Source organism: Pelobates fuscus, chromosome 4, assembly GCF_036172605.1.
Source record: "Pelobates fuscus isolate aPelFus1 chromosome 4, aPelFus1.pri, whole genome shotgun sequence".
Taxonomy (NCBI): Eukaryota; Metazoa; Chordata; class Amphibia; order Anura; family Pelobatidae; genus Pelobates; species Pelobates fuscus.
Window position 1 is genome coordinate 387172978 of NC_086320.1, and position 72089 is coordinate 387245066.

Here is a 72089-nt window from a genome sequence, read left to right on the forward strand (position 1 = left end):
AAAGCAGGATAGCTCTTACAAGAGCTAGTGATTATAATCCAAAGGAGTATAGTGATTATAGCAATCCCCAGAGTAATTCTAGCTGTGCCCTTCACACATGAGACGAGGCTCTATGTTGAGGGTGAAGAGGAACTGGTTTAATGGGAGCCACATGCAGCCTTTTATGTAACTCCCCTTGCAAGGGGTTTCCGGATACATATTCCAGGGGCATGCTCCTCCATTATTACATCTCAGGTTAAGGACACTCCCACACAAAACAAGGCAATACCTCCCCTGTGCCTGAGAGATAATTGAGTCAGGAACTGTACTAAACTCCATTATCTCCAGGCACAGAAAACATAAATTTTAACAACATCCGGAAAGTACTCCTGGGGATCTCTGCAGCTCAAGGCTAAAAAGGGTCCTGGAATGAGGCACCTGTGACAGGGAGGGGTGCAAAACCAAGAGTTGTCCTGGACTCCCAAATATATAAATGAAACCAAGAGGGCTGCACTCACCTAACATGCATACATTATAGGGTGCTGCTGGGGCATCAGGGCACGCAGTAGGCTGCTAGAGTAGCACCTGCCAAGAATGGGGTACATTGACATTATTATTATTGCAATTTATATAGCGCCAACAGATTCCGTAGCGCTTTACAATATTATGAGAAGGGATTTAACTATAGATAGGACAATTACAAATAAACTTACAGGAACAATAGGTTGAAGAGGACCCTGCTCGATCGAGCTTACATTCTATAGGAGGTGGGTGTAAAACACATTAGGACAGGAATTTGCAATCAAATAAGGTGGGCTGCCCTTTAGGAGAGGGCAAGAGACAGGTATGTGAGGTATTGGTTAGTCTTGGAGGCCATAAGCTTTCCTAAAGAGATGGGTTTTAAGGCACTTCTTAAAAGATGCAAGACTAGGGGAGAGTCTGATGGCGGTAGGCAGGCTATTCCATAGGAGACACACGGGTAAAGACAAGCCTTTCCAGAAGCTTTGAGGAAAAAGGGAGCAGGGATATGGGACGGTAATTAGAGAGGGTGGATGAGTCGAGGGATGTTTTTTTAGTATAGGTACTACAGTGGCATGTTTAAGGTCAGCAGGGACGATGCCAGAAGAGAGCGAGCAGTTGAAGATGTGTGTGTTAGAGAAGGCACGAGACAAGTGGAGAGAGATCTGATAAGGTGAGATGGGACAGGATCGAGCGGGCAAGTGGTGGGGCGAGAGGAGCAAAGAAGAGCAGCCACCTCTTGGTCAGTAGCTGGGGAGAATGTCTGAAGGGTAGGAAATGCATGATCTATGTGTGATTGAGAAACAGAAAGGCAAGGAGGGGAGAATTTTTTCCTTAGCTGTTCAATCTTGTCAGTGAAGTAACATGCAAAGTTATCAGCAGTAAGGTTAGTTTTGGGGGTGGCCACAGCAGGGCGAAGAAGAGAATTAAAGGTGTCAAAGAGACGCCTGGGGTTGCGGGAACATGAACTAATGAGAGAGGAAAAATAGGACTGTTTGGCGAGGGCAAGGGCTGCGCTGTATGAACACAATATGAATCTATAATGGAGAAAGTCTGATTGGGTACGAGACTTCCTCCAGGAGCGTTCAGCACAACGGGAGCATCTTTGCAGGTAGCGCGTTGATTTAGTATGCCATGTTTGGGGGCGGGTCCTCCTTGAGGTGCTTGTTTGGAGTGGCGCTGCAGTGTTCAAGGCAGATGTGGCAGGCTTATGCAATATATGATTGTGACAAACGCTTCTCCTACGTACGCTTGCCACAGACTCCTGGAAGAGTGTAGAAGCCGGCCACCGACTATGGTCCAGGTCTGGGACACCGTTTGGGAGTTACCTTGGCCAGCCTTTCCCTGGGTGCCTGAGACTAAGGGGAACAAACGCTACCTAAGAGCCAGCCTGAGCACCCCATATTGCGGCCGCAGAAGCTCCACAAAAGTTGCCTGGAAAAGAACCAAATGCCCTGGAGCGATTTGGGGCATAAAACCACGTGTGCGTCCAGTCAGAACTTTAACACGGTGGCGGTCCCCTAGACTGCATGAATCTGAGCGCTATTTGGAGAACTTGGGTGTTCAGATCAGGGCTATTTAACAATGTATTATTTGTGGGGTCCCCTTGTTCGCAAATCATGTTAAGGCTTGATTAGAAGATTGTGCTTGTCCCATTCTAAATATGATAAAAATGAGGCTTGAGTATTAATCTGTGGGTGGGTATTAATGTCTCTTTTGGATATGATATTGCAACACAAGGCTTGTTCATATCAAAGGACTCCTTATCTAAGAGGGAATCAAGACTGATTGGCAAATGAGAGAGTTAGTTTGTACTGAAACCAGACTTCCAGGCCACTTATGTGTGACTTCTCACACCTTACAGAATAGCGCTGTTGGGATCCCAGCTTCAAAGAGGAATATAGGTTGTAAGCTCTGACCTCCCATACAATGAAATTAACCCCTTTTGAAATTGACAATACCACTTCTACCAGGCAGCCAGTTCATATATGCACTACACAAATTACATTAAATGGCAATATTCTATAGTGCAACAATGAATTATGTACCCTTGCCGTGACACCTCCCCCAGATGAGAGACGCAGTGGGAGAAGGCTCTCATGCCTCTACATTGCGTATCGGCACTTGTTCTTTTTTTGCCTTCCCACCCATTGCGCTTGTAACGGACCATTTCAGCAGACAAGGGGTTAAAATCCGTTTAAGCGATAATCCCCTTTTCACAGACAGGCACAGCTACTGTAAAATCACCAAAACTCACGAATTGGATATAAGTGAATGCACCAAACTCCTGAACTGCATACAAGGGAATAAGGTAGCACTCCAAACTCCCGAACTGGAACCTCACGAATAGCTGCTAGCAGATGAACAGGAAAAGCTCCCAAGCGGCTTACACTCCTGGCAATCAGTCTCTATCAGCATACAGTGAATCCCCCCAAGAACGAGACAAGGCTCTGTGTTGAGGTTCAAGCAGTGGTCTGTATTTATGCAGGTCTCCCACCTGGTGGACACTCCCCTAGGGGACCAAATGGAAGACTGTAACAATGGACAGACAAGTACCAATTACATACATACAGCAGTAAGACATCCCCACAATGCATCCTGGCTTCCTCCCCTCTGCCCTGGAGAAGTAATTCAATTATCTCCCAGGACAAAGGAAAAACTCCATTACACACGTGGGGACACAAAGACAGACTATCACTTTAAAATACACAAAGACACATTTTATACATAAAACACAGACACAGTTGTGGTCATACCTAATGCCTTACATGTAACTATATTTGTTTACAGAGTTCTACGTTTAGCCCCTTTAACAATTCCGATTCAATCTTTTCAGTTCAATCTGATATTTCCTGTAATACCTCTTTTGTGGTATACCTTTTAACTTGTCCGTGTGGGCGTCAATATGTAGGCCAAACCACAAGACCCCTGAAATGTAGATTTCGTGAACATAGGACAGCTATTATACGCAATGACAATAGGTCCTCAGTAGCCCGTCACTTTGCCATTTTCCATTTGATTTGGATTTGTCCCCACAATGTATATTTTTGCCAAATGTTTATGTATGGTTTCTGGCCACTGGGATTGATATTCCCACTTCGATCAAGAGTCTTTATAATAATCAAGTCTGTCCCTTTAAATGGAAATGGCGATGTAATTGAATTCTCGCGGTTGGATTTATATATTTCTGGATTTTCGTATTTCATATTTCTTGTCAATATTCCTATCTAACCATTTATATTATGTTGCCTAACTATTATAGATTATATACTTTATATGTTTCTATAGATTGCTTTTCACACACATATGCATATAAACTGCAGCTATTTGGTTAAATGTATTTGACTAACTTCCCTGAATTAGGGTGTTTTCCTTTAATGTTTAATTACTTTACTTAATTGCTGAGGGTATTTAAATCCAGTTTTGTCTGCAGCTACTTAGTCTTGATAAAGTCCCGTGTGTGGGACGAAACGCGTAGACGTGGCTGTAGTTTACTTCTGGACCTGCTGTTTTCCCGGCTGCCGATTTTCTATTTTATTCTCATTTTTCAGTTATTGTTTTATTTTTATTTTTTGCTCAAGAGAGTCCTTTAGTGTATCCTGCTCAGGACCTCTGGAAGGAGGGTTTTTCGGTCTCTGCTGACCGCTGTTTTCATTCCTCTATACCGCGGTCTTTTGTGAAGGCTCCGACCGCGGTATCAGTCTCCAGCTCGTTTACATCGCATCAGCTGCACCTGTGGGTGGTCCGTTATATCTACACCGCGGTCTTTTTCGAAGATTCCGACCACGGCATCCTTTATTGCCATCTAACGGAGGTCTGCTACCTCGAACTCTCTGCAATTTTCTACAATTTTCCTCATTTAATCTTTATTTAACTTTGTTTTTTTTTTCCAGTACGGATTCTCAATATATACACCTCGGTGGGGGGCCCACACCGAGGCAGGTATTTAATCAATTTATTTTTTATACTACATATCTGATTGTTTGACTATACTTATTTACACTTGTTTAGTTATCTCAATACTTTATTCTGGTGTACATTTTTGTACATATTGTACTCATTTAGCTTTTTTACTGTTGTATCATCTATTAGGCAGCCGGTTGATACTCTTTACACTATGCATAAGATGTATCTATAATATAGAGTTCATTTGTGCATTTTTGTAAACAGTGGGTTCAGGTTTTATTTTTATTTTTATTATTCTATTATTGTCTGTCTTGATTGATTTATTTATATGGATTTTTTTTTATAAAGTGATTTTATGAGTTATTACTCAATAAATTTATTACGCATTTCATATTGTATTTACTCAGAGCGCACATACTATTTTGACTTTTGAGCTTCCACTCAGTTTCAGACGCTTGTTATATGTATGTAGCTGCCCCCCTTTTTTAAAACAGTTGCGGTTTATCACACCTTGTATTTACTTTTCTATAAAACACAGACATGTAACATATCCCCAGAGAGCTCAGGTCTGGGTGCACATTATTAGGTGAATGGCACCCAGACCACACACAAATACATTTTAATTGCCATGGAGCCAAAGTCTTTAATTATACGAACAGGCTCCATGGCAGGCTATCTGGGTTACTACAGTTCACATAAAACAAACTACCGAATTTCCCTGCATTCACCAAATTCATACGAATGAGAACCAGGGGCTGGAGGTTCAGCGGTGCCTGCACGGAAAAGTGTCCGATTTTGGTGCATGAAAGCCGGGCAGAAAAGTGTTGGCTGCCCGGGGAGCTCCAGAACAGCGCCACCTAGCGGCCGCTAAGTGTAACAGCGGCCACACAGTTAACAGGCAATTAACCGCAGCTTCAGGGAGGTAAATTGGCAGCACACTCCAGCTTCTGGGTGGCCAATTAACAACGCCGGCCGGCTTCCCACGGCTCTGGGGAGGTTGGTGAACGGCTGTTTGTTCGGTAGATGAAATCTACCGAACTGCTGTGCAGAAAGGGAGAAATAAATCCTTCTGCACAGTAAAATTAACCCTTTAGCTGCCGGTCCATAATACAAAGGCAGCAGGCGGGCAACCAGGCTCCTCCAATACAATGTGGCGAGATTGGTTTCGTCACAGCGCTCATGTAGTAGCTCTAAGGGAAAGAAACCAATGAAGGGATTTGAGTGATATTTCGGCAAAGTGTGTGCTCAGACCTAAGCTATTCGGTGATATTACTTGCGTGGGGTTCCAACATTATTAAAATGTGCTTTTGGGGTGTTTTTAAAATTGTACACTTTTCTGTACCTGGGAGATAATTGAGTTTGTACAGTTCCTGACTCAATTATCTCCCAGATACAGGGAATTTGTGTGTAATCATATGGAGACCACCTGGTTGGGTGCCGTGTTTAAATTGGCTTTACCATGTCCCATTAAAGACAGTTCAGCTGTACTCCCAGAGCTATGTGTCGTCTAGCTACTGGGAGGGGAAGGGCTATTCACTACTCAGCAACCTGTTCCAGCCAAGAAGCGCTCCTCGGCGGAGGTACCCAGCCAGGGTACAGGGAGCTCCGCTACAATGATCATATAATGTAACTTAGTTTTTAAATAAAAATATTACAATCTGTGAGATTTGAAATAATTTAGTGAATAAGTGCATGCGCTGGATTGTGTATTTTGAATATATTGGCCCCAGCAGCACCTATAGTGTATGCATGTTCAGGTTCAATTTATATATAACAATGAAACAGCTGTCCAGGAGTGCTTTACTGGCTTTGCATCTTTTCCTAAGTTGTGTTTCAAAGCTGTTGTATACAGCAAACACAGACTCAAAGGAATCCATGTGTAACCCCTTAACGCCATTATGACGTTCTATGCCGTCCCCATTTAAATGGGCTTTAAATCCGTTGCGGCAGCATAGAATGTCGTAACGGCTTGCCACCCTGGAGCCTCGGGAATACTTACCTTCCCGGCGATCCGCTTCAGGAGGACTGCCTGACAGCCCTCCCATGGCAAATCACGCCATATATATATGATCTAAGTGTATATATACACATATACACACACACACATACACCGTCTAGGTGTATTTTACTATTAATATATACGGTATATATATAATTAGATATATATATATTAATATCAAATTACACGTAGACTGATACTGATTAAATATATATATAATTATTGTTATATAAATATTTATATATAATGTAAAAAAAATAATATGTAAATACTTTAAAAGTAAAATTTAAAAAATTATTAAAAATAAATAATTAAAAATATATAGATGTGTGTTATTTCGTTCTAACTGTATTGTGATATTAATATATATATATTTATATCAAAATACACGTAGAATGAAATAATATATATATCTATATACATAAATATATACGTATATATCACTATCAGCAGGTAGTCGTACCCACTTTAGACTTACATTTTCACATTTCAGCCCTCACAGCATACCACAGGCTGACAGATTGCCTCCTACTACTGAGAGTATGTAGACTCTAATAGATGGTTGGTAATGTTATACACATATTGTCACACAGTTTAGTTTTTACTCGATATTTGAGGCTATAACTTTGCCGCTCACTAATGAAAGGATGTAACACATAATGGATTAGAGCGTATGCCATAAACATGCTCTGTCTAGTACCTTCTAGTTATTAATTATTATCTTTTACTGCTCGAAAAAAAAAAAAAAAATTTCCCCAGGTTTCCCCTCCCCTCCTGACTGTCTGCGGTCCGGTTGCCACGGCAACACAGGCACACACTGAAGGGCCTAGGAGGTTTGGTTCATGCCGGTGTCCGTAAGTGAAGGGTTTGACTAAAGAGACGTTGGCGTCCCTAGTTGCCCGGCAACGACGTACGGCGAATCATATTCCTCGGGTCCGGTCATGTGGGTCAGGTACCCGGAAGTAGAGTGATTTGATGCGGAAGCAACCGGAGTGCGTTTGATGGCGGGAATGGAGGGGTAACACCTCATTATGTAAGTACATTAATTTAGATTTTCCCTATATAAGCTTGCTTGTTTCATTGTTTATGTTGTCCTGATGAAAGCTCCATGAGGAGCTGAAACGTTGACGTCCTAAACTGAATAAAGAAAACTTATATTATTGAGAATTCCTGGAGTGCCAGTATTTCTTGGATATATATCACTATATATATATACCTATATATAAATACAAATATTTAAAACAATTTTATATATATATATATATATATATATACATATATTAATTCTACACATATATTTATGTAATATTTTTAGCGGGAGCTGCCTGACAACCCAGGACGAAAGTAAAAGGAATTTAATTTGCTAGCACTATATTTAACCCTATAACTTTCCAAGACACCATAAAACCTGTACATGGGGGGTACTGTTTACTCGGGAGACTTCGCTGAACACAAATATTAGTGTTTCAAAACAGTAAAATGTATTACAACGATGATATATTTTTTGCATTTTTCACACACAAATGGCACTTACACTGACAATATAATTGTCGTGATACGTTTTACTGTTTTGAAACACTAATATTTGTGTTCAGCGAAGTCTCCTGAGTATAAAAGTACCCCTCATGTACAGGTTTCTGGAGTTTTCAAAAGTTAAATATAACGTTTGTGTTTCAGGTTTTTTCACATTGAAATTCGCCAGATTGGTTACGTTGCCCTTGAGAGCGTATGGTAGCCCAGGAATAAAAAATCACCCCCATGATGGCATACCATTTGCAATAGTAGAGAACCCAAGGTTTGCAAATGGGGTATGTCCAGTCTTTTAGTAGCCACTTAGTCACAAACACTGGCCAAAATTGGCGTTTAAATTAGTTTTTTGCATTTTTCACACACAAACAATTATTAACACTAACTTTGGCCAGTGTTTGGCAAGAATGATAATCTCAGGTATAGAGGCGGGCCAGTCAAGGCGAGAACGGCACGGCTTTGGTAAAAAAGGCAAGTGGGAAGGGGGTGCGAGAGCCGGGTTGGTGACCTAGACATACACATTCACTGACACACCCGTTCTCTCACACACTCACAAAAACTTTTTTATTTTATTTGATACACTTAAATAGATACATACACACATACACAAATCACGCACAGAACGAAACACATGACAGATGAACACACTATTATAGATACACACACAAAAATAAATATTTTAGGCCACCCTCCTGTTTCCTACCTTTTGAGCATAGGAGGGTGGCTAGGAGTTCGTCACACAACCTTCCTAAACACTTCCTGTAAGAAAGATCTTCCTTTATGGCACAGTCTGTTTAATATAGAATTTCTTATCTCCTGTTCTGCTAATAGCCTGCAGGAGCCTCCTGTGTTTGATTTACAGAGCAAGTTAAAGGGTTACTCCACCCACCATGACCACGTCTGCTTTATGAAGAGGTCATGGTGGAAGGAGTCTGCACATTCAGAGATGTTTTTTTAATTGTGTGCTGGGGGCAAGTTGTTCCACCCGACAAGCGTGACTTGTCAATTCTGTGCATAAATTACATCTGTCATCAGTACACAGTGCACACTGGCAACATACGTAACTGCTTCTCCATAGAGCTCTTCTCTACCCCCCTCTCCCCCTCTAAATCCCCTTTGTTATTTATTTAATTTTTTAAAATTAACTGCCCTCCCTCCTACTCCTCCTCCCTCTGTCCCACACCCCCATGGCCTTGCTGGCTCAGTGTGCGTGCATGAGCTCCGAGCTAGTAAAATTGGCCATTTTCTAAGGGAAGTCTTTGATTGGACCTCAGCGCGGCTCCCATGATGTCAGACAGAGGTGTGCCAATCAGCGCCAGGAAGCTTTTCATATAGAAAGGCAGATACAGTAGCGCTAACAGGGCATCATTCTTTTTACTATAATAAAGGGATGGAGAAACCATTTAACCTCTGATTGAAAATTAAAACTTTTTTTATGTTTGCTGTGTCAGTCACAGCCACAGGAGGCATGACTTGGGCGATATAAACAAAGTGATTTGCAGAGAACTGAGCAGTAAGACTACAGGGGCATGATCTATACACCAAAACCGCTTCATTAAACTACAGTTGTTTTGATGCCTATAGTGTCCCTTTAAAATCAAAACAGCCAAATTGGTAAAATTCTCAGCCATGCTTTAACTTTAGTAATGGTTATTTAAAATCGTTATGTCTTAGGCAGCTTAAACACAATCCATCAAAGAAACAGAGAAGAAAACCAACGTAGACATCCTTTCAAATAACACCAAGTAAGTAATCTTACAGTGGGGTGCTACTTAGCATGCAGAATGTATCATATGTCAAACACTAGTGGGCTTTTTTGCTCACCTGAATTAGAGAATTTACATAAATAAATTGGTGACAAAATGGCCCAATGATAGGGCTCAAACTACACATCATTAGTTACCCCTGGATGCCTACTTTGACACTAAACTGCATTCATGGAGTAATGAGCTGTTAAAACCAGGGCTCGAGTCCTGCAGGAACGCATGGGAACGGCGTTCCTGCACTTTTTCCAAAGCAGGAACGCCGTTCCCGTTACCAGTCCTGCAGGACCGGCTCTGCTACCTGCACACAGGGGCCATCACACGCTGTGTTTCCTCGCCAGCTCTAACTCTCGCGAGACCCGCGGCTGTCAGAGCGTTGCCACGGGTTACCATGGCAACGCTCCGCACAGGCGAGTCTCGCGAGAGTTAGAGCTGGAGAGGAAACACAGCGTTTGATGGCCCCTGTGTGCAGCGGCTGCCTCCCTCCACCGGACCACCAGGCGATCTCCCCCCTCCCTGACAAGGTAAGAAGCAGGGAGGGGGAATAAAAAAAAAAACCTAAACACATAAAGTTTAAAAAAAAATGCTCCCCCCTATCATCCAGCACACACACATCATGCAGCAACATCATGCAGCACACACACACACATCATGCAGCACACACACACACACATCATGCAGCACACACACACACACACATCATCCAGCACACACACACACTTCATCCAGCACACACACACACTTCATCCAGCACACACACACACACACACTTCATCCAGCACACACACACACACACTTCATCCAGCACACACACACACACACTTCATCCAGCACACACACACACACACACACTTCATCCAGCACACACACACTTCATCCAGCACACACACACTTCATCCAGCACACACACACTTCATCCAGCACACACACACACTGCGTTCATTATACACAATCTGCACTAATTACAAACACACTACATTCATTATACACACTCTGCATTCCTTATACACACTCTGCATTCCTTATACACACTCTGCACTCACTACAAACACACTACATTCATTATACACACTCTGCACTCACTACAAACACACTACATTCACTATACACACTGCACTCACTACACACACGGAATTCACTATACACACTCTGCATTCATTATACACACTCTGCATTCATTATACACACTCTGCACTCACTACAAATACACTGCATTCATTATACACACTCTGCACTCACTACAAACACACTACATTAAATTATACACACTCTGCACTCACGACAAACACACTGCATTCATTAGATACACTCTGACCTCACTACAAACACACTACATTCCTTATACACACTCTGCACTCACTACAAACACACTACATTCCTTATACACACTCTGCACTCACTACAAACACACTACATTCATTATACACACTCTGCACTTACTACAAACACACTACATTCACTATACACACTTTGCACTCACTGCAAACACACTACATTCATTATACACACTGCACTTACTACACACACTACATTCATTATACACATTCTGCAATCACTACAAACACACTGCACTCACTACAAATACACTACATTCATTATACACACTCTGCACTCACTACAAACACACTACATTTATTATACACAATCTGCACGCACTACAAACACACTGCATTCATTATACACAATCTGCACTCACTACAAACACACTGCATTCATTATACACACTCTGCATTCCTTATACACACTCTGCACTCACTACAAACACACTACATTCATTATACACACTCTGCACTCACTACAAACACACTACATTCACTATACACACTGCACTCACTACACACACGGAATTCACTATACACACTCTGCATTCATTATACACACTCTGCATTCATTATACACACTCTGCACTCACTACAAATACACTGCATTCATTATACACACTCTGCACTCACTACAAACACACTACATTAAATTATACACACTCTGCACTCACGACAAACACACTGCATTCATTAGATACACTCTGACCTCACTACAAACACACTACATTCCTTATACACACTCTGCACTCACTACAAACACACTACATTCCTTATACACACTCTGCACTCACTACAAACACACTACATTCATTATACACACTCTGCACTTACTACAAACACACTACATTCACTATACACACTTTGCACTCACTGCAAACACACTACATTCATTATACACACTGCACTTACTACACACACTACATTCATTATACACATTCTGCAATCACTACAAACACACTGCACTCACTACAAATACACTACATTCATTATACACACTCTGCACTCACTACAAACACACTACATTTATTATACACAATCTGCACGCACTACAAACACACTGCATTCATTATACACAATCTGCACTCACTACAAACACACTGCATTCATTATACACACTGCACTCACTACAAACACACTGCATTCATTATACACACACTGCACTCACAACAACACACTACATTCATTATACACACTCTGCACTCACTACAAACACACTACATTCATTATACACACTCTGCACTCACTACAAACACACTACATTTATTACACACAGCACTCACTACAAACACACTACATGTATTATTCATACTCTGCATTCACTACAAACACTACATTCATTATACACACCCTGCACTGCACTATATGCATAGGAGTGTAAAACTTTTTTTTTTAAGGGGGAGGGGCGGGAATCTTGGGTGAGTTCCCACACTTTTTTCCCCAGGACTTGACCCCTGGTTAAAACGCACCATAACGGGCTGTGGTTTGGAGGTCGACTGTGATGGTTGCATAGTCCACAAGCTCCGGAGGAAAGGGCTGCTAAATCGCACAAAAAACCGCTAGAATCACTGAAATCTTCTCCCTTATTATCGGGTAAGATTCCCAGAAGCATGAAGGCTAGTGGGAAGAAACAAACCAGTCGTTAGGTGTAGGTACCATAACTTTTTGCACAGCTGGTCCGGGGCTCCAAGCGTACTCAAGATGGCGACAGGACAAGCCTGAATTAGAGAAGACCCAGACGAGGTGGCCTCAGACACTTCGATGGCCTGTTTGAAGGATACTGCATGTATTCTGCTCCAAATGCAGACCATCAAGGCCGATTTGGCCGAGGAGATTGCGAAGGGCACCCAAGCACTGAAAACCGAAATATAGGCTATTGGTAATCGCACAGCGGAGCTGGAGACCAGGGTGGAGCAAGTAGTACAGGCCCATAACGCGGTTGCAGATTCCGCTGATGATCTTCCGATTCGACTGCAAGCGGTGGAGGGCCTGTTGGAGGACTTATCCAACAGGTCCAAAAGATTGAAAGTATAGGTGCGGGGCCTTCCCGAAGCGTCGGGTGAAGGGAGCTTTCTGCCCCCTGTTGCCCACTATACCGGACGGTCAGTGGGCTATAGAGCGCACACATAGGGCGCTGAAGACAAGGGACACTCAGGGCAGCGCTCCCCGAGAGGTTATTGCCCGTTTTCATTACTGCTCCACGGCCGAGGCTATCATTAAAAAATGCTGCGGATCGGAGGCATTCAGCTCCAGGTGTTCCAGGATTTGGCTCCATCTACGCTGCAAAAGAGGAGAGCATGGAAGCCTATATATCCGACGCCCTACGCACAAAAGGCATACAATTTGCTTGGGGGCATCCCTTTAAGCTACTGGCTTTCCAGGTGTCACGTATTCATCCGCTTATAGAAATGTGGTTAATGACATTTACTGTCCACACAGGAAAAGTTGTGCCGAGCAGCAACCTAATCCACAGAAGGGTTAATGCTGAGCAGCAATTATGCAAATGAAACCTGGTAACTGACTTTGGGGTCAAAGGCGGTTACAGCCTATCAGAACTAAAGGAGGGGTATTTAGGCCCAGTTCTCATCCTGCTCAGTGCCCTGTCGTGGTTTCCCTTGTGGTTGTCCGAGAGCGCGTTCCTGTTATTAGTTTTCTACCTGTTTTTTTACTTTGGCTTTGTTTATTGACTTCTCTATATTCTGGTATCCTGACTCCTGGCTTTCCTCATCGCTGTGTCCCTTTCTGTGTTCCCTAACCTCGGCTAGTATTTTTGACTATTCTATGTACGTTAAATCCGGCCATTCTAAGGACCGGTAATACGTTACTTATTTGTCATCTGTGCTATACAGTTCTACGTGCTGGATCAAACAGTAATCCTGACATTACGACATGGCCATAGATCCTGTAGAACTGTGTCAGCACATAGCTGCTTGCGAGAGGAAATTAGAGGAGAATGATCACCGCATGGATCAATTCGCTCAGGCTTTCAGTACGCTTCTTGCTAGAACGGCGCATCTGCAGCCTGCAGCGTCTCCTCCTATAGCACCTCTACCCTGTGTACCTCCACCCACTGTTAATAGGACTCCTAGCATCTCCTTATCGCCATCCCTACAGTTTGATGGCAATATCCAGGAATGCAGGGGTTTTCTTAATCAGGTGGAGTACCATTTTGAGGCCTCACCAGGGTCGTTCCCCACGGACAGAGCAAAAATTGGTTATCTAATAAATCAATTAAAGGGCAAGGTCCTTGCCTGGGCTAATCCGTTGTGGGAGAGTAATCGGAGCATAGCTCATAATTACCAGGAATTCCTTGCCGAATTCAAGCTCACGTTTGAGCCATTGGGTAGAGAGGATGACGCCTCCACTACCCTAATGCACATCAGACAAGGTAACCGGTCTATCTCGGATTATGCTATTATATTCCGTACCTTAGCTTCCGAGGTAGACTGGACTAACAATGGGTTAATCTCAGCATTTAAAAAGGGTCTCTCAGAGACTATACTAGATGAGATAGCCGCTAAAGAATTACCTAAGAGTCTTAACGAATTTATTACGTTTGTCATGCATATTGATAATAGGTTAAGACTCAGAGAAGTCACCAGAAGCAAGACCAGACGTACGGCTATGTCCCTAGCACCTCGATTCTCTAAACCTGTTTTGTCTAACCTCCCTGTACAGTCCGAACCCGAACCTATGCAGTTGGGGGTCACTAGACTGTCAGAGGCCGAAAAACAGTATAGGAGAAGGGAGGGGTTATGCCTATATTGCGGTAGAAAGGGACATATGATAACTAATTGCCCAGTGCGTCCGGAAAACTTCCGCACCTAAGAACCTTAAGGGGACAGATCTTAGGTGTGATGGAGGTGTCCTCTAACAAAAACAAAAGTAAATTTCTCCTTGAGGTATCTATTTCACTTGATAACAAGAAGTTTTCTTGCAGTGCCCTAATAGACTCAGGTGCTGCTGTAAATTTTATTGATGTCCAGTTTATTAGGGGTAATGAGATACCGGTCAGGGAGAGAACTACGCCGCTAGCTGTAGAGGCTATTGATGGTAGACCACTCACACAACCGCTTATAACCCACGAAACTGTCCCTATTACGATCGCTATCGGGGCCTCATATAGGGAGGAGATGACGTTTCAGGTTATTACTTCTCCATCATGTCCTATCATAATAGGTTTAGCCAAAAAAGAGGCGCAATGGATTTATAATTTAAAAACATTGAAGAACGGGTTAAATCAAGATATTGACCTCATGGGATTATTATAATATTCCCAGTTAGGTATTCCTTTCTTCCTCTCTTTTTATTAAGTTAATTTTTTGAATTTGGAATAACACATTAAATATGTATCTAACTGCCATTTCCTCTTCTTTATAGAATATCTAAGGAGGGTACGCCTCTAATATTGCTACTTGTATATGTGTGCAAGTTGAAAATCCCATCGTATTAACATATATTTGAATACGCATATCTGGGGTTTATCCTGATTTCATTTGTTTCTTTTGGAATGTACATATATGCGGATCTACATGATACCTTACTTCATTATTCTATACTTGGTATATTTTTATATATTATATATATATTTTTTTATATATATAATTTTTTCGATTTTTTGTAAATAATTTTTTTGGAATATATATATAATTTTTTGGAGTTTTTTCCCTTTACATATTTTTTCTTTATTTTTTCTGTCTTTTTATATATATATATATTTTTTTCAATAACATATTTTTTCCATTATATACATATATTTTTTTTTTTTTTTTTATTTTTTTTATTTATTTATTTATTTATTATTTATTTTTTATTTTTGAGAGTACCCAGTGGTCAATATCTTAACAGATGCTAATGGTCTCTTTTAGATCCGCATAGATACCATTTTATTATGTCTGGATTCTTATCATTTTATTTTATATTATATATTTTTATCGTATATGTTCTGATTCATATTTGGATTTGTTGTATTTTCTCCATGAGGGTTCCGGCTGTCAGTGAGCGTTTCTCTTACGCCCACTGCCGTCCTGATCTTTGAGCTTGTTTCACTACATGCGTTCCACGGTTGGAACGCAAGAATCATTATGATGATATGCGTTCCACTGCTGAAACGCGGAAGTATGTACCCGCCAGTAAGGACGTACGACGTCAACCTAAGATTGCCCAATGAGAAAGCGGAAACCCGGAAGTACCCGATCCCGCTGTTTTTTCGAAAGACCAAATAGAAGTCACCTGGAGCCATGGATATAAAACAAGAACTTTTCGGAACAGCACTCACATCCCTGAAGAAGTCTTCTAAGACGAAACGCGTTGGATTGAGTATATTATATATATTTTTATTGTATTTGTTTTTATTTATATTTGTTCCTGTATTTACACGGTACTTCAGCTGATACACCATCTGCATATCTATCCATTTACCATCTTGGTCCACTTGCTAGTGGAGACATGCTCGCTGATTGTTACCTTGATGTAAGTACAATCAGTGAAATAAACTTTTGATAATTTTGTACAGTACTACTCTATGTATATTCCTTTTTTATCCCTTTGAGGATCTAATATCTGGAGGATCTTTACCGTACAAGCCAGACATTGAATTGCTACAGATACCCTGTAAGGGAGACAAGCGCAGAACAACTATACGTCTTGTAAGTTTTCTACCTCCTGGATATCTCACTTTTTGTCCTTTCATACTTCACCATATTGTTCCATTTTGTTCTAGATCTGTTGCAAGATCCCGCCCTATTTTAAGGTTGTATCTTTTATTTGATGTGCTATCCCTCTTTTTAGTGGATATTGCTTGTTTAGCCATATTTGCTATTTCTGTTTTGGTATTATTGTTTTGAGTGAGTGAGGTACACTCTTGGTGATAGCACACTCTTTATTCTTTACTTGGATTAAGGTTATAGTACACACCGTTTGCTATCATAATAGGGTTTCCGTGGCTGAGTAAGCACAAACCCTATATTGACTGGGCTAATGGGGAGATATTAGAATGGGGTAAATAGTGTATGGGGAGATGTATAAAACCAGCACTAAAGAGATTGGGCACTATTGGCCTTCCCACTACCACTCCCCAATACCCTCAGCCCCACCACCCTCCCCACCACCCTAAGCCTCAGCACCCTCAGCCTCACCACCCCCACCACCCTCAGCATCACCCTCCCTCACCACCCTCAGGATCACCCCCCACAACCCTCAGCCTTACTCCTCACCACACTCAGCCTCACCACACTCAGCCTCACACCCTCACCACCCTCACCATCAACCCCCCTCCTTCTCACATCACCCCCCCTCACTCTCACATCAACCCTCCTCACTCTCACATCACCCCCCCCTCACTCTCACATCAAACCCCCTCACTCTCACATCAACCCCCCCTCACTCTCACATCAACCCCCCTCACTCTCACATCAACCCCCCCTCACTCTCACATCAACCCCCCCTCACTCTCACATCAACCCCCCCTCACTCTCACATCAACCCCCCCCTCACTCTCACATCAACCCCCCCTCACTCTCACATCAACCCTCCTCACTCTCACATCACCCCCCCCTCACTCTCACATCAAACCCCCTCACTCTCACATCAACCCCCCCTCACTCTCACATCAACCCCCCCTCACTCTCACATCAACCCCCCTCACTCTCACATCAACCCCCCCTCACTCTCACATCAACCCCCCTCTGCCCTCACTCTCACATCAACCCCCCCTCACTCTCACATCAACCCCCCCTCACTCTCACATCAACCCCCCCTCACTCTCACATCAACCCCCCTCCCTCTCACATCAACCCCCTTCCACTCTCACATCAACCCCCCTCCACTCTCACATCACCCCCCTCTACTCTCACATCAACCCCCCTCCACTCTCACATCACCCCCCCTCCTTCTCACATCACCCCCCCTCCTTCTCACATCACCCCCCTCCTTCTCACATCACCCCCCCTCTCACCATCACCCCCCCTCCCTCTCACCATCACCCCGCTCTCCCTCTCACCATCACCCCCCTTTCCCTCTCACCATCACCCCCTCACACCATCACCCGCCATACACACAACACACTTCAGTCTCAGACAAAAACACAAACATGCTCACAGAGACATACATTCTCACACACAAGGATACGCTCTGTCAGACACACTCTCAGGCACATACACAGGTACTGTGCATCAATGTGTATATGTGACACTTTTTTGTTAGTGGGGCCTCATGTTTGAGTTACGCCTAAGGCCTCATAAAGTCTAGAGCCGCCTCTGCTCAGCAGTCTGTGTGTGTTTGGACTCAGCAGTCTGTGTGTCTGTACTCAGCAGTCTGTGTGTCTGTGTGTGTATGGACTCAGCAGTCTGTGTGTGTCTGTGTGTGTATGGACTCAGCAGTCTGTGTCTGTGTGTGTGTGTATGGACTCAGCAGTCTGTGTGTGTGCATGGACTCAGCAGTCTGTATCTGTGTGTGTATGGACTCAGCAGTCTGTGTCTGTGTGTGTGTGTATGGATTCAGCAGTCTGTGTGTGTATGGACTCAGCAGTCTGTGTGTCTGTGTGTGTATGGACTCAGCAGTCTGTGTGTGTCTGTGTGTGTATGGACTCAGCAGTCTGTGTCTGTGTGTGTGTGTATGGACTCAGCAGTCTGTGTGTGTGCATGGACTCAGCAGTCTGTATCTGTGTGTGTATGGACTCAGCAGTCTGTGTGTGTGTGTATGGACTCAGCAGTCTGTGTGTGTGCATGGACTCAGCAGTCTGTATCTGTGTGTGTCTGTACTCAGCAGTCTGTGTCTGTGTGTGTGTGTATGGATTCAGCAGTCTGTGTGTGTATGGACTCAGCAGTCTGTGTGTCTGTGTGTGTATGGACTCAGCAGTCTGTGTGTGTGTGTGTGTCTGTGTGTGTATGGACTCAGCAGTCTGTGTCTGTGTGTGTGTGTATGGACTCAGCAGTCTGTGTGTGTGCATGGACTCAGCAGTCTGTATCTGTGTGTGTATGGACTACGCAGTCTGTGTGTGTGTGTGTATGGACTCAGCAGTCTGTGTGTGTATGGACTCAGCACTGTATGTGTGTGTGTATAGACTCAGCAGCAGGACCGCCATCAGGGCATAACAACCATAACGGTTGTCATGGGCCCGGCGGTCCTGGGGGGCCCGAACTACTCTGGCAGTCCGAGCCCCACATTCCTTATGTGCACTTATATATAATTTTTGCTATATATATGTGCACAGAGGGCCCCCTGCTACCTGTACATTGAAGAGGGGGCCCAGCAGTACACTCTGTCCTCCTTTCCAGCTGCTCTCTGTCTAACTTCCCTATGCCCTGCGGCCACCAGCGCGTTGCCATGGGTTACCATGGCAACACTCCGCACAGCACGCAGACCTGTCTCGCGAGAGTTAGTCAGAGAGGAGCTGGAAAGGAAGACAGTGTGTGCTGCTGGGACCCCTCTTCAATGTAACGTGGCTGGCTCGCTCCACCATGGAATGCGATCTCCCCCCTCCCTGGCACAGTAAGAACCGGGGGGGGGGGGGAGGGGGGGATTGAAATATACACAAATAAATACATAAAATACTCCCCTCCCCCCTATTTTACACACACACTGAATCCTTACAAGTACACACTCTGCACTACACACACACACACACTACATTCACTAAACACACTTTGCACTACACACACACACTACATTCACTAAACACACTTTGCACTACACACACACACTACATTCACTAAACACACTTTGCTCTACACACACACACACTACATTCACTAAACACACTTTGCACCACACACACACACACTGCATTCACTTTACACACATTGCACTCACTACAAACACACTACATTCACTACAAACACACTACATGCTCTATACACTCTGCATTCACTATACACACCTACATTCACTACACACACACTCTGCATCTAATGCATGCATACAAACATTACATACATTACACAAAACGTACAATCTGCATCCACTACACACACTGCATCCATGACACACATACCGCATCCACTACACACACTGCATCCATGACACACATTCTACATCCACTATAGACACACACACACCCTTCATCCTTGTGGGCAGCTCGGGGCTGGCCCTGGAGGCCCAGATCTTGAGCTGTGTCAGGGGCCCTAAAATTTCTGATGGCAGCCCTGCTCAGCAGTCTGTGTGTGTGTATGGACTCAGCAGTCTGTGTGTATGTCTTTGTGTCTGTGTGTGTGTATGGACTCAGCAGTATGTGTGTGTGTATGGACTCAGCAGTCTGTGTGTGTGTCTGTGTGTGTGTCTGTATGGACTCAGCACTCTGTGTGTGTATGGACTCAGCCCACTGTGTGTGTGTATCGACTCAGCAGTCTGTGTGTTTGTGTGTGTATGGACTCGGCAGTCTGTGTGTATATGTGTGTGTATGGACTCAGCAGTCTGTGTTTGTGTGTGTGTGTGTGTGTATGGACTCAGCAGTCTGTGTGTTTGTGTGTATGGACTCAGCAGTCTGTGTGTTTGTGTGTGTGTGTGTGTGTATGGACTCAGCAGTCTGTGTGTTTGTTTGTGTGTGTGTATATATGGACTCAGCAGTCTGTGTGTGTATGTGTGTGTATGACCTCAGCAGTCTGTGTGTGTGTGTGTGTATGGACTCAGCAGTCTGTGTGTGTATGACCTCAGCAGTCTGTGTGTGTGTGTGTGTGTGTGTATGGGCTCAGCAGTCTGTGTGTGTGTGTGTGTGTGTGTGGACTCAGCAGTAAATGTGTATGGACTCAGCAGTCTGTGTGTGTATGGACTCAGCAGTCTGTGTATGTGTGTGTGTATGGACTTGGCAGTCTGTGTATCTGTGTGTGTGTATATATGGACTCAGCAGTCTGTGTGTGTATGTGTGTGTATGACCTCAGCAGTCTGTGTGTGTGTATGGACTCAGCAGTCTGTGTGTGTATGACCTCAGCAGTCTGTGTGTGTGTGTGTGTGTGTGTGTGTGGACTCAGCAGTAAATGTGTATGGACTCAGCAGTCTGTGGTGTATGGACTCAGCAGTCTATGTGTCTGTGTGTGTATGGACTCAGCAGTCTGTGTATGTGTGTGTGTATGGACTTAGCAGTCTGTGTATCTGTGTATGTGTATGGACTCAGCAGTCTATGTGTCTGTGTGTGTATGGACTCAGCAGTCTGTGTATGTGTGTGTGTATGGACTTAGCAGTCTGTGTATCTGTGTGTGTGTATGGACTCAGCAGTGTGTGTGTGTGTATGGACTCATCAGTCTGTGTGTGTGTCTGTGTTTATGGACTAAGCAGTCTGTATGTGTGTATGGACTCAGCAATCTGTATGTGTGTATGGACTCAGCAGTCTGTATGTGTGTATGGACTCAGCAGTCTGTGTGTGTCTGTATCTAGGATTAAGCAGTCTGTGTGTGTATGGACTCAGCAGTATGTGTGTTTGTGTGTATATGGACTCAGCAGTCTGTATGTCTGTGTGTGTGTGTGTGTATGGACGGACTCAGCTGTGTGTGTGTTGGATTCAGCAGTCTGTGTGTAAGTGTAAAAATCAGCCTGTGTGCATTCAGCAACGTCTGTGTGCATTCAGCAACGTCTGTGTGTGTGTGTATTTAGAAGTTTCTCGGTGTTCGTATTTGTGTACTGTGTGTATGTACTCAGCAGTCTATCAATAATTACAATTTTTATTCCTGTGAGTTGTTGTGTAGGAAGGGCCCCAGTGCACTGCTTTGCCCGGGGGCCCTTAACACTGTTAAGATGGTACTGCTTGTGTGTGTCAGTGAGCTTCTATTTATTGAGCATGTGTGTGTCCCTGAACTTCTTTGTAGTGAGCCTTGTGTTTATACAAGTGAGTTTGTCTGTAGTAAGCCTGTGTGCGAGTCAGAGAGTTTTTTGTCTGTCAGTGAGCCTATTTGCGCATGTCAGTGAGCTTGTGTGCTCACTGTACTATATATATATATTGACCTGTAGGAATGGCATACATTTTTTTTCCAGGGCTGCTTTCCAGTTTGGCTCTGCCAGTGAGTGCGCTTACCGCTGAATCATCTGTGTGAGCTGCCGCACACTTTAGCCCTGTTACACGCATCTGGGAGCTGCTGTTGACATGTACTTGTAGTCTAGAGATTGGGACATGGGGTATATGCTCAGCTATCTGTATAATACTATAGTGCTGTTCTCTGTATAATACAGGTCTGTGTCTGTATAATGTCCTGGGACAATCAGTGTTCCCTGTATAGTGCTGCTCTCTGTCTTGGGATATTATACACAAACACATCTGTATTTACAGAGAGCAGCACTATACAGGGAGCACTGACTGTCCCAGGATATTATACACACAGCCATGTATTATACAGAGAGCAGCACTATACAGGGAGCACTGACTGTCCCAGGATATTATACACAAACAGATCTGTATTTACAGAGAGCAGCACTATACAGGGAGCACTGACTGTCCCAGGATATTATACACAAACAGCCATGTATTATACAGAGAGCAACACTATACAGGGAGCATTGACTGTCCCAGGATATTATACACAAACAGCCATGTATTATACAGAGAGCAACACTATACAGGGAGCACTGACTGTCCCAGGATATTATACACACAGCCATGTATTATACAGAGAGCAACACTATACAGGGAGCACTGACTGTCCCAGGATATTATACACACAGCCATGTATTATACAGAGAGCAGCACTATACAGGGAGCACTGACTGTCCCAGGATATTATACACACAGCCATGTATTTACAGAGAGCAGCACTATACAGGGAGCACTGACTGTCCCAGGATATTATACACACAGCCATGTATTATACAGAGAGCAGCACTATACAGGGAGCACTGACTGTCCCAGGATATTATACACACAGCCATGTATTATACAGAGAGCAGCACTATACAGGGAGCACTGACTGTCCCAGGATATTATACACACAGCCATGTATTATACAGAGAGCAACACTATACAGGGAGCACTGACTGTCCCAGGATATTATACACACAGCCATGTATTATACAGAGAGCAGCACTATACAGGGAGCACTGACTGTCCCAGGATATTATACACACAGCCATGTATTTACAGAGAGCAACACTATACAGGGAGCACTGACTGTCCCAGGATATTACACACACAGCCATGTATTATACAGAGAGCAGCACTGTACAGGGAGCACTGACTGTCCCAGGATATTATACACACAGCCATGTATTATACAGAGAGCAGCACTGTACAGGGAGCGCTGAATGTCCCAATTTCTCAAATGTTGGCAACTATGGCACTATATCAAGGGAAATGTTTTGTTTTTTTAATAATCCCTGGTGGAAAATAATGAATCCTCCACCAGGGATTATAAAAAAAACACATTGTGTCGGGGGCGGGGCTTAACATGCGGCAGGGGCGGGGTCAAACTGCGGCGAGGGCGGGGTTAAATGTGCCCCCCTACTTTTGTCCCTGGCCCACCATGTGCCCCCCCTAAAAATGAATCCGAGAGACGCCACTGCTAAGGGGGCAGTTTATGCCTTATCTCCCCAGGAGAGTAAAATAATGGAGGAATACATCAAAGAATCCTTGAGCAAAGGGCAAATAAGAAAGTCATCCTCACCAGCTGGTGCAGGATTCTTTTTTGTTGAGAAAAAGGGTGCTGAGTTACGCCCTTGCATAGACTACAGGGCCCTTAATAAAATCACTGTAAAAAATGCATACCCTTTACTAAGCTTGACCTTAGGAGCGCTTACAATTTGGTTAGAATTAAAGAGAATCATGAGTGGAAGACGGCATTTAATACCCGTAGTGGACACTATGAAATGATGTACTCAGGGAATTCATTTACTCATTTGTCTTGGTTTATTTGGACGATATTTTGGTGTATTCCCCTGATCTTCAAACTCACCACTCCCATGTGAAACAGGTTCTGCAGACGTTGAAAAATAAACTTTATTGTAAATTAGAAAAGTGCATATTTGACCAGCCTGAAGTCCACTTTTTGGGTTACAACATCTCTGCATCGGGATTTCAAAGGATCCTAAAAAACTAGAGGCTGTACTACACTGCCCATTACCCTCTGGTTTAAAAGCTTTTTGGTTTATTGGTTTATTGGCAAAGGTTTATTGGTTTTGCCAACTATTACAGAAGATTCATCAAGGGATTTTTTTCTGTAATAGCCCCCATCACTAATATGACTCGCAAAGGGGTTAGTAGCACGGTATGGTCCAAAGAGGCTGTGAATGCTTTTGAGACTCTTAAACAAAGATTTGCCTCCACGGACATACTAAAACATCCCGACACCAGTAAACCTTTTATATTGGAGGTTGATGCATTCGAGACAGGGGTAGAGGCTGTTCTCTCTCTGAGAGAAAGCCAGGGAACACCATTGCACCCTTGTGGCTACTTCTCCAGAAAGATGTCTCCTGCTGAGCGCAACTATGATATTGGCAATAGAGAACTGTTGGCCATTATTCTTGCCCTCAAGGAGTGGCGACATCTTTTGGAGGGTTCCAAGGACCCCCTGTTGATCATAACCGACCACAAAAACCTGGCATATATAGGGGATGCCAAACGTTTGTCTTCCAGACAGGCTAGATGGTCACTGTTCCTTTCACGTTTTAACTTCCTCATTACTTATAGACCTGGTTCTAAAAATACCAAGGCTGATGCCTTGTCCAGGCAATTTGATAATGAGTCAGCTCTGGAACAGGTGACATCTCCTATTATTCCACCAGAGTGTATTATTGCTACTACTGTCCTCTCACGGTCTTCTCCACTGCTTGGCACCATACTGGAGGCCCAGCCTCAGGCGCCCAGTGGTAAACCGTGTGATAAACTGCTCGTTCCCCTATGTGAAAGGGTTAATATCATGAAAGTGTTCCATGACAATATAACTGCTGGACACCCGGGCATCAATAAGTCCACTGCCGTGATCACTAGATCATTTTGGTGGGATTCCCTCAGGAAAGATGTAAAGGAGTATGTGCAGGCATGTTCTGTGTGTGCTGTTTCTAAGGTGACTCATGCACTTCCTTGTGGCCTGTTGCAGCCTCTTCCTGTTCCTGAGATTCCATGGTCCCACTTATCCATGGACTTTATTGTTGAGCTTCCTAGCTCTGCTGGGTTCACTACTATTCTCATGGTTGTAGACCGATTTTCTAAGATGGCTCACTTCATTCCTCTCAAGAAGTTGCCATCTTCGCAAGAATTGGTGTAACGGAATGCAGTATAATAATACACGATATCCGTTGGTATCCTCAGGAAATCCACAGTCAGAGTAGAAAGCACGGCAATATCCCCAATCCTCCCAATAACCGGACGAAACACAGTTTGGGAGTCAACTAACTGGCTTTATTCACAGCTGGCATATTTATACAGTTCCCCATGCAAGGGGTTTCCATACAGTAAATCCAGGGGATTTCTCCCATCATGCAATATGACTTTCCCAGCAGGCATTGCTGCACGAGAAGGATACTCCCACTAAAATGGACGATTAAGTGGATTATCCCCTCGTGCAGCAAAACTGACAATTTGCTTTAAAATACATAATTCACACAATATTCGGTACTTTGGAATAACCGAACGTTCGGTAGGTAGCTGGGGTCGAAGCGCATACTTTGTGAAAATACCGCTCTGATCCCAGCTGAACAGAGTGAGGCTGCGAGGCGGAGCCGGAAAATGACGTCATATTCCGGCTCCCAGTCTCACTCTGCGGGCGGCGCGCGAGGGAGCTGAGCAGAGAGCTCAGGGGAAGAGCTCCCTCGCCGGCCGGCCGCCCGATCGCCCAGCAGCCCGGCATATCTGCTAGCCGTGAGGCTAACAAGACATTTGCCTTGGGCGTTTGGGGGCGGCGTTTTTTGCCGCCCCCTGGAAAATGCCGCCCAAGGCAAATGCCTTGTTAGCCTCACGGCTAATACGCCCCTGGGTGGGGCATGATTCCCTTTTGGGGTTGATGGCTTGAGTTTGGGGGGCGGGAGGATGTGGAGGTGTTCCGGTTTTTAAGGGGGAATTATTTTGAAGTCCTTTAGGGGGGTCACTGACTGCCTCTTCCGGGGATATGAGACACGGGAAGCATGGGGTGCCATGGAACAGGAAGCAGTTACCCCTGTGGGTCAATATTTGGGGGTGTTGCCAGCCCACCCGAGGTTCCGGTGTTTTGCCAGAATTGCTCACTGCGGTGGCGGGGACGGAGGATTGCTGCTGGGAAAGGGCCCGATTTCTTGTTTGGGTGGGGAGAGGGAGATGTGTGGGATACGAGGCCTGACTTGAACGTTACCCATACAAGGGGCTCTGCGAGACTCGCGAGCGCATATATGTTATTCTGTGTTGGGAATTTGGGAATCTATTGTGGAATGTGCTGGGGTTGGATTTTGTGTAACTGTCACATGTCGCACCTCTCTCAAAGGATCATGCATGGCATTTAAACTCCCATCTGTGGCCACACATGGACTTGATTCTCCATTCCCCCTCCCACATGGAGCGGGCTCTTGGGGTGTTATTTATCTGTTACTTTTACTCTGCACATTATGCTTTGTAGGGGTTATTACTTATGAAGGGTAGTGGGCCCTTTTCTCTGGGATTTTCCTCCCTTTGGGCGTAGATCACATGGTTGGCTGCCTTGGGAAGGATGGCACTCCTCCTATACTCTGGCAACGGGTCAGACCAGGACTGATGTTTTGTACATACTTTTGTGATGTTTCTGTTTCTTCTTCTTGTTTTTCTGTCTCCTGTATCCCCCCTACACAGTGTGTATAGATACTACAGTGGATTGAAGGGCACCCCCCCCCCCCAGGTGGCGCCAGAATATTTGGCCTATGGTTAACTGAGCACATGTCCCACATTAATGGTTCTTAGAGTAGTATACCTAAATGTCAAAGGCCTAAACTCCCAGGAAGCGACATTTACTATTATCTAAGGAATTAAAACGTATGAAGGCAGATATTGCTTTTCTTCTGGAGACTCACATACCCAGGACATCCCAGACTGCTCTAAGGGATAGGAATTACAACTAGATCATTCTGCACACACAATGGGGTAGAAATCATGATAAACAAGCATTGTAATCTGCAGGTGACTGGGTCAAGCTTGGATTGGGAGGGTAGATACCTATGTCTCACTGATTCGTTAGGAACGCAAACGATCCATTTTATAAATGTATATGCCCCAAACGCAGCGGAAAGGTGATTTTGGGGAGAGCTGGGCGGCCTAGTGCGACCTTTGAGTCAGGGCTTTGTGGTGATGGGAGGGGACTGCAATGCGGCCACTTGTTCGGCGGCTGACAAAAGCGCGGCTCCCGGGACTAGGCGTTCCCACGGAATGGGGGCAAATTACAAGATTCTTAGGAAATTCATGGAGGACTGCGAGTTGATAGATATTTGGAGGGTGCAGCAAACGGGGGATTGCCGGTACACTTTTTATTTGGCTCTGCATGGGACATACTCCTGCATTGACTTATTCCTGGTCTCACGGAAAACGATTCCAGTGGTCCAGGGGATGGACATTCGTTCCATCTACTGGTTGGACCACGCGGATATCCACCTCTCTTTGAGGGGCTTGTTGAAACCAACGAGATAGACCTGGCGTCTGAATAAATTGCTCCTAAGAGATAGGAAGGTAGTAGTGGAACTGACTACAGCTTTGGAGGAGTACTTTCTCTTCAACGACACAGTTGTCCCCCGCTACGGTTTGGTCAGTCCATAAGGCGGTCATCCGCGGTCTCCTTATAAAGATAGCTATCCCCCCAAAAAAGGCTTAAAACTAAAAAGATTAGCGACCTCCAGGAAGCGCTATAACACGCAGAGGAAAGACACCAGTGGCTGCCCAGCATCCCTGTAGGGTCGGTTGAGAGACATCGGTCCGATCTCCACCTGCCAACTGGGGGTCTTCCCAGGACCAGTCGATAAGGTCTCTTATTTCTGGGGCTGGTTGGTAGCAGACACAGGAGCAAATCTGCTTACACTCCAAAACTGTGTGTCGTCCTGTTATTGGAGGGAAAGAAGATTTGATCCGGTGTCTGCTGTTCCAGCTTGCAGGAGATTCAACGGGGAAAGTCCTTGTAAGTACTAGAGCTCATTCCCCATTCGGTTCAAGAGTTCCCAGGACTGAGTATCGTCCAGTGCCTGGAGTTGTCAGAGCTAAGTCCCCATTCGGCTCCAGGAAGGAGCGGTTCCAGGGCCCCAGTCAAGCTACGGCGACTTAGGGCAAGAAGTGCTGCGGTTTGTCCCCTGTTCCTGCTACGCTCTCTGGACTAGGAGAGGTCTACCCACTGGAAGCTGGATCCTGGTCTTGGGTCCAGGGTGGGTGGAGGACGACGAGACCCCAACTAAGCTACGGCGGTTCGTGGGGTCTACGGTGGTGTTCCAGTGCAGTGATTATGGTACTCGCAAGTAGTGAAAGACAGAGGTACCCAGTCAGGGTGCCAGGCGGTCCGTTACAGGCTGCCTATGCCGATGATGTCATACTAACAATATCAGATCCTCTCGAGTCATTGCCCACTCTGCTGAAACTGATTAAGGAATATGGCCAAATATCTGGCTATAAAGTTAATTTAACTAATACCAGCACTATGCCAATGCACCTGTCGGATGCCAAAGAGGAGTTAGCCAGAGCCACATTGCAACTTAGATTGACTGACTCTATAAAGTATCTGGGTATCACGGTTACCAGGAGTAGTCGGAACCTATATAGGATCAACTATCAGTGCTTGTTTCACAATGTAAAGAGGGACCTGGAGGCTTGGGGATCCAAACCGATTTCATAGATAGGACGCACTCATAGCATGAAAATGAATGTCCTCCCGCGATTACTGTTTTAATTTCTGTTCTGGCGGCGCAGCCCTCCACACCACAGACAGGAGAGGTTAGAGCAAAGGTGGAAGAAAATAACCTAATGGACCAACTGACGGCAACTGTACAAAACACCGTCCCCTCATTCTATAAAGTATGGGAACCGTGGCATGGGTATATAGACCAACTTTAATTAGTCATTGATATGTGGGGTGGGCCTCCTCTGGGCCACTGGGAGGGCCCTGTTATCTCGAGATGCACCATACCGATATACCATATTGGGGAACCTACACACAGGGGGAGCCATCGGATCTGGGAGTTCTGGAGAAAGGGAGAGCAAGGGGAGGGGGGGAGGTAGTTTGCCTCTGGACCCAGTAAAGAGAATCCCGAACCTCACCTCCTGGCAAACAATCAGGTGAGAAGGAAAGTTCTCTGGAGGTAACAGGTTTTCCTGATTACCCTGTACGGTTACCCTAACTGTGGTAGAAAGCTCTCGCATAGGGAACATCACTGCTACTTATTTAATCCCTATCCTCTCCTTCATTCTATCTACGTCTATGTTCTTTTGTTTCTTGGTTGGGCCAGCTCATGCAGTTCCTACCGCTACGACCCAAGGCAGGGAACACACCTACCTACTAGTATTATTCATATTTTACATATATACTTGTCAGCAGCAAGAAGGTAGTATGGGACTGGTTAAATTGTTACAACCACTGTTATGCTATCTTTCTATATATTTATAAAAACTTTGTCGTCAGATATGCAACTGCTAGTATCGTTTATCAGAGACAATGAGGTGATGTTGCAGCTTTCGATGGACTTATACGCATCGCAGTTTGTTGGACAGTCGGATGATATGGCCTATGACATGCTATGTACTGGTTTTCTCGAGTTGTATGCGACGACAATTAAAAAAAAAAAATGCCCCATAACGAGACAAGCCCAGGAAGTGCATCTGCCAAGCTGCAAAGAGTCAGTCTATGCCTTGTTCCTGTAACTTTGCTAAGTCTGTGGAAAGGGGGGGGAGGGGGGCAGATCTGTACAACGACACCGCTTCACTAAGCTAAAAGTTGTTTTGGTACCTAGAGTATTCCTTTAAGATCAAATAAAAAGTTGTCATCTCCCCTCTGTTAAACCCAGCATTGCATTTTTATTACTAAACATTTCAATGTCTAGCAGCATTTCAGGCGTAACATTAAATGTAGCAGGGCCGGCTGGACCTAAGAAATATGATCAATTCAGCTAAATGCGGACACTCAATATAGGCCAAGCTGCTCTCTGCATAACCCAGCAAGGTTGACAATCCAGGAAAGGTGGACCTGACGGAGAAGTTTAATGAGGGTCAAGTAGTGTTTGTTAAAGTCTGCTCAGAGAACGTCTTCAAATAAAGCACGAGCTCCATTCTCCAAATGTTTTATTCCACTTATTCTGTACACGTTGTATGTTTCATGGTCAGCATTTGGTAGATGGAATGTGTACTGCTAATGTATACAGCGTTTCAAGGGGCCAGTAAAATAATTCACAGTTCTAATTCTCAAAAAACTGCATATACATTTACAGGGAGAAAAACTAGCTCCCCAAAAATTTACATTAAAATATACAACAGTGAGGGTCCCACAGCGCAGGGAAACGTCCCAAAATAAATAAGAGTGAAGGGGGGTGGGGCAGGGAGATCTGCTTCTTGCAGTATTTTCGAATGAAAGTTCATCAAGTAATGACATTTTGCGGTAAGGCTGAAGATGCAGGATGCAGTACGGTCAGCCAACGAGCAAACAGCGCCTGGAGTTTAGGAAATCTGGTCACCCAGGGGCTGTGTTGAAGGTTCCTTTACTGTAACTCAGAACATCAGGATGCCGTCCCATTAAACATCATGCAATGCCAGACAAGACGAGTCAGGTAAGGAACATGGAGTGGGGGGCATCATTATCTGAGCGGGATGGAGTAGACATTAAGGAGGACAGAAATCTGCAAAGTATGGGTGCTGCAAAGCCTCGTCAGCCGAAATCCTTTGAACTGGGTTACATTTCAATAAATTCTGAGGACAGAAAATAGTCAAAGTTAATAAAAAAGGAAATCAGGATTCATTCAGCATTATACATCCTTCACATCTGTCTGCATCAGCCCTCTTGTAGGTGTGTGGCCCTATTATGGGTGAGTTATCTTATTTAAATGAACACGAACCTGTATTCCTGACCCTATAGTGCTAAACTCCCCCCCCCCCCCCTACAAAAGTTTCAAACTCGCCTTATTTCCAGCGCTGCGCAGGTCTGCTAGAGCTGACTCCACCCCCTTTGTGACATCATCAAAATGGCCCGATTTTTAGATAATCCAATGCTTTCCCATTGGGTTAGCTAAATTCGGCACGGGGGTGCGGACAAAGTGCCGTTTTGGCCAGTCATAACCTCCTCATAGAGATGCACTGAATCAATATCATCTCTATGAGGCAAATTCAGCGTCTCCATGCAGAGTGTAGAGACGCTGAATAGCAATACTGCCTACTGTGCAGCACTGCCCCAAGAAGCACCTCCAGTGGCCATCTGAGGAGTGACCACTTGGGGGTGTCCCCAGGGGCAATGTAAACACTGCCTTTTCTTGGAAAAGGCACTGTTTGCATGAAAAAAGCCTGAAGGGAACTATGATACTCACCAGAACTACTACATTAAGCTGTATATTATACATTAAGCCGTATACCGTACATTAAAGGGACACTCCAGGCACCCAGACCACTTCTGCTCATTGGAGTGGTCTGGGTACCAACTCCCACTACCCTTAACCCTGCAAGTGTAATTATTGCAGTTTTTTTTAAAACTGCAATAATTACCTTGCAGGGTTAAGTCCTCCCCTAGTGGCTGTCTATTAGACAGCCACTAGAGAGAACTTCCTGCTCTATAGCACAGGTTTTCTGTGCTAGAGCGTCGCTGGACGTCCTCACGCTGTGTGAGGACCTCCAGCGTCGCTCTATTCTCCATAGGGAAGCATTGAAATTAATTTTCAATGCTTTCCTATGGGGTGCGCTAATGCGCATGCGCGGCAATAGGTCTCCTCGGCCGGCGGGCGGGATCAGTCTCGCCCACCGGCCGACGTAAGCAGAAGGAGGAGCGGCGGGGGAGGAGGAAGCAGCGACGTGGGACATGTCGCTGCCTCTGGTAAGTCACTGAAGGGGTTTTCACCCCTTCATCAACTGGGGATTGGGGGGGTGGGAGGGAGAGGGACCCTCCAGTGCCAGGAAAACGAATAGTTTTCCTGGCACTGGAGTTTCCCTTTAAGCTGTATATTATACATTAAGCCGTATACCGTACATTAAGCTGTATATTATACATTAAGCTGTACACCGTACATTAAGCCGTATATTATACATTAAGCTGTACACCGTACATTAAGCTGTACACCGTACATTAAGCTGTCGCTCTGGTGACTATAATGTCCCTTTTACATTAATGTTCAAGGATAGAATGTGAGCTCATTGAGCAGGGCCCTCCACCTCTCTGTTCCTGTACGTCCAGTTGTCTGGTTACAATCACATGTCTGTTATTCCACTAATTGTACAGCGCTACCGAATCTGATGGTGCTTTAAAATTATTAAATAATAATATACATGTAACAGAAGGGAGGGATGCAGTTATGTAGATCGGTCACTAGATGGTGGTGTTCAGACACTGATATTTGTGCTTTAAAAAGGAACATATAGTGTTAGGAATGCATATATCTATTCCTGACTCTATAGTGCCCTAATCACCGTTTAGAGGACCGGGCCAACATTGCTAGGGTTAAAAAAGATGATTTACTAACTTTCTGCCCTGCTCAAGCTCTGCCTCTGGCTAAGATCATAAATGTTAATGATGTTTAAGTCCCATAGGAAAACAATGGGAGGCAAGTGCGCATGCACGACAAAACGTCTTCTGAGACCGTCTGACTAAAATCGAGATTTACTCTGCATTTTACGGAAGTGCCTCCAGCGGCTGCTATAGGCACCAAGAACACTTCAGCTTAATGAAGCGGTCTGGGTGCCTGGTCCAGCTAGGGTTAACCCTTTTATATATAAGCATAGAAACAGCTATGTTTATAAATAGGTTAATCCAGCCTCTAGTGGCTGTCTCATTGACAGCCGCTAGAGGCGCTTGCGTGATTCTCACTGTGAAAATCACAGTGAGAGGACGCCAGCGTCCATAGGAAAGCATTGTAAATGAGACCGTCTGATTGCCGCGCATGCCCATCCAGCCGAAGAGGAGGAGAGCTCCCCGCCCGGCGCTGGAGAAAGAGGTAAGTTTAACCCCTTCCTCCCACTAGAGCCCGGCGGGAGGGGGATCCTGAGGGTGGGGGCACCCTCAGGGCACTATAGTAGTCCTTTAATCTCCAACGTGTAAATTGGTGGGAATCTAAGGTCATACTAGCCGAAGGGAAACATTTGCCATTGTGAATTGGTACGAGCAGTTTATTAGTAAATCTCACAGAAAGTGGGGACGGTTTCCAACATTCCATGCATGCTCCATATAGCTCCATTTTTAAACCCTTTTCTCACAGAATTTATCAAAGTGAAGACATACAGAAAACTCAACCCATTCCCGAGTCCTGCACCAGTTGCAGAACAAATAACAGAGTAAATGATGCAAACGTATCCCAGAAGCCACCAATACATGCTTTATTCCTAATACATGAATTGGAGTCCACTGAAACATTAATGAAACTATTAAATAATAACTACGTATTAAATAATTAAGGCAGCTTATTACTGTTTTTGTTAAAGGGACAATACAGTCACCAAAACAACTTTGTCTTAATGAAGCAGTTTTAGTGTATAAATCATGCCCCTGCTGTTTCACTGCTCAATTATCTGCCATTTAGGAGTTAAACCACTTTTGTTTCTGTTTATGCAGCCCTAGCCACACCTCCCCTGGCTGTGACTGACACTGTCTGCAGGAAAACAAAATGGTTTCATTTTCAATCAGATGTAGCTTGCTCTAAAAGATTTTATCTCGTGCTCTGTAAATTGAACTCTAATCTCACACAGGAGGCCCCTGCAGGATATAGCAAGCTATTAACAGAGCAAGAGATAAGAAATTCTAAATTAAACAGAATGTGCAATAAAAGGATAAACATTAGATAACTCTTTACAGGAAGTGTTTATTAACCCCTTAAGACTGCAGCAAAATGTGCAAGTTGTGATCCAAAAAAAACGTAAACAAAACCTGGCATTTGCGCTATATGTCTGTCCAACCGTAATTCACCTCTTTCATATTAAATGCACCCCCCCTTATTATATATAATTTTATTCAGGGGAAACAGGGCTTTCGTTTAACATCAAATATTTAGGTATGGAACATAATTTAATCTGAAAAAAAATATAAAAAAATGGGAGAAAATAAGAATTTTTCAAACATTTTTAGTTCTACGTGACATTTTAACTGTGAATGTCAAAATACTGTTTGCTTTTACTGCAATAAAATACACATATTTGTAATCAGCGATGTCTCACGTGTAAAACAGTACCCCCTATGTACAGGTTTTATGGTGTTTTGGGAAGTTACAGGGTCAAATATAGCGTGTTACATATTTCAGTTTTTTCACATTGAAATTCGCCAGATTGGTTACGTTGCCTTTGAGACCATATGGTAGCCCAGGAATGAGAATTACCCCCATGATGGCATACCATTTACAAAATTAGACACCCCAAGGTATTGCAAATGGAGTATGTCCAGTCTTTTTAGTAGCCACTTGGTCACAAACACTGGCCAAAGTTAGTGTTAATATTTGAAAATGCAAAAAACGAATTTGAACGCAAATTTTGGCCAGTGTTTGTGACTAAGTGGCTACTAAAAAAAAGAAAAATACCCTATTTGCAATACCCTGGGTTGTCTACTATTGCAAATGGTATGCCATCATGGGGATCATTTTCATTCCTGGGCTACCATACGGTCTCAAAGGCAACCTGGCAAATTTTAATGTGAAAAAACTGAAACGCAAACCTTATATTTGACTCTGTAACTTTTGAAAACACCATCAAACCTGTACATGAGGGGTACTGTTATACTCAGGAGACTTCGCTGAACACAAATATTAGTGTTTCAAAACAGTAAAACGTATCACAACAATATCATCAGTGTAAGTGCCATTTGTGTGTGAAAAATGCAAAAAATTTCACTGTCACTGACGATATCGTCGTTGTAATATATTTTACTGTTTTGAAACACTAATATTTGTGTTCAGCGAAGTCTCCCGAGTAAAACAGTACCCCCCATGTACAGGTTTTATGGTGTCATGGAAAGTTTCAGGGTTAAATATAGTGCTAGCAAATTAAATTCCCTGAACTTTCGGCCTGGGATATCAGCCAGGTCCTGCAAATTGTAATTAATAAAATGACCTAATTATGTAAAATTACATAAATATATACGTAGAATTATTACATATATATATATCGATATGAAAAGCACTCCAAGAACTTCATGTAAGGTGAAAAAATAAACTTAGCTTTATTCTGCAACAACCAAAAGTGATCGACGTTTCAGTCCTATGTCAGGACTTTCATCAGGATGAAAGTCCTGACATAGGACTGAAACGTCGATCACTTTTGGTTGTTGCAGAATAAAGCTAAGTTTATTTTTTCACCTTACATGAAGTTCTTGGAGTGCTTTTCATATCGATATATATATATTATTATTGCCGACAAGCACCGGGCTATACATTGTTAACTAAACTGGAGTGCAAGCTTTTGGACATTGTTATATATATATATTATATACGTATATACTATTTCGTTCTACATGTATTTTGATATCAATATATATAAATTTTAAAATACAGTTAGAACGAAATTATGCATGTTTATATATTTATCTATTTATTTTTTACTGTCTATGTAGTGTAAAAACTGTGGGAGGAGTTAGGGTGGCAAATTTGGCTATATTAATAATAATAATAATATATATGTGAGATAACAGTAAGTGGTCTTGCTATGCAAGAACACTTAATAATAAAAATAATAATAATTTCTGGGGAAATTGTGTGAAGTGTTCTTGCCTCCTTCAGTAGTCTACAACTAGAGTGGGCGGAGTAACTGTTAGTATTTATTTATATAGCACATTTAATTGCAACGTTGTTGCCCAAAGTGCTTCACAGTTACATTAAAACATACAGTTATAAAAACATTAGCAGGTGTACAAAAGGCCCTGTCTATGACCTCACTTGCTGCTGCAGCCTGGCACAGGTCAGAGTATTTTGGCGGTTGCCATCTTCAAACGGTCGTAATTTAAAAACTATAAATCCTACAACGAAGAACTTTATATTGTGAGAATCACAAGACCCAGACCTACATTTTGATGTATAGTATGTCTCTGAGATATTAACAATGGAGGCACAGTCGCAGTTTAGAAATTGCCCTTCAAATTTGAGCTGGTTAGAGTGGAGTTTCAATGAATGTCAATGGACGGCGTGAGTTGCAAACAAATGGTCATATTGTGAAAACTATCAGGACTATGGCTTAGCTGTGGACATTTCTAGTGGCAGCAGGGATAGCTGAACGTTTTGATATAAGATTTGTGTAGGTGGGCCTGAAAATGAGGGAGTGGTGGCAGTTTAGAAATCATGCCCTGATTTTTCAGCTTTTGCCAGCTCCCACTCTAGCTTTGAACATTTTGCCATTCATTCCTATGGGACCAATTTTGCCTCGAGAACGACGATATTCCATGAACCATTCGGCGAAACGTTCCACAAAGTAATAGCACACAAATCGGGAACAATCCGCACATTTTGGTGTATTTTTGTCTATGTAGTGTAAAAACTGTGGGAGGAGTTAGGGTGGTAAATTTGGCTATAATAATAATAATAATATATATGTGAGATAACATTAAGTGGTCTTGCTATGCAAGAACACTTAAATATACAAATTGACACCATTTTTATTTTCCATTTATTCGTTCATCCTTCATAGAAATTTGGGGGAATGAAAAGCTTGGGACAGTATACGGGGATCATTTCGGGGTTATACATGCAGGTAGGTGAATTTCATTTTAAAAAGCACATGGAAGTAAAAATGTTTATTTGTGATTTCAGACACAATAGAATGGACCTTGGCTGCTTTATAAATACACAAAGTGATATCACACGTTCCTGGAAATCTGCGGAGAACATTAACCCTGAAAATGCTCAATCCACCCTCCATTAACCTCTGCAATACCTACCTGCAGTAAGTCCCTGCCAGTAGCATTGAGCTTGGGGACAACATTCACTAATGACGTGGTAGCCGGATACATGGGATATGGCTAAGAGACAGAAAATAAACAAATAAACATACATTGGCTACAGTACACAGCTATAGCAGCACTGCCCCCTACAGGAGGAAGAGTGAATATACACCATACATTGGCTACATTAGACAGCTACAGCAGCACTGCCCCCTACAGGAGGAAGAGAGAATATACACCATACATTGGCTACAGTACACAGCTATAGCAGCACTGCCCCCTACAGGAGGAAGAGAGAATATACACCATACATTGGCTACAGTACACAGCTATAGCAGCACTGCCCCCTACAGGAGGAAGAGAGAATATACACCATACATTGGCTACATTACACAGCTATAGCAGCACTGCCCCCTACAGGAGGAAGAGTGAATATACACCATACGTTGGCTACATTACACAGCTACAGCAGCACTGCCCCCTACAGGAGGAAGAGAGAGTGAATATGAACCCACACACACACACACAACACCCCGATCAACACACACACACGCACGTCCCCGATCCGCGTACACACACACACGCACGGCCCCGATCCGCGTACACACACACGCACGGCCCCGATCCGCGTACACACACACGCACGGCCCCGATCCGCGTACACGTACACGCACAGCCCCGATCCACGTACACACATCAACAGCCCCGATCCACGTACACACATCAACAGCCCCGATCCACGTACACACATCAACAGCCCCCGATCCACGTACACACATCAACAGCCCCGATCCACGTACACACATCAACAGCCCCGATCCACGTACACACATCAACAGCCCCGATCCACGTACACACATCAACAGCCCCGATCCACGTACACACATCAACAGCCCCGATCCACGTACACACAGCAACAGCCCCGATCCACGTACACACATCAACAGCCCCGATCCACTTACACACATCAACAGCCCCGATCCACTTACACACATCAACAGCCCCGATCCACTTACACACATCAACAGCACCATACATTGGCTACATTACACAGCTATAGCAGCACTGCCCCCTACAGGAGGAAGACTGAATATACACCATACATTGGCTACATTACACAGCTATAGCAGCACTGCCCCCTACAGGAGGAAGAGTGAATATATACACCATACGTTGGCTACATTACACAGCTACAGCAGCACTGCCCCCTACAGGAGGAAGAGAGAGTGAATATGAACCCACACACACACACACAACACCCCGATCAACACACACACACGCACGTCCCCGATCCGCGTACACGTACACGCACAGCCCCGATCCGCGTACACGTACACGCACAGCCCCGATCCGCGTACACGTACACACATCAACAGCCCCGATCCACGTACACACATCAACAGCCCCCGATCCACTTACACACATCAACAGCCCCCGATCCACTTACACACATCAACAGCCCCCGATCCACTTACACACATCAACAGCCCCCGATCCACTTACACACATCAACAGCCCCCGATCCACTTACACACATCAACAGCCCCCGATCCACTTACACACATCAACAGCCCCCGATCCACTTACACACATCAACAGCCCCCGATCCACTTACACACATCAACAGCCCCCGATCCACTTACACACATCAACAGCCCCCGATCCACTTACACACATCAACAGCCCCCGATCCACTTACACACATCAACAGCCCCCGATCCACTTACACACATCAACAGCCCCCGATCCACTTACACACATCAACAGCCCCCGATCCACTTACACACATCAACAGCCCCCGATCCACTTACACACATCAACAGCCCCCGATCCACTTACACACATCAACAGCCCCCGATCCACTTACACACATCAACAGCCCCCGATCCACTTACACACATCAACAGCCCCCGATCCACTTACACACATCAACAGCCCCGATCCACTTACACACATCAACAGCCCCGATCCACTTACACACATCAACAGCCCCGATCCACTTACTCACATCAACAGCCCCGATCCACGTATGCACACACGCACACACGCGGCCCCGATCCACGTGTGTGCGTGCGCGGCCCCGATCCACGTGCGCGCGCGCGGCCCCGATCCACGTGCGCGCGCGCAGCCCCGATCCACGTGCGCGCGCGCAGCCCCGATCCACGTGCGCGCGCGCAGCCCCGATCCACGTGCGCGCGCGCAGCCCCGATCCACGTGCGCGCGCGCAGCCCCGATCCACGTGCGCGCGCGCAGCCCCGATCCACGTCCACACGCGCACAGCCCCGATCCACGTCCACACGCGCACAGCCCCGATCCACGGCCACACGCGCACAGCCCCGATCCACGGCCACACGCGCACACACACACCCGATCCACGTACGCACGCGCACGGACCCGATCCACGTACGCACGCTCACGGACCCGATCCACGTACGCACGCGCACGGACCCGATCCACGTGCACGGACCCGATCCACGTACGCACGCGCACGGACCCGATCCACGTACGCACGCACGCGCACGGACCCGATCCACGTACGCACGCACGCGCACGGACCCGATCCACGTACGCACGCACGCGCACGGACCCGATCCACGTACGCACGCACGCGCACGGACCCGATCCACGTACGCACGCACACGCACGGACCCGATCCACGTACGCACGCACGCGCACGGACCCGATCCACGTACGCACACACACACGCGCACGGACCCGATCCACGTACACACGCGCACGGACCCGATCCACGTACACACGCGCACGGACCCGATCCACGTACACACGCGCACGGACCCGATCCACGTACACACGCGCACGGACCCGATCCACGTACACACGCGCACGGACCCGATCCACGTACACACGCGCACGGACCCGATCCACGTACACACGCGCACGGACCCGATCCACGTACACACGCGCACGGACCCGATCCACGTACACACGCGCACGGACCCGATCCACGTACACAGGCGCACGGACCCGATCCACGTACACACGCGCACGGACCCGATCCACGTACACACGCGCACGGACCCGATCCACGTACACACGCGCACGGACCCGATCCACGTACACACGCGCACGGACCCGATCCACGTACACACGCGCACGGACCCGATCCACGTACACACGCGCACGGACCCGATCCACGTACACACGCGCACGGACCCGATCCACGTACACACGCGCACGGACCCGATCCACGTACACACGCGCACGGACCCGATCCACGTACACACGCGCACGGACCCGATCCACGTACACACGCGCACGGACCCGATCCACGTACACACGCGCACGGACCCGATCCACGTACACACGCGCACGGACCCGATCCACGTACACACGCGCACGGACCCGATCCACGTACACACGCGCACGGACCCGATCCACGTACACACGCGCACGGACCCGATCCACGTACACACACACACACGGACACGGACCCGATCCACGTACACACGTACAGGGACACTATTTTTATCCCTCCATGTTAAATTTGACGGTTTTCTGAAATTTTTTGCAAAAAAAGGTGGAATTTACTGAAATGTAAATCATCACGTTAATAAACCAAATTAAATTAATGACAGAATGTAACGGTCACTTAGCTAAATATCCCCCATTGTCTCTGATCAGAGATGGCACTTACAGGACACGGCATGTTTCAGAGATTACATCCCATGATAACCCCTGAATCCATTCCAGAAGAAGCAGAAACATTAGGAACCAATGAATGCTCCTAATCTGGAAAAATACTGAGCAAGATACCTGTACCGACCTCATAAATCCCAGCATCAGGAATGAAACTACTCTTGGCTGGGGCTGCTGCATCTAACTCTCCGTATAAGCTCTTTCACCTTATTTCCACTAAATCCCGCGCCTGCTTTTATTTAATGATTAAATATGGATAGCTGTTGGTTACCTTATAGTCTGGTAGTTTGGTCATAGCCGGCCACTGCTCTTCAGTTGGCGTTCCAAGCAACGTACAAACATTAAGGAAACTAAATGTATTACTTAAACCCGATCTACCCCCCATTTAATACAGAGTTATATAAAAGAAAGGATATCGGAAAATGCGTTTCAGCTGGTCGTCAACGTCGTTTCCAGGAAATAGTGGTCTCCCCGCGTTAGCCAGCTCTGCAGAGTAAGGAGAGATTGAACAGGTTACTGCGCATTACCCAGGCACACGTTCACATCAAGGCCTCAAATCGAACCAAGTAACAAATCCTGGAATCCTTCAGCCCAAACAGATACCATGTGACTCACACAGCCATCGGTCACAGGCCATAATACTTCTATATTAATTATCTCTCTCTCATGGGAGGAAAGGGAGACGAATTGCCTCCCCACATTCACACACTAACAATCAACCCCCAACCCCTATTCACACACACACTAGCAATCAACCACCCCACCATATTCACACACACTAACAATCAACCCCCAACCCCTATTCACACACACACTAGCAATCAACCACCCCACCATATTCACACACACTAGCAAATCAACCACCCCACCATATTCACACACGCTAGCAATCAACCACCCCACCATATTCACACACACTAGCAACCAACCACCCCACCATATTCACACACACTAGCAACGAACCACCCCACCATATTCACACACACTAGCAACGAACCACCCCACCATATTCACACACACTAGCAATCAACCAACCTACCATATTCACACACACACTAGCAATGAACCACCCCACCATATTCACAGACGCTAGCTATCAACCACCCCACCATATTCACACACACACTAGCAATCAACCACCCCACCATATTCACACACACACTAGCAATCAACCACCCCACCATATTCACACACGCTAGCAATCAACCACCCCACCATATTCACACACACTAGCAATCAACCACCCCACCATATTCACACACACTAGCAATCACCCCCCGCATTCATACACTAGCAATCAACCAACCCCCCCGCATTCACACACTAGCCTTCAACAACCAATTCCCTGCATTCACACATTAGCAATCAACCACCCCCCATTCACACACTAGCCTTCAACAATCAATTCCCTGCATTCAAACATTAGCAATCAACCACCCCCCATTCACACACTAGCCTTCAACAACCACCCCCCCCACAATTACACACTATCAAATAACCCCCCATCACTAGCAATCAACTACCCCTAGCATTCTTTCCCCTACCCGCATTCACACCCTAGCAATCAACCAAACCCCACATTCACACACTAGCCCCCTCCATTCACACACTAGCCTTCAGCCACCCCCTCCATTCACACACTGGCAATAAACCATCACCATTCACACACTAGCAATCCAACCACCACTCACTTTCACACATTCCACACAAAATCACACACTAGACCTTGACTCCCATCCCGCATATTCACACCCTAGCCCTTGACTGACACACACACACACACACACACACACACACACACACCACCTCTTGACACACATAAACCCCTCCCATTCGCACACTGGCGTTTTAACAACACTTCCCAACATTCACATATTCAGTGTCCCTCCATTCCCACACATACTGACTCTCCATTCCCACACATACTGACTCTCCATTCCCACACATACTGACTCTCCATTCCCACACATACTGACTCTCCATTCCCACACATACTGACCCTCCATTCCCACATACTGACTCTCCATTCCCACACATACTGACTCTCCATTCCCACACATACTGACTCTCCATTCCCACACATACTGACTCTCCATTCCCACACATACTGACTCTCCATTCCCACACATACTGACCCTCCATTCCCACACATACTGACCCTCCATTCCCACACATACTGACCCTCCATTCCCACACATACTGACCCTCCATTCCCACACATACTGACCCTCCATTCCCACACATACTGACCCTCCATTCCCACACATACTGACCCTCCATTCCCACACATACTGACTCTCCATTCCCACACATACTGACTCTCCATTCCCACACATACTGACTCTCCATTCCCACACATACTGACTCTCCATTCCCACACATACTGACTCTCCATTCCCACACATACTGACTCTCCATTCCCACACATACTGACTCTCCATGCACAGACCTTTCACACATACTGACTCTCCATTCCCACACATACTGACTCTCCATTCCCACACATACTGACTCTCCATTCCCACACATACTGACTCTCCATTCCCACACATACTGACTCTCCATTCCCACACATACTGACCCTCCATTCCCACACATACTGACTCTCCATTCCCACACATACTGACTCTCCATTCCCACACATACTGACTCTCCATTCCCACACATACTGACCCTCCATTCCCACACATACTGACCCTCCATTCCCACACATACTGACTCTCCATTCCCACACATACTGACTCTCCATTCCCACACATACTGACTCTCCATTCCCACACATACTGACTCTCCATTCCCACACATACTGACTCTCCATTCCCACACATACTGACTCTCCATTCCCACACATACTGACTCTCCATTCCCACACATACTGACCCTCCATTCCCACACATACTGACCCTCCATTCCCACACATACTGACCCTCCATTCCCACACATACTGACCCTCCATTCCCACACATACTGACCCTCCATTCCCACACATACTGATCCTCCATTCCCACACATACTGACTCTCCATTCCCACACATACTGACTCTCCATTCCCACACATACTGACTCTCCATTCCCACACATACTGACTCTCCATTCCCACACATACTGACTCTCCATTCCCACACATACTGACTCTCCATTCCCACACATACTGACTCTCCATTCCCACACATACTGACTCTCCATTCCCACACATACTGACTCTCCATTCCCACACATACTGACTCTCCATTCCCACACATACTGACTCTCCATTCCCACACATACTGACTCTCCATTCCCACACATACTGACTCTCCATTCCCACACATACTGACCCTCCATTCCCACACATACTGACTCTCCATTCCCACACATACTGACTCTCCATTCCCACACATACTGACTCTCCATGCACAGACCTGTCCAGATATACACCCACTGACGTACTTTACTTATTTATTTTGGTAGCTGTGTCTTGATGAAAAATTTCCAAGAATTTTTTTTTATCCTCAAAATAAATAAATTATTTTTAAAATAGCACAATGCAGATTTCAGATGGGCCGCGATTTGCTGGTATGATCTCAATCCATGAGATTGGTCTACCAAGTAACAACAGATTACAAATCAGACTTTAGTATAAATGATGAAATATCTAATAATAGGTTTTACTATAGAGCAGGACTCTGATCCCCACAGATATTACTAGACTGCATTTCCCATAATGCACAGTAATGGCGTCATTGCTATAGGACAGAAATAAAAACCTGCAAGTCATGTTCTTCCCTAATCACACTGAATGAAGGATCCATCCATAACATAACTAGACAGAAACAGGAGTCATTTACCTGCGAAAATACAGCCTGCTGACCACATGTCTATAGACGTAGAATAAAGTTTGGCACCAAACAGAACATCAGGAGGGCGATACCAAAGAGTCACCACCTGAGTGCACACAGAGATCACTATAAGCATTCCATCAGCCCACTGTGGGGCACAACTAAAAGAACAGACTGACCTCTGCTGAGTAACACCGCACTGGGATACCGAACGCTCGGGCCAGGCCAAAGTCTGCAAGCTTCAGCTCACCATTCTAAGGACAAAAAAAAAATCAAAATAAAGACAAATCAGAATTATAGATACAAGGCAAACCAAATCAATGATAATAACACTCAGTCTGTGCTATCCGACCGGAGAAAGGATACATCCCGGGACCAACACTCAGTCTGTGCTATCCGACCAGAGAAAGGATACATCCCGGGACCTACACTCAGTCTGTGCTATCCGACCAGGGAAAGGATACATCCCGGGACCTACACTCAGTCTGTGCTATCCGACCGGAGAAAGGATACATCCCGGGACCTACACTCCGTCTGTACTATCCGACCGGAGAAAGGATACATCCCGGGACCTACACTCAGTCTGTGCTATCCGACCGGAGAAAGGATACATCTCGGGACCTACACTCAGTCTGTGCTATCCGACCGGAGAAAGGATACATCCCGGGACCTACACTCAGTCTGTGCTATCCGACCGGAGAAAGGATACATCCCGGGACCTACACTCAGTCTGTGCTATCCGACCGGAGAAAGGATACATCCCGGGACCTACACTCAGTCTGTGCTATCCGACCGGAGAAAGGATACATCCCGGGACCTACACTCAGTCTGTGCTATCCGACCAGAGAAAGGATACATCCCGGGACCTACACTCAGTCTGTGCTATCCGACCGGAGAAAGGATACATCCCGGGACCTACACTCAGTCTGTGCTATCCGACCGGAGAAAGGATACATCCCGGGACCTACACTCAGTCTGTGCTATCTGACCGGAGAAAGGATACATCCCGGGACCTACACTCAGTCTGTGCTATCCGACCGGAGAAAGGCTACATCCCGGGACCTACACTCCGTCTGTACTATCCGACCGGAGAAAGGATAAATCCCGGGACCTACACTCAGTCTGTGCTATCCGACCGGAGAAAGGATACATCCCGGGACCTACACTCAGTCTGTGCTATCCGACCGGAGAAAGGATACATCCCGGGACCTACACTCAGTCTGTACTATCCGACCGGAGAAAGGATACATCCCGGGACCTACACTCAGTCTGTGCTATCCGACCAGAGAAAGGATACATCCCGGGACCTACACTCAGTCTGTACTATCCGACCAGAGAAAGGATACATCCCGGGACCTACACTCAGTCTGTACTATCCGACCGGAGAAAGGATAAATCCCGGGACCTACACTCAGTCTGTGCTATCCGACCAGAGAAAGGATACATCCCGGGACCTACACTCAGTCTGTACTATCCGACCAGAGAAAGGATACATCCCGGGACCTACACTCAGTCTGTACTATCCGACCAGAGAAAGGATAAATCCCGGGACCTACACTCAGTCTGTGCTATCCGACCAGAGAAAGGATAAATCCCGGGACCTACACTCAGTCTGTACTATCCGACCGGAGAAAGGATACATCCCGGGACCTACACTCAGTCTGTGCTATCCGACCAGAGAAAGGATACATCCCGGGACCAACACTCAGTCTGTGCTATCTGACCGGAGAAAGGATACATCCCGGGACCAACACTCAGTCTGTGCTATCTGACCGGAGAAAGGATACATCCCGGGACCTACACTCAGTCTGTACTATCCGACCGGAGAAAGGATACATCCCGGGACCTACACTCAGTCTGTACTATCCGACCGGAGAAAGGATACATCCCGGGACCTACACACAGTCTGTACTATCCGACTGGAGAAAGGCTACATCCCGGGACCTACACTCAGTCTGTGCTATCCGACCAGAGAAAGGATACATCCCGGGACCTACACTCACCTTCCTTCCATTAGTGGACGTGTATACACTGCTGTAAACTCCAAAATATTACATGGGAGTTACAGGGGAGGTGAAAATATCTGCAATAAAGTAGAAATAACCCAACCATGTGTGTGTTTGGTTCATGGAAAGAATAATAAAATGAAGGGATCCGCAGTCAGTCCCCTCCGGGACATCGCATGGTTTGGTTTGATGCAGTTTTGATGCTGTGACAGCGGATTATGTAACAGAACGTTACAGACAATGCTGTGACATCGCGGACACATTACGTACCCGGTTAATTAGCAGATTCTGTGGTTTCAGGTCCCTGTGAAGCACGTTACGGCTGTGACAGAACGCCAAACCCTTGAGCAGTTGGTACATAAAGGACTAGGAGAAAAATAGATATGAGAACATATGGAGGGGTGCAATCAGACAATAAAATCTCTAATCGATATTTAATCACCTTAACAATCTCTGGGTCCAGGTCCCCATTGCAGCTGTCAAAATACTTCTTCAAATCCTGGAACAGATGCAGCCGGTGTGAATTAGAAGCGTTATTAATAACCTGCAGCACGTCGCTATCAGGCTCTTTCTAAATGAAAACACTGACACAGTGACATCCCTCACCTGATCGCAGTATTCAAACACCAGAGTCAGCTTCTTATCACTGTGCAGGACATCGTGGAGCCTGTGGGAAGGAGAGGTCAGAATGAGGGCTTTATCCCAGGAATGATAACCTGGCGTTAGTTATAGAACACAGAGGATGATATGACACCGTAATGTGCAGACAGTAGGAACATATAAACTACAGTAAGGCGACACTCCACTGCCCAAAATAAAGAAATCACTGTAGATATGCATGCATTTCATGGGGTATATATAGAAACAGCTTGCAAAAACTTACAGATCTCTTGTCTGCTGCCTTTAAACCCCCCCCGTCCCGTCCCGTCTAAAACCGCCCAGACTTTCTGTATCTATCCAATCACAGACTTCTCAAAGCAGCTCAATAATAAGTCTTTGCAAGGCAGGTGCTCTGGGCAATTGCGGCCTCTTGTGTTTATCTCCACTGAGCTAACCAAACCAGTAACAGGACCGTTTGGCTGATTGACAGCCAGGGGGTGTAACTAGGTTAATTTCTGTACTTTTTGAAAAATGAAAACGGAGGACACCCTCTTCACACTCAAGTATTTCAGCAAGCTAAAGTGCTTTAGGGGACTTGACTGTCCCATTAAATGCAATCTTACAGAATAAATGCTTGCCAGGAGTTCAAAGCACAGATTGTATGTAGTGAGCTCTGGGGAAAACGGCTTTATGCATAGAGTCAAAGGTCACGTCCCAGAATGAATATTTCATGGATCACCTGTCGTCATCATCATCCAATCACCTATCAGAAACGCATGCTTTATCACTGGTCACTAACACCTGTCATTCAAAATAACTGTACAATACAAACATTATTGCTCGTTCCGGTCTGCTTCGTGTACACACGAAATGAATAAAAGTCTGATGTTCAACTAAAATTTACAGATACCCTGAGCATCTTTACCGATCCCTGACAGACTGCACCATTACTGTTAGCGACCGATCCCTGACAGATTGCACCATTACTGTTAGCGATCAATCTATGAGACCGATCCCTGACAGATTGCACCATTACTGGTAGCGACCGATCCCTGACAGATTGCACCATTACTGGTAGCGACCGATCCCGGACAGATTGTACCATTACTGGTAGCGACCGATCCCGGACAGATTGCACCATTACTGGTAGCGACCGATCCCGGACAGATTGCACCATTACTGGTAGCGACCGATCCCGGACAGACTGCACCATTACTGGTAGCAACCGATCCCTGACAGACTGCACCATTACTGGTAGCGACCGATCCCTGACAGACTGCACCATTACTGGTAGCAACCGATCCCTGACAGACTGCACCATTACTGGTAGCAACCGATCCCTGACAGACTGCACCATTACTGGTAGCAACCGATCCCTGACAGATTGCACCATTACTGGTAGCGACCGATCCCTGACAGACTGCACCATTACTGGTAGCAACCGATCCCTGACAGACTGCACCATTACTGGTAGCAACCGATCCCTGACAGATTGCACCATTACTGGTAGCGACCAATCTATGAGACCGATCCCCGACATAATGTTATCAGCCAAGCCAGACACATATACACACACTGCGCCGTGGACCCCTCGTCATCTAACCAAATACACACTGCCCCTGCGTCTCCATTAATAAACACAAAGGAAATTGTCTTCTGGATAAAATGTAACGAAAGAGCAACATCAAAGTGTGACTCACTGTGAATGTGAGAGATGGGGATCTTGTAGAATATCGTACTGACCACCATTTTGTACTTTTTCAAATGTGTGAGAACAAAACTGACATGGCTCCTGGTATGCAAGTACTGATAATATATGTACCCCCTGGGGACACCTGTTACCATAGCTTAATAGCAATTCTTTTGTTTGGATCTGTGTTTGCAAGCACTGGAAGATGCACAGAAAATGTTACCTCACAATATTCTTGTGTTTCAGTTCCTTCAATAAGCAAATCTCTCGCAACGCGGAGCTCGGGACACCCTGGACACAGACACAAGAAACCAAAGTCATCATCAGCCAGAAGGAACATTCAACAGCTACATATTGTATCACAGACTCACCTCATCGTCATCATCCAAGCGCACTCGCTTTAGAGCCACAATCTCGTGCGTCTCACGGTTCTTAGCTTTAAACACCGTACCATATGTACCTGAAAAACAATGAGATCTATGGATTAAACACAGCATGGAGCTCTACTGAATAGGAACAACAGGAGAGCAAATGTATAGCACAAACACCTGCCGCACTCTAGCTAATCTGTGTCCTGCTGCTCACACAGAAAACTAAACCTCGTCCCTTTTCACTCAGATCCCGGCAAACAGCTCTCTCTCACCAGTCCCCGCAGCCCCTCTATACCTACTCCCAGCATCCCCTCTGTCCTCAGCCCCCACTCTCAGCATCCCCTCTGTCCTCAGTCCCCACTCGCAGCATCCCCTCTGTCCTCAGTCCCCACTCGCAGCATCCCCTCTGTCCTCAATCCCCACTCGCAGCATCCCCTCTGTCCTCAGTCCCCACTCGCAGCATCCCCTCTGTCCTCAGTCCCCACTCCCAGCATCCCCTCTGTCCTCAGTCCCAGCAGCCCCTCTATACCTACTCCCCGCAGCCCCTCCGTCCCCAGTCCCTGCTCCCAGCAGCCCCTCTATACCTACTCCCCGCAGCCCCTCCGTCCGCAGTCCCCGCTCCCAGCAGCCCCTCCGTCCCCGCTCCCAGCAGCCCCTCTATACCTACTCCCAGCATCTCCTCTGTCCTCAGTCCCCACTCCCAGCATCCCCTCTGTCCTCAGTCCCCACTCCCAGCATCCCCTCTATACCTACTCCCAGCATCCCCTCTGTCCCCAGTCCCCGCTCCCAGCATCCCCTTTGTCTCCAGTCCCCGCTCCCAGCATCCCCTTTGTCTCCAGTCCCCGCTCCCAGCATCCCCTTTGTCTCCAGTCCCCGCTCCCAGCATCCCCTTTGTCCCCAGTCCCCGCTCCCAGCATCCCCTTTGTCCCCAGTCCCCGCTCCCAGCATCCCCTTTGTCCCCAGTCCCCGCTCCCAGCATCTCCTTTGTCCCCAGTCCCCGCATCCCCTTTGTCCCCAGTCCCCGCTCCCAGCCTCCCCTTTGTCCCCAGTCCCCGCTCCCAGCATCCCCTTTGTCCCCAGTCCCCGCTCCCAGCATCCCCTTTGTCCTCAGTCCCCGCTCCCTGCATCCCCTCTGTCCCCAGCATCCCCTCTGTCCTCACTCCCAGCATCCCCTCTGTCCTCACTCCCAGCATCCCCTCTGTCCTCACTCCCAGCATCCCCTCTGTCCTCACTCCCAGCATCCCCTCTGTCCTCACTCCCAGCATCCCCTCTGTCCTCACTCCCAGCATCCCCTCTGTCCTCACTCCCAGCATCCCCTCTGTCCTCAGTCCCCACTCCCAGCAACCCCTCTGTCCTCAGTCCCCACTCCCAGCAACCCCTCTGTCCCCACTCCCAGCAACCCCTCTGTCCTCAGTCCCCACTCCCAGCAACCCCTCTGTCCTCAGTCCCCACTCCCAGCAACCCCTCTGTCCTCAGTCCCCACTCCCAGCAACCCCTCTGTCCTCAGTCCCCACTCCCAGCAACCCCTCTGTCCTCAGTCCCCACTCCCAGCAACCCCTCTGTCCTCAGTCCTCACTCCCAGCATCCTCTCTGTCCTCACTCCCAGCATCCTCTCTGTCCTCACTCCCAGCATCCTCTCTGTCCTCACTCCCAGCATCCTCTCTGTCCTCACTCCCAGCATCCTCTCTGTCCTCACTCCCAGCATCCTCTCTGTCCTCACTCCCAGCATCCTCTCTGTCCCCACTCCCAGCATCCCCTCTGTCCTCAGTCCCCACTCCCAGCAACCCCTCTGTCCTCAGTCCCCACTCCCAGCAACCCCTCTGTCCTCAGTCCCCACTCCCAGCAACCCCTCTGTCCTCAGTCCCCACTCCCAGCAACCCCTCTGTCCTCAGTCCCCACTCCCAGCAACCCCTCTGTCCTCAGTCCCCACTCCCAGCAACCCCTCTGTCCTCAGTCCCCACTCCCAGCAACCCCTCTGTCCTCAGTCCCCACTCCCAGCAACACCTCTGTCCTCAGTCCCCACTCCCAGCAACACCTCTGTCCTCAGTCCCCACTCCCAGCAACACCTCTGTCCTCAGTCCCCACTCCCAGCAACCCCTCTGTCCTCACTCCCAGCATCCTCTCTGTCCTCACTCCCAGCATCCTCTCTGTCCTCACTTCCAGCATCCTCTCTGTCCTCACTCCCAGCAACCCCTCTGTCCTCACTCCCAGCAACCCCTCTGTCCTCACTCCCAGCAACCCCTCTGTCCTCACTCCCAGCAACCCCTCTGTCCTCACTCCCAGCAACTCCTCTGTCCTCACTCCCAGCAACCCCTCTGTCCTCACTCCCAGCAACCCCTCTGTCCTCACTCCCAGCAACCCCTCTGTCCTCACTCCCAGCAACCCCTCTGTCCTCACTCCCAGCAACCCCTCTGTCCTCACTCCCAGCAACCCCTCTGTCCTCACTCCCAGCAACCCCTCTGTCCTCACTCCCAGCAACCCCTCTGTCCTCACTCCCAGCAACCCCTCTGTCCTCACTCCCAGCAACCCCTCTGTCCTCACTCCCAGCAACCCCTCTGTCCTCACTCCCAGCAACCCCTCTGTCCTCACTCCCAGCAACCCCTCTGTCCTCACTCCCAGCAACCCCTCTGTCCTCACTCCCAGCAACTCCTCTGTCCTCACTCCCAGCAACCCCTCTGTCCTCACTCCCAGCAACCCCTCTGTCCTCACTCCCAGCAACCTCTCTGTCCTCACTCCCAGCAACCCCTCTGTCCTCACTCCCAGCAACCCCTCTGTCCTCACTCCCAGCAACCCCTCTGTCCTCACTCCCAGCAACCCCTCTGTCCTCACTCCCAGCAACCCCTCTGTCCTCACTCCTAGCAACCCCTCTGTCCTCGGTCCCCACTCCCAGCATCCCCTCTGTCCTCGGTCCCCACTCCCAGCATCCCCTCTGTCCTCGGTCCCAACTCTCAACAACCCTTCTGTCCTCCGTCCCCGCTCCCAGCAACCCCTTTGTCCTCAGTCCCGCTCCCAGCATCACCTCTGTCCTCAGTCCCCGCTCTCTGTGATGTCCTCCCCCCTCTCTCTCTGTGATGCCCTCCCCCCTCTCTCTCTGTGATGCCCTCCCCCCTCTCTCTCTGTGATGCCCTCCCCCCTCTCTCTCTGTGATGCCCTCCCCCCTCTCTCTCTGTGATGCCCTCCCCCCTCTCTCTCTGTGATGCCCACCCCCCTCTCTCTCTGTGATGCCCACCCCCCTCTCTCTCTGTGATGCCCTCCCCCCTCTCTCTCTGTGATGCCCTCCCCCCTCTCTCTCTGTGATGCCCTCCCCCCTCTCTCTCTCTGTGATGCCCTCCCCCCTCTCTCTCTCTGTGATGCCCTCCCCCCTCTCTCTCTCTGTGATGCCCTCCCCCCTCTCTCTCTGTGATGCCCTCCCCCTCTCTCTGTGATGCCCTCCCCCTCTCTCTGTGATGCCCTCCCCCTCTCTCTGTGATGCCCTCCCCCTCTCTCTGTGATGCCCTCCCCCCTCCCCCTCTCTCTGTGATCCCCTCCCCCCTCTCTGTGATGCCCTCCCCCTCTCTGTGATGCCCTCCCCCTCTCTGTGATGCCCTCCCCCTCTCTCTGTGATGCCCTCCCCCTCTCTCTGTGATGCCCTCCCCCTCTCTCTGTGATGCCCTCCCCCTCTCTCTGTGATGCCCTCCCCCCCTCTCTGTGATGCCCTCCCCCCTCTCTCTCTCTCTCTGTGATGCCCTCCCCCTCTCTCTCTCTGTGATGCCCTCCCCCCTCTCTCTCTCTGTGATGCCCTCCCCCCTCTCTCTCTCTGTGATGCCCTCCCCCCTCTCTCTCTCTCTGTGATGCCCTCCCCCCTCTCTCTCTCTCTGTGATGCCCTCCCCCCTCTCTCTCTCTCTGTGATGCCCTCCCCCCCCTCTCTCTCTCTGTGATGCCCTCCCCCCTCTTTCTCTCTGTGATGCCCTCCCCCCTCTTTCTCTCTCTCTCTGTGATGCCCTCCCCCCTCTCTCTCTGTGATGCCCTCCCCCCTCTCTCTCTCTGTGATGCCCTCCCCCCTCCCTCTCTCTGTGATGCCCTCCCCCCTCTCTCTCTCTGTGATGCCCTCCCCCCTCTCTCTCTCTGTGATGCCCTCCCCCCTCTCTCTCTCTGTGATGCCCTCCCCCCTCTCTCTCTGTGATGCCCTCCCCCCCTCTCTCTCTGTGATGCCCTCCCCCCCTCTCTCTCTGTGATGCCCTCCCCCCCCTCTCTCTCTGTGATGCCCTCCCCCCTCTCTCTCTCTCTGTGATGCCCTCCCCCCTCTCTCTCTCTGTGATGCCCTCCCCCCTCTCTCTCTCTGTGATGCCCTCCCCCCTCTCTCTCTCTGTGATGCCCTCCCCCCTCTCTCTCTCTGTGATGCCCTCCCCCCTCTCTCTCTGTGATGCCCTCCCCCCTCTTTCTCTCTCTCTCTGTGATGCCCTCCCCCTCTCTGTGATGCCCTCCCCCTCTCTGTGATGCCCTCCCCCCTCTGTGATGCCCTCCCCCTCTCTCTCTGTGATGCCCTCCCCCTCTCTGTGATGCCCTCCTCTCTCTCTCTCTGTGATGCCCTCCCCCTCTCTGTGATGCCCTCCTCTCTCTCTCTCTGTGATGCCCTCCCCCTCTTTCTCTCTCTCTCTGTGATGCCCTCCCCCTCTCTGTGATGCCCTCCCCCCTCTCTCTCTCTCTCTCTGTGATGCCCTCCCCCTCTCTGTGATGCCCTCCCCCCTCTCTCTCTCTCTCTGTGATGCCCTCCCCCCTCTCTCTCTCTCTCTCTGTGATGCCCTCCCCCCTCTCTCTCTCTCTCTCTGTGATGCCCTCCCCCCTCTCTCTCTCTCTGTGATGCCCTCCCCCTCTCTCTGTGATGCCCTCCCCCCTCTCTCTCTCTCTCTGTGATGCCCTCCCCCTCTCTCTGTGATGCCCTCCCCCCTCTCTCTCTCTCTCTGTGATGCCCTCCCCCCTCTCTCTCTCTCTGTGATGCCCTCCCCCCTCTCTCTCTCTCTGTGATGCCCTCCCCCTCTCTCTCTCTGTGATGCCCTCCCCCTCTCTCTGTGATGCCCTCCCCCCTCTCTCTCTCTCTCTGTGATGCCCTCCCCCCTCTCTCTCTCTCTCTGTGATGCCCAACCCCCTCTATCTCTGTGATGCCCTCCTCCCCCCTCTCTCTCTCTGTGATGCCCTCCTCCCCCTCTCTCTCTCTCTGTGATGCCCTCCCCCCCTCTCTCTCTCTCTGTGATGCCCTCCCCCCTCTCTCTCTGTGATGCCCTCCTCCCCCCTCTCTCTCTCTCTCTGTGATGCCCTCCTCCCCCTCTCTCTCTCTCTGTGATGCCCTCCCCCTCTCTCTCTCTGTGATGCCCTCCCCCTCTCTCTCTCTCTGTGATGCCCTCCCCCCTCTCTCTCTCTCTCTCTGTGATGCCCTCCCCCCTCTCTCTCTCTCTCTGTGATGCCCTCCCCCCTCTCTCTCTCTCTCTGTGATGCCCTCCCCCTCTCTCTCTCTCTCTGTGATGCCCTCCCCCCTCTCTCTGTGATGCCCTCCCCCCTCTCTCTCTCTCTGTGATGCCCTCCCCCCTCTCTCTCTCTCTCTGTGATGCCCTCCCCCCTCTCTCTCTCTCTCTGTGATGCCCTCCCCCCTCTCTCTCTGTGATGCCCTCCCCCCCCTCTCTCTGTGATGCCCTCCCCCCTCTCTCTCTGTGATGCCCTCCCCCCCTCTCTCTCTGTGATGCCCTCCCCCCTCTCTCTCTGTGTGATGCCCTCCCCCCCTCTCTCTCTCTCTCTCTGTGATGCCCTCCTCCCCCTCTCTCTCTCTGTGATGCCCTCCCTCTCTCTCTCTCTGTGATGCCCTCCCCCCTCTCTCTCTCTCTCTCTGTGATGCCCTCCCCCCTCTCTCTCTCTCTCTCTGTGATGCCCTCCCCCCTCTCTCTCTCTCTGTGATGCCCTCCCCCTCTTTCTCTCTCTGTGATGCCCTCCCCCTCTCTCTCTCTGTGATGCCCTCCCCCTCTCTCTCTCTGTGATGCCCTCCCCCTCTCTCTCTCTGTGATGCCCTCCCCCTCTCTCTCTCTGTGATGCCCTCCCCCTCTCTCTCTCTGTGATGCCCTCCCCCCTCTCTCTCTCTCTCTCTCTGTGATGCCCCCCCCTCTCTCTGTGATGCCCTCCCCCCTCTCTCTCTCTCTGTCTGTGATGCCCTCCCCCCTCTCTCTCTCTCTGTGATGCCCTCCCCCTCTCTCTCTCTGTGATGCCCTCCCCCTCTCTCTCTCTGTGATGCCCTCCCCCTCTCTCTCTCTGTTATGCCCTCCCCCTCTCTCTCTCTCTCTGTGATGCCCTCCCCCCTCTCTCTCTCTCTGTGATGCCCTCCCCCTCTCTCTCTCTCTGTGATGCCCTCCCCCCTCTCTCTCTCTCTGTGATGCCCTCCCCCCTCTCTCTCTCTGTGATGCCCTCCCCCCTCTCTCTCTCTCTCTCTGTGATGCCCTCCCCCCTCTCTCTCTCTGTGATGCCCTCCCCCTCTCTCTCTCTGTGATGCCCTCCCCCCTCTCTCTCTCTCTGTGATGCCCTCCCCCTCTCTCTCTCTGATGCCCTCCCCCTCTCTCTCTCTCTGTGATGCCCTCCCCCCCTCTCTCTCTCTCTGTGATGCCCTCCCCCCTCTCTCTCTCTCTCTGTGATGCCCTCCCCCCCTCTCTCTCTCTCTCTGTGTGATGCCCTCCCCCCTCTCTCTCTCTCTCTCTGTGATGCCCTCCCCCCTCTCTCTCTCTCTCTCTGTGATGCCCTCCCCCTCTCTCTCTCTCTGTGATGCCCTCCCCCCCCTCTCTCTCTCTCTCTGTGATGCCCTCCCCCCTCTCTCTCTCTGTGATGCCCTCCCCCCTCTCTCTCTCTCTGTGATGCCCTCCCCCCTCTCTCTCTCTGTGATGCCCTCCCCCCCTCTCTCTGTGATGCCCTCCCCCCTCTCTCTCTCTGTGATGCCCTCCCCCTCTCTCTCTCTGTGATGCCCTCCCCCCTCTCTCTCTCTCTCTCTCTGTGATGCCCTCCCCCCTCTCTCTGTGATGCCCTCCCCCCCTCTCTCTCTCTCTGTGATGCCCTCCCCCCTCTCTCTCTCTCTGTGATGCCCTCCCCCCCCTCTCTCTCTCTCTGTGATGCCCTCCCCCCCCCTCTCTCTCTCTCTGTGATGCCCTCCCCCCTCTCTCTCTCTGTGATGCCCTCCCCCTCTCTCTCTCTGTGATGCCCTCCCCCTCTCTCTCTCTCTCTGTGATGCCCTCCCCTCTCTCTCTCTCTCTGTGATGCCCTCCCCCCTCTCTCTCTCTGTGATGCCCTCCCCCCCCTCTCTCTCTCTCTGTGATGCCCTCCCCCCTCTCTCTCTCTCTGTGATGCCCTCCCCCCTCTCTCTCTCTCTCTCTGTGATGCCCTCCCCCCTCTCTCTCTCTCTCTCTCTGTGATGCCCTCCCCCCTCTCTCTCTCTCTCTCTCTGTGTGATGCCCTCCCCCCTCTCTCTCTCTGTGATGCCCTCCCCTCTCTCTCTCTCTGTGATGCCCTCCCCCCTCTCTCTCTCTCTCTCTCTCTGTGATGCCCTCCCCCTCTCTCTCTCTCTGTGATGCCCTCCCTCCTCTCTCTCTCTCTCTCTGTGATGCCCTCCCCCCTCTCTCTCTCTCTCTCTGTGATGCCCTCCCCCCTCTCTCTCTCTCTGTGATGCCCTCCCCCTCTCTCTCTCTCTCTGTGATGCCCTCCCCCCTCTCTCTCTCTCTGTGATGCCCTCCCCCCCCTCTCTCTCTCTGTGATGTGATGCCCTCCCCCCTCTCTCTCTCTCTGTGATGCCCTCCCCCCCCCTCTCTCTCTCTGTGATGTGATGCCCTCCCCCCCCCTCTCTCTCTCTCTCTGTGATGCCCTCCCCCCTTCTCTCTCTCTCTCTGTGATGCCCTCCCCCCCCTCTCTCTCTCTGTGATGTGATGCCCTCCCCCCCTCTCTCTCTCTCTGTGATGCCCTCCCCCCTTCTCTCTCTCTCTCTGTGATGCCCTCCCCCCTTCTCTCTCTCTCTCTGTGATGCCCTCCCCCCTTCTCTCTCTCTCTCTGTGATGCCCTCCCCCCCCCTCTCTCTCTCTGTGATGTGATGTGATGCCCTCCCCCCCTCTCTCTCTCTCTCTCTGTGATGCCCTCCCCCCTTCTCTCTCTCTCTCTGTGATGCCCTCCCCCCTTCTCTCTCTCTCTCTGTCTGTGATGCCCTCCCCCCTTCTCTCTCTCTCTCTGTGATGCCCTCCCCCCTTCTCTCTCTCTCTGTGATGCCCTCCCCCCCTCTCTCTCTCTCTGTGATGCCCTCCCCCCCTCTCTCTCTCTCTGTGATGTGATGCCCTCCCCCCTCTCTCTCTCTCTGTGATGCCCCAGTTCTCTCCCCCCCTTGGTCTCACCTTCCCCGATTTTCTCCAGTTTCTCATATTTCTGCATGGCGCCGTACTGACACCGCTCTCCGCTCACTGCGCATGCGCACTCTCAGCTCCTATTCAGCCACCACGTGCTTCCGGGAGCCAATCACAGAAGAGCTTACATGGCGTCACACTGTTTTCCTCCTACTGGAAACACGTTCGCGACAGACCCCGCCCACAACCTCCGGCCGAGCTCTGACAGGAAGTAGTTACCATGGAGACCGTGAGGTGTAGCCAGGTTAGCCATTGTCCACCGCCATCTTGATACACCCAGAGCTGAGTGACAGGCCTGGGCCTAGTGAGCTGCATCCACTGCCATCCTCACCATTATTATATATATAGTGCCACCAAATATCATAGCGCTGTACAAGGGGTCCTTCTATTGTATTATACACTAATATTATTATATTATACACTCATATTATTATATTATACACTCATATTATTATATTATACACTAATATTATTATATTATACACCCATATTATTATATTATACACCCATATTATTATATTATACACCCATATTATTATATAATACACCCATATTATTATATTATACACCCATATTATTATATTATACACTCATTTTATTATATTATACACCCATATTATTATATAATACACCCATATTATTATATTATACACTCATATTATTATATTATACACCCATATTATTATATAATACACCCATATTATTATATTATACACCCATATTATTATATAATACACCCATATTATTATATTATACACCCATATTATTATATAATACACCCATATTATTATATTATACACCCATATTATTATATAATACACCCATATTATTATATTATACACTCATATTATTATATTATACACTCATATTATTATATTATACACTCATATTATTATATTATACACTAATATTATTATATTATAAACCCATATTATTATATTATACACCCATATTATTATATAATACACCCATATTATTATATTATACACCCATATTATTATATAATACACCCATATTATTATATTATACACCCATATTATTATATTATACACTCATTTTATTATATTATACACCCATATTATTATATAATACACCCATATTATTATATTATACACTCATATTATTATATTATACACCCATATTATTATATAATACACCCATATTATTATATTATACACCCATATTATTATATAATACACCCATATTATTATATTATACACCCATATTATTATATAATACACCCATATTATTATATTATACACTCATATTATTATATTATACACTCATATTATTATATTATACACCCATATTATTATATTATATTATACACTCATATTATATTATTATATTATACACTCATATTATATTATTATATTATACACTCATATTATATTATTAAATTATACACTCATATTATTAAATTATACACTCATATTGTGGTGGAATCTCGGTAAAAATAAATTTAGTAGGCCGAGATTGCCACGTGGTATGTGTACGTGCATATGCTGATGTATCGGTCGGTTGGTTGCACGTGGCAACGATACAATCAGTAGTGTACGGAGCATGTGCAGGAATACAGGATATACTGATACCGGAGAAACTGACGGAAGCGAAGCACAGAGAGATGGACACAGGTTTCTTCAGGAAGGAAGAGATTCTTTATTGGATCACCGATCGGGACTCAGAGGGACTAATGTCACCAAAATACAGCAAGTTCTGAGCCCCGGACAATAGTGCAGGCTCCCTATATAGGCACATAACTCCTCCCATATTAAGCTCCACCCGCACATTCTCTTAACCAATCAACACAAATAAGAATTAACTTCCTGTTTGACCGCATGGCTTGTCCAGCACAATGGAGGAGGGGAATACTATATCCTGTATTCTTGCACATGCTCCGTACACTACTGATCGTATCTTGCCTCGTGCAACCAACTGATCGATACGTCAGCATATGCACGTACACATGCCACGTGGTAATCTCGGCCTACTAAATTTATTTTTACCGAGATTCCACCACATTCCCCTCTTTGATGCCTCTTGATATTTCACAATTACTTGAGGCATCACTTAACCTTAGTTTGCATACACCGCAAGTTACCTTGAACCAGACCAGACTTATCTTATGATGTGAATCTTCAACACTCATCTTCCTGCATTCTCCCTGATCTAGAGCCTCATATTTATAAATTGCCATTATCTGTGCAGCAGCCTTCCTCTCTGCTATATTTTCTATCAGGCTTTGCACAGACCTAACTACTAAGGGTATAAGACACGGCAGGAGTAGACACAACATTAAAATCAGTAGGACTCCACCTACCACTGCCTTAAGCCCTCCAAACCACTCATACCAGCTACCAAACCAACTACTTGGATTATACCCTTTCCATACCTGAGTAGGCACATGCGCTAGTTTAACCATATGGCTAGTAAGCTCAGCTATTGCTTGCCCTTCGTCATCTATTTGAAGACAGCAATTGCTCAGGTTAAACTTCCCACATACACCTCCCTCTACTGCCAACAGGTAATCCAAGGCTAATCTATTTTGGTAGACTGCTGTCCTCATCCTGGTATTATGCTTCGCTAGAAGATTGAGCGCTTGTGATGTCTCGTTAGTAATAATCTCAACCACCGCCTGTAATCTTATAATACGGTTGAGCATATAAATAGGGGTTCTATAACCAAAGGTACCATCTTCTGCCCACGTGGCTGGCCCATAATAATCTATAATACGCTGGGGAGGCCATTCATTATCTTCCCAGGCGCCTATCTCTATGGGTCCCCTTTTCTTCCTATGATTCACATCATACACTTTAACACCTAAAGTCTCACCTGTTTCAATAGGTAACAAGAAGAAGGATGGTTTGAGCATACCCAACACACATGCCCCTTCCCAGTCCTGTGGCAACTCCGAATAGGCTTTCTTACCACAGATCCAGTACAAATTTGCTGGGGCTCTCCAGGTAGATGTGATGGATAGATCAAACCACACATCCTTTAAATTGGCGTATCTAGCAAACGGGTTAGATGGTTCTGAGACATTTGAAGCCGACCACCAAGTTGTATTCTTTGTATCATCATCATAAGCTTTTTGCCCTAGACAAGTTAATTCTCCTACAGAAGTATTATACATCATTCCTTTCCTTGCTATGCAAACATAACCTATGATGGAGGTCTTCAATCTCCACTCAGATTTACCTCTAACACTCATATGATAATCGGCTTGTGTAGATATTAATTGGTCAACTGCCTCAGAACCGGACATTACCTCCTTTGCTTCCCAAGGCCATTGGTCTCCCATGTTAGTACCTCCACACACATAGCAGTTGGTAACATTAAGACTACCGGCAATACTTTCAGCTAAATCAATGAACAGGTTTTTAGCATTATGGGGGATCTTATTATCTATACTCATCTCTTCATAAAAGGAATGGTATACTTGATGAGTTTGGGAGGATACCGTATCAGTCTCTATCCCTATAAACAATACTGTCCCAGGATCTAAACCCGTCCCATATATTTTAAACCCAAATAAATTACCATATGTATCTAAGAACTTGTCGGGGTTATTTATAAGTATATGGACTGGGTTGCATTCCATAGACTTACAATATGGGCTGGTAGGCAACTTAGTCACTATCATGTCCTTGTCTACTGTCTGTCCCCAAGTTGCCCACCCCACACAAGACCAATATGGGCAAAAGTTATAATCTCTATTTGGGCATCTAGGACTCACATATTTATTTTTACTACTGGGACAAATATATTTATCATTAGACCCATACGTCCTCTCCCATCTAAGATCCCCACATACATTCCACGGCTTTCTACCACTTGATATCGCCTTACATGCATCAAATAGCAGAACACCCGAAGAATGTACGGATTCTAACACCGTCTTGTTAATTAGGGTCCCCTGAGGATCTCCATTCCTGAGAGTCAACCAAATTGTACGAGGTTGATACTCCGGACTGAAGCACTTAGGTTCTCCTACTCCTAAATGGCACACACTATATTCTATATTTAGGTATCTACATCTTGATACATCTCCTTTACACTCGTATTGTGAATGCCAAATTAGGGTTTGGGAAATATGGTTACCTGTTCTTGTAGTCTTAATGCATACCTCACAGCTAGGAGTGTCGGTACCTCTACCTTCCTGAATATAAAAATACACATAAATAAACATTATCAAGAACACATCTTTCGTCGTCATCCTCAGTCTTCGTCCGTGCGAAGGCACCTCAGCTTCCAGGATGTAAGGGCTGCAGGGAATGGAGTTCTGCTCGTCTTCACAGGAGTCCCTTCGAGACTTTCCTGGCTTATACACTATACGTCGGTGAGCGGACAGGCTTTATTATGGCAGTCTAAACACTCACTTCACCAAATCTCTGTAACAATAAAATTTGTAATCCACAAAGTTCCTCGTCACTCCGACTGAGTCGTGCGTTTTAACCGGATCTTGCAGGGGTTCTCTGGATCTGCTGTAACTTGCCAAGAATCAACTGCTGCTGGCTTAACCCTGGAGTGATGTATCCACGGAGTCACTTCGGCTACTTTTATTGCTGTAGGGGTAGACAAAAGAACAACATAAGGACCTCTCCACTTGGGCCCTAACGGTACATTATTCCACTCTTTAATCCACACTTGATCTCCTGGGTGGTAACTATGAACTGGGGGATAAATATTCACAGGTAATCTATCTTGTACCCATTTCTGTACCTCCTCCATAGTCTTACCCAACTCTACAACCTGCTGCCGGGTAATTCCTTCTCCCAACTGACTCGAATCCCCCCTTAAGTTACCAAGTACGGGAGGTGGTCGCCCATACATGATTTCAAAAGGAGAGAGGCCCATCCTTCTGGTAGGTGTACTGCGGATTCGCAATAGAGCTATGGGTAAGAGAACGTTCCACTTAAGTTGGGTTTCCTGACACATTTTAGCCAACTGATAGTTCTATTCATTCTCTCTACCTTACCAGAACTCTGGGGTCTATATGCCGTATGAAGCCTCCACTTTATACCAAGCATATGAGTCAGTTGCTGTAGGCACTGATGAACAAAAGCTGGACCATTGTCCGATCCTATAGAGCAGGGTAGTCCATATCGGGGTATTATTTCTCGTAGCAGGAATCTCACAACTTCTCCTGCTTTCTCTGTACGAGTAGGACATGCTTCTACCCAGCCTGAATAGGTGCACACAATTACCAGCAGGTAACGATGTCCACCCGATTTAGGCATCACTGTATAGTCAATTTGTAGATCGGACATGGGGAGTCCCCCCATAAACTGGACTCCTGGTGGCTTTACTGGTCCTTGTCTTGCATTATTTTTAGCACACGTTACACATCTTCGTACAATGGCCTGAGTCAAGTTGGACAATCTTGGTATGTAGAAATGTTTTCTGAGAGATTCTTCTGTGCTGTCTCTCCCAGAATGTGTCCCGTTGTGATAATTTTGGACAATTTCTACCGCTAGTGATGCTGGAATGACTATTCTTCCATCTTCTAACTGATACCATTTGTTCTCCAAGTACTTTCCAGGTTCAGTCTTTAACCACTCCTCTTCTTGAGCTGTATAAACTGGAGTCCATTGAGACAGTGGAGTTGGTATAAGAGCAGCTATATGCCCCACATATTCCTGTCTTCCCGATTCAGCGGCACGCTTAGCTGTACTGTCTGCCATCCGATTTCCCTTGGTTACATCACCATCTCCTCTCAGATGCGCTCGACAATGTATGATACCGACTTCTTTCGGCTCCCACACTGCTTCCAATAGTTGTAGGATTTCAGCTGCATACTTGATTTCTTTGCCTTCTGAATTCAATAGTCCTCTTTCTTTATACAAAGCTCCATGGGCATGAGTGGTTAAAAACGCATACTTGGAGTCCGTGTAGATGTTCACTCTTAAACCTTCAGCCAATTGTAACGCTCGTGTCAGTGCTATCAATTCTGCCTTTTGTGCTGATGTTCCTTTCGCCAGTGGCCGAGCTTCTATCACCTTGTCTATTGTTGTTACTGCATATCCTGCATAGCGGATCCCTTCTTTCACATAACTACTGCCGTCGGTGTAATATTGAACATCGGGGTTCTGGATGGGAAAATCACGAAGATCTGGTCTACTTGAAAATACTTCATCCATTACTTCCAAACAATCATGTTGACTTTCAGTAGGTTGTGGCAAAAGGGTAGCTGGATTTAAGATGTTTACAGTCTCTAAATGCACTCTTAGGTTTTCACACAACATTGCTTGATACTTGGTCATACGGCTATTACTAAACCAATGATTTCCTTTGTAATCCAACAACGTCTGTACTGCATGTGGGACTCGTACATAAAGTTCTTGACCCAGAGTGAGTTTATCGGCTTCAGCTACTAGCAGGGCGGCTGCAGCTACGGCTCTTAGACAAGGTGGAAGTCCGCTGGCCACTGCATCCAGTTGCTTAGACATGTAGGCAACAGGTCTTTGCCATGATCCCAAGTACTGTGTCAATACTCCCACAGCCATTCTTCTTTGCTCATGTACATACAGGTAGAATGGTCGTGTGTGATCAGGTAGACCTAATGCTGGGGCACTCATCAAAGCCTTCTTCACATCTTCAAATGCCGTTTGCTGTTCTTGAGTCCATAAGAAGGGGTCGTGCTCTGTACCTTTGATAGCTGCATACAGAGGTTTTGCCAGTATCGCGTAGCTGGGAATCCATATCCTACAGAAGCCTGCTGCCCCCAAGAATTCTCGCACTTGTCTTCTATTCTTGGGTATCGGTATTTGGCACACAGCTTCTTTTCTCTCTGGCCCCATAATTCTTTGACCTTCAGAGATATGGAATCCCAGATATTTGACAGTTGGCAAACACAACTGAGCCTTCTTTCTAGACACCTTGTATCCTGCCTTCCAGAGAATGTGTAGTAGATTGTGCGTTGCTTGCTGACATATTTCTTTTGTAACTGCTGCTATCAACAAGTCATCTACATATTGTAACAATACACACTGTCCTGGGATGGACTCGAAATCCAGTAGATCTTGACTTAGAGCTGAACCAAATAGGGTAGGTGAATTTTTAAACCCTTGGGGCAGTCTTGTCCAGGTCATTTGGCGTTTTGAGCCCGTTACAGCGTTTTCCCATTGAAAAACGAAGATACATTGACTTTCTGCGGCAATTCGGAGGCAAAAGAAGGCATCTTTGAGATCTAAGACTGTAAAGTAAGTAGCCCCGCCCGGAATTAAAGCAAGCAGGTTATATTGATTGGGTACAACTGGATGTATACTAACAACCGCATCATTAACTGCTCTCAAGTCCTGCACAGGTCGATACTCATCTGTACCGGGCTTTTGAACAGGCAGCAATGGGGTGTTCCAGGGGGAAGTACAGAATTTTAGGATACCATACCGTATGAACTTATCCAGATAAGATTGGATGTTCTTCTTAGCCTTCTGCGGGATGTGATATTGTCTTAGGCTTACTGGATAAACCCCAAGTTTTAGTTCAATTTTAATAGGTGGAATATTGCGGGCCAGTCCTGGTGGGTTGTTCTCTGCCCAAACTCCTGGTATGTTGAATAAGGACTCATCACTCCTAGGGTTTTGGCTAGTCAACGCTGTATAAAGTCGCCACTCTTCTTCCTTTGGTACGGATAATGTCATAATACCTGAAGGTCCATTAAACTTTAAGGATGTTGTTCCATTTGGTAGGAACGTAATCTGCGCTTGTAATTTAGATAGCATATCACGTCCCAGCAATTGGACTGGACATTCAGGCATATAAAGGAATTGATGTTTTACTACGTGGCCTCCCAATGTACAGAGTCGACTTTTAAGAACCGGTTTTTCAGCACTTCTTCCAGTTGCTCCTATCACAGTAATAGTCCTTCCAGATGGAGGAGCAACTAGGTCAGTCACCACCGAATGTTCAGCACCAGTGTCGATCATGAACGCAATCCTTTTTCCCCCTATTGATACATCGACCATAGGCTCCGCTCGACCAAGGGGGATGGAGCCCGGTCGGTATCAATAGTCCTCCATGACCGTGTCAGCCAATCCTACAAAGTCCCTGCCTTCTCTATCGCGGGACCTTTGCGCTGCTGGGAAATACCTATCTTCCCTAACACTTCCTCTGTTCCCATTGCTCCCTCTATTACCATTACTCCCTCCGGGGCCTCCTCTACCTCTCGCTCTGCCTCTAAAGTTTCCATAACCTGCCCTGGGTTGGTCTCTCTCGTACTGCTCTCTTTGTGGACACTCGTTCCTCCAATGCCCTTCTTCCTTGCAATACGCGCATTGATTCCTACTCAAGGGCTCCCTATTCCATCTACCATCGCCTCTATCTGGGCCCCGTCTATCTACGCCTGCGATCGCTACCGCTAACATATCTGCCTTTTTACGCATCTTGCGCTCTTCCTCTTTCTTACTTTCTGTTTCCCTGTTCATATATACTTTATTCGCTACCTCCATTAGTTGGGTGATGGACATACCTGCAAACCCTTCTAACTTTTGTAGCTTGCGCTTAATATCTCCGTAAGCTTGGCTGACAAAGGCGGAGTTCACCATTCGGGAATTATCTGCGTCTTCCGGATTAAAGGGGGTATACAAGCGGTATGCCTCCAATAATCGGTCATAAAAGACACTGGGCGCTTCATCACTTTTCTGAATCACCTCAACTGTCTTCGACATATTAATGGCTTTCTTTCCGCCGGCTTTCATGCCAGCAATTATAGCGTCTCTATAGGCTCTGAGTTGAACCATATCAGCACCATTTACATTCCAGTCGGGATCGGTGTTAGGATAATGTGTTGCGGCCCATGCTGCTGGATTGGCTTGATTCAAAGCACGGGCTCTATCCTCTAGCGCTTTAATGGCCGCTTGATTAATCCTTGTCCTTTCCTCATTGTTAAACAAAGTCATTAATAACTGCTGGCAATCAGCCCATGTCGGGTTATGTGTCTGAACTATTGAGGTGAACAGATCGGTCATAGCTTGTGGTTTCTCAGTATACGAGGAATTGTGGGTCTTCCAATTTAAGAGATCGGTTGTCGTGAACGGGACATATACGAAGACTGGGTCAGCATGTGCCATTTGACCTGCGGCATCGATATAGGCTGACCCGGGATTCAGACGAAGAGGCATCTGATAATGTTTTAATTGTTGGGTACCGGTCAGTTGTCGGGTTAGTATGGGGCTACGTAGAGGGGCGTCAGTTAGAGGTTCCGGTCGGGGGGTAATAAGGCATGAGGATGTGGGAGCTTGGTTTTGGGAAAAGGTAGTAAATAAAACACTTCGAGCCGAGCTAGAAGAAGCTTGACCGGAAGTCTGAAGTGGTGCCAAATCAGGATATTCAGATCTAATGGGGGTTGGCTCTGGTTCCGGAAGGGGAGATTTAGTACGAGAGGGGGTGGATTCTGTACTGGAGGAGGAAGCGGAAGTGGATGAGGGCAATGAGGGGAGGGGTGCAGGACTTCCTGCATTTGCGTCACTTCCTCTTAAAGGAAAGTAAGGGGGCGGCAAAGGGATCTCGGACTCAGGGGGCGTGTCCAAAATGGGCCTAACACCAGTCCTAGTGGACAAACAAGTCCTAGCCACCATGAGGCGACATTGCTCCTCGTGGCATGTCTGAATCCATTTTGGCGAGTCATTTACGGCCTGTCTCCAACAATCAATATAAGGAAACTGTCCGTAAAGTTCAGGCCTACCTGATACAGCCACGTGTAAGCGCTGTACCAGAGTTGGATCCAAACTGCCACGTGGCGGCCATGCCGCAACCAAAGTAGGCCACTCCCTAGTACACAAAGTGACCAAACGTACAGGAGACATTTTAACCCCAAAATCACAGGTTTTAAATCCCTTTTTAAAATTCTTCACCATACAACCTAAGGGATCCGGAATCGTTGACTGCGACGCGCCCATACTTATCAATGGAACGTCGTTGACAACGAATACTATACACGCGTACTATTCAACAGTCACACCCGTTTCCTCTGGCAACAGCACCACGTGGTACGGTTACCAAGTGAAACGTACACAATAACACAATAAACACTCAGGGAATTCCCGTACACACACAGCTGTTACACCAGTCACTAGATAATCAATATTATGCCCTTTGGCGAAACTATACAGTCACCCACGCTATAATTCTCTATATATGAATTACCCGTCTATAACACACCCCAGTAACATCGTCTTTTACAAATAGCGGTTACAGTACGGTTAGCATAGGTCAAAGCACAATTTAAGGTCACAATACAATTATTAGTGGTTATGGTGTTAAACATGCAATGGACGACAGTGATTAGTACTTATATACAGTGTCAGTAAATATACAGGGTTATGGTACCGTGCACTATAATACAGCAACACACTATTAACACTCTCGCTAGACGGCTGAGCTCGCGCTATCTAACAAGATATACACTTTACTAAACAATCTTTAACACATTTACAATTCCCAACTAAACTATTGGCCAGTACCTTGAATGGACTACCTAAAACTATGTACACCCGTTTTGGTTAGCCACACTGCCCAAGCACCACATATAGCGAGCTAGAGGACCGAATTTACACAGGCGCCTCTTAGTCGATAACTATCAAAAATCTAGTGGGTTCCAAATTTACACGCCTTCCCACCTAGCCAAGATAGGTTGAGAGCTAGCGAACCGAATTTACACAGGCGCCGCTTAGTCTCCCGGTCCCTCCGACCTAGCGAACGTAATATACACCCTAGAACGCTAGTCTAGACAAGACACCGGTGTCCGGCTAGGGCTATTTACACAGGACCCCGCCTGACTAACCAAATCAAACGGTCTGACTAAAGAGCGTTCGATTGAGCGGTGCACCTTCGCTCCTTCCCTCCGACAGAGGGGGCAGATTCCATACACAAATAACCCCTTATGGGCCTACCGCACAATCGGTATACCCCTAGTGGGTCTGCCGTCTAAAACAGCAGTTGTCTTACCTCCTCGTTCCTGAACCTGAGTTCACACTCATCGACGGGGACACCCCAGCACTTCTTACGTAGAGGCCGATGATCTCCTGGACAACAGACCAGTGGCGCCGAGACGAAGGGAGGTCCACGCAGAAGTTCAGGGGTGCAGCCGTAGAGAACGTGGGCAAAGATAGACCGTCTCACGCCTCTGCCTCTCAGCTACCGTTGAACGATGAGCTTCCCGGCCAATGCACCAAATGATACCGGAGAAACTGACGGAAGCGAAGCACAGAGAGATGGACACAGGTTTCTTCAGGAAGGAAGAGATTCTTTATTGGATCACCGATCGGGACTCAGAGGGACTAACGTCACCAAAATACAGCAAGTTCTGAGCCCCGGACAGTTTCTCCGGTATCATTTGGTGCATTGGCCGGGAATCTCATCGTTCAACGGTAGCTGAGAAACAGAGGCGTGAGACGGTCTATCTTTGCCCACGCTCTCTACGGCTGCACCCCTGAACTTCTGCGTGGACCTCCCTTCGTCTCGGCGCCACTGGTCTGTTGTCCAGGAGATCATCGGCCTCTTCGTAGTAAGTGCTGGGGTGCCCCCGTCGATGAGTGTGAACTCAGGTTCAGGAACGAGGAGGTAAGACGACTACTGTTTTAGACGGTGGACCAACTAGGGGTATTGGATACCAATTGTGCGGTAGGCCCATAAGGGGTTTGTTGGAATTGTGTATGGAATTGGCCCCCTCAAGTTGAGGGAAGGAGCGAAGGCGCACCGCTCGGAATTAAACGCCCTGTAGTCAGCCCGTTTAATCTTGGTTTGGAGTCAGGCTGGGTCCTGTGTAAATAGCCCAAGCCGGACACCGGTGTCTTGTCTAGACTAGCGTTCTAGGGTGTATATTTTGTTCGCTAGGTCGGAGGGACCGGGAGACTAAGCAGAGCCTGGTGTATATTCTGTCCGCTAGATCTCAACCTATCTTGGCTAAGTGGGAAGGCGTGTAAATTTGGAACCCACTAGACTATTGATAGAGTAGATAGACTAAGAGGGTTTTGTGTAAATTCCGCCCTCTAGTTCGCTATATGTGGTGCTTGGGCAGAGATGGCTAACCAAAACGGATGTAAATAGTTTTAGGTAGTCCATCTAGGTACTGGCCAATAGATTAGTTGGGAAACTGTAAATGTGTTAAAACTTATTGTAGTAGAGTGTATATCTTGCTAGATAGCGTGAGCTCTGCCGTCTAGCGAGAGTGTGAATAGTGTGTAACTGTATCATAGCGCACGGTACCATAAACATGTATTATAATTACTGATGCTGTAAATAACCACTAATAACTGTTGTTTATGTTGTATGTTTAACATCATAACCACTACTAACTGAACTGTGACTTTAAAAATTGTACTTTAACCAATGCTAACCGTACTATAACTACTGTTTGTAAAGACGATGTTACTAGGGCATGTTATAGACGGGTAATTTAAATACTGAGAATTATAACGTGGGTGATTGTATAGTTTCACCAAAAGGTACAGTAATAGTTATTTAGTGACTGGTGTAACAGCTGTGTGTGTACGGGAATTCCCTGTATGTTTTGTTGTGTACGTTTGGCCACCAAAGCGGAGGTCACCAAGAAGACCATGAACTGCAACACGGTCAGTTACCCTCGGTATCACACAGAGATATGTAAAGACATCCCTCCCACAGAACAAGACCCAGATTCCCCTCATGATTGCTTTGAACAAATGAAGATGGAGACAACTCATCTACCAACAGTGCACGAAGCCACTCTACCTAACTCTGTGGATAGTTCCAGATTTGCAGATGAACCGGGACAATACCATACTGGGTATGCAGTTACCACAGAAGACCAAGTACTTCAGGCCTCCGCACTCCCACCGTCTAAGTCAGCACAAGAAGCCGAACTAACAGCCCTCACGGCGGCATGCAAAATGTCTGAAGGTAAGCGTGTTAATATCTATACGGACTCAAGATACGCCCTGGGTGTGGCACATGACTTTGGCCTAATTTGGAAAACAAGGGGGTTCCTCACAGCTACTAGTACCCCTGGAAAACACGGTGCGGCCATAGAAGAGTTAATGGACACCCTACTGCTTCCTCAAGAGGTGGCCATATTGAAGGTGAAGGCCCACGGAAAACTGAATTCAGAAGAAGCACAAGGTAACCATTTGGCTGACCAGGCCGCTAAGGAGGCAGCACGCCAACGTTGGGAAGTGGACAGAAGAGTGTCTTCTAAAGAGACTCCCATATATGCCATGCAGACCTTACCCACTGATCTTAAACTCCTAAGAGAACAACAGGCCGCTGCCACCCCTCAAGAAAAACAAAGTTGGAAGGACAAAGGGGCAACCCTCCAGAATGAAGTCTATACTATCAACCTCAAATTCTGTTTACCCAGGAATATCTACCCAGCTGTTGTTCAGTGGGCTCACGGACCAGCTCATTTGTCTAAACATCTAATGAACTCTCTGATTGATAAATATTTTGAAGCACCCGGTATCACCACTCTGACACAAAATTACTGCAGATCCTGCACCATCTGTGCTAAGTGCAATCCTGGAAAAGTAACCAAAGCTGCACCCAACCACTTGGCTAAACCACATTATCCTTTCCAGAGGATCCAAATTGATCATATCCAGATGCCAAAGAGTGGCCGATATGAATACGCACTAGTCATAGTAGATATGTTGTCAGGATGGCCAGAAGCCTTCCCAGTCGCTAATCTCACTGCCAGAACCACGGCAAAGCACCTCCTCACAGAAATTGTCTGCAGATATGGAGTTCCAGGAGTGATTGAACGTGATCAAGGAACCTCCTTCACCGCTCTATAAACCAGGGCGATCTGGGCAGCAATGGGGGTGACCCTTGCCTTCCACACACCCTATCACCCACAGAGTAGTGGTAAGGTAGAACGCATGAATGGCACTCTGAAAGCCAGAATGCTAAAAATGGCCCAAGAAACTAACCTGCCCTGGCCAGAAAGTCTTCCCCTAGCACTATTTAGTGTAAGGTATGCCCCAAGAGGGAGGTTAAGCTTATCCACTTAAGAGATTTTATTTGGTACAGCACCCAGGTTAGGCTGTTATTTCCCTCAGCAACTTCAAATTCAGTCAGATGCAATGGTAGACTATATAACTGCGCTCTCTCATGCCTTGACCAAAATCCATGCCCAAGTGTTTTCTTCTATTTCAGATCCAGAGTTAAACACAGGCACTCACAAACTACTTCCTGGTGATTGGGTTATGGTCAAGAAATTCCTCAGAAAACATATTCTTGAGCCAAGGTTTGATGGTCCATACCAAGTTCTGTTGATTACATCTACCTCCGTAAAGCTATCCGGGAAGAGTACCTGGATTCACGCTTCGAATTGTAAGAAAGTTCCTGATCCAGAGGAAGCAGATCCCGTCAAATCATGAGCTTCCTGTGCCTGTTTTTGCTGCTAGGCCTAATGAAGGCCCAACAAGTTGCTATTACCAAAGATAATCATGTTTACACATTTTGGTATAATTCCTCAAACACACATGTGGCTACTTTTACCTTTGACTACTATGATATTGTCTCTTGTACTTTTCCACACTCACAACACTCAGCCATATACAAGGATATACCTGACAGAAAGTACCCCTACATCTGTGTGACGGGGGGACACTGGGGACATCACTGTAGTTCTTGGAAGGCAGC

At 47.0% G+C, this 72089-nt stretch overlaps 1 protein-coding gene across 1 annotated transcript; it reads right to left on the reverse strand.

Annotated features, from left to right (window-relative positions):
* Positions 1 to 30159: 30159 nt before the first annotated feature.
* On the reverse strand, positions 30160 to 57548 carry CDK5 (cyclin dependent kinase 5). Its single transcript, XM_063452907.1, has 12 exons — positions 57462 to 57548; positions 49080 to 49168; positions 48932 to 48999; positions 47025 to 47085; positions 46861 to 46917; positions 46689 to 46784; positions 44592 to 44666; positions 44422 to 44518; positions 41011 to 41080; positions 40866 to 40926; positions 36935 to 37015; positions 30160 to 30795 (listed from the first exon to the last, which is right to left on the reverse strand). The coding sequence occupies exons 1-12, from the start codon at positions 57496 to 57498 to the stop codon at positions 30709 to 30711; spliced, it is 879 nt and encodes a 292-aa protein (XP_063308977.1). The 5' UTR covers positions 57499 to 57548; the 3' UTR covers positions 30160 to 30708.
* Between the last annotated feature and the right edge of the window lie 14541 nt (positions 57549 to 72089).

Bases quoted from the DNA above. Each gene is read 5' to 3' on its own strand.
- CDK5 (XM_063452907.1), bottom strand. From the start codon at position 57,498: ATGCAGAAATATGAGAAACTGGAGAAAATCGGGGAAG. The intron at 47,086-48,931 runs GTAACATTTTCT...TCCTTCCCACAG, and splicing joins AAACACAAGAATATTGTGAG to GCTCCACGATGTCCTGCACA. The intron at 46,918-47,024 runs GTGAGGGATGTC...CATCTGTTCCAG, and splicing joins TGTTTGAATACTGCGATCAG to GATTTGAAGAAGTATTTTGA.